Source organism: Platalea leucorodia (assembly GCF_965183815.1).
Source record: "Platalea leucorodia genome assembly, contig: HAP1_HAP1_SCAFFOLD_24, whole genome shotgun sequence".
NCBI lineage: Eukaryota > Metazoa > Chordata > Aves > Pelecaniformes > Threskiornithidae > Platalea > Platalea leucorodia.
This window is the reverse complement of record NW_028121458.1, coordinates 733,998-803,856: the sequence shown is the minus strand read 5'-3', so window position 1 is coordinate 803,856 and position 69,859 is coordinate 733,998. Positions and strand designations below refer to the sequence as shown.

At 54.6% G+C, this 69,859-nt stretch overlaps 4 protein-coding genes across 4 annotated transcripts; 2 read left to right on the top strand and 2 right to left on the bottom strand.

The window, feature by feature from the left end:
- Positions 1 to 4,031: 4,031 nt before the first annotated feature.
- Positions 4,032 to 4,967, bottom strand: LOC309603174 (olfactory receptor 14A16-like; the record flags this gene model as incomplete). Its single annotated transcript, XM_082338087.1, has 1 exon — positions 4,032 to 4,967. The coding sequence occupies one exon, from the start codon at positions 4,965 to 4,967 to the stop codon at positions 4,032 to 4,034; it is 936 nt and encodes a 311-aa protein (XP_082194213.1).
- Positions 4,968 to 21,909: 16,942 nt separating this feature from the next.
- On the bottom strand, positions 21,910 to 22,839 carry LOC309603173 (olfactory receptor 14J1-like; the record flags this gene model as incomplete). Its single annotated transcript, XM_082338086.1, has 1 exon — positions 21,910 to 22,839. One exon carries the CDS (start codon positions 22,837 to 22,839, stop codon positions 21,910 to 21,912), a length of 930 nt encoding a protein of 309 aa, XP_082194212.1.
- Positions 22,840 to 50,013: 27,174 nt separating this feature from the next.
- Positions 50,014 to 50,988, top strand: LOC309603172 (olfactory receptor 14A16-like; the record flags this gene model as incomplete). The annotated part of the gene is made up of 1 exon (XM_082338085.1): positions 50,014 to 50,988. One exon carries the CDS (start codon positions 50,014 to 50,016, stop codon positions 50,986 to 50,988), a length of 975 nt encoding a protein of 324 aa, XP_082194211.1.
- An 8,869-nt stretch (positions 50,989 to 59,857) lies between these two features.
- Positions 59,858 to 60,793, top strand: LOC309603171 (olfactory receptor 14J1-like; the record flags this gene model as incomplete). The annotated part of the gene is made up of 1 exon (XM_082338084.1): positions 59,858 to 60,793. The coding sequence occupies one exon, from the start codon at positions 59,858 to 59,860 to the stop codon at positions 60,791 to 60,793; it is 936 nt and encodes a 311-aa protein (XP_082194210.1).
- Between the last annotated feature and the right edge of the window lie 9,066 nt (positions 60,794 to 69,859).

Below are 69,859 nucleotides of genomic sequence, written 5' to 3'. Positions count from 1 at the left end.
CACACATCACCTCCTTCTCTGGTGATATTCCAAAATCTTTGCCTTCTGGCCAGTCCATGATCACTTCCAAGATTCCTGGGCGACTGGGGTTTCCTATTTGAGCCCGTTGTGTGATCAGTGCGACCCACTTACTCCATGTAGCATCAGTTGCATGATGTCTAGAAGGGACCCTCCCTTTGAACACCCAGCCCAACACTGGCTGTCGGGGTGCCAGGAGGAACTGTGCTTCAGTACCAACCACGTCTGAAGCAGCTCGAACCCCTTCATATGCTGCCAATATCTCTTTTTCAGTTGGAGTGTGGTGGGCCTCAGATGCTCTGTATCCCCGACTCCAAAAGCCCAGGGGTCAACCTCGAGTCTCCCCCGGTGCTTTCTGCCTGAGGCTCCAGGTTCTCCCTGGCTGCGATGTAGAGCACATTTTTTACATCTTGTCCTGCCTGGGCTCACCCAAGGGCGACTGCATGAACTCTCTCCCATTTAATTTGTTCAAACGCTTGTCGTTGCTCAGGACCCCATTTGAGGTTGTTCTTCTTCTGGGTCACTTGATAGGGAGGGCTTATGATGAGACTGTAATTTGGAATATGAATTCTCCAAAAACCCACAACACCCAAGAAAGCTTGTGTTTCCTTTTTGCTGGTTGTTGGAGACATAGCCATTATTTTGTTGATCACATCCATTGGGATCATGCCCCACTTCTCATCTTCCCTGTTGGTCTCTCCTCAAGACACTGAATCTCCATCCAGCACAAAAGCCATGGGAGCTGTCCTTCCCCACCTCACCTCTTATTCCACTGATGTCACAGGTCTGTCATGCCGCACAGGGCTCCTGCTCTCTGTGCCCCAGGCTGTGGGCTTGGTGCCCATTTGGGCTGCAGCACCTCAGATGTGGCACCAGGGCCAAGGGCAGACTTGTCACATGGAAACCTGGTCCCCAGAGATGGGAGCCCGTGTGTGGCAAGGCTTGGCTTCCCAGCAGAGGCATGCTGGAGTGGGTGGCAGGTGGTGCCATAATGATGGATGAGGTTCCCCCACGGAGAGCAAAAGCTGCAGTCCCCAAGGGCAGAGAGCAAGAGGCCTGGGCCGTGCAGCCCTGGCAGGAGAGGGCTTTGCTGTGCCAGGTGACTCTGCAGCACCGTGGGGCCTGTGCCAGAGGTGGAGCTGATCTGCAGGAAGGACAAGGTGCTGCTGAGAAAGTCCCTGGGGGAGGGCAGCCTGTGATCCAGCCACACTGTGGACATCATGTTGGGGGCTGACTGGCCAGATGATAGCAGCTCTGCAGAGAAGGACCTTGGCGTCCCAGAGGAGAAGCAGCTGAATATAAGCCAGCAATACACACTTGCAGCAAAGGCCAACAGCCTCCTGGGCTGCATTAGGAAAAGCCTTGCTGGCAGATGGAGGGAGGTGACCCTTCCCTTCCACTCAGCACTGGGGAGGCCCCATCTGGAGTGCTGTGTCCAGTGCTGGGCTCCTCACTACAATAAAGTTGTTGACCTACAAAAGCAAGTCCAGCAAAGGGGCATAAAGCTGGTTTAAGGGACTGCAGCATTTTTCATAGGAGGAAATGCTGAGAGATGTGGGACTGTTCAGTCTGGAGAAGAAAAGGCTCAGAGGGATCTTGTTAATGCATATAAATACCTGATGGGAGGGCATGAAGACCAGGGAGCCAAGCTCTTCTCAGTAGTTCCCAGTGACAAGACAAGGGGCGATGGACACATCTAAAAACACATGAAATGCGAAATCTGAACCCAAGAAAGCACATTTTGACTGTGAGGGTGGTCCAACACTGTAATAGGTTTCCCAGAGAGGTTGTGGAGTCTCCATCCATGGAGATGTTCCCAACCCAGCTAGACAAGGTGCTCAGCAACCTGCTCTAGCTGACCCTGCCTCACTTGGAGGGTTGAACTACAGAATCTCTTGAGGTCCCTACCAAACTCAACATTTCCATGATTCTGTGAGTATGCAGGAGACAAGTAAGAGAGAAAGAAAGGAACAACACATAGCCTTGACAACAAATACAGTGGGATCCCATGGAGAGGACGGAAGCTGGAGCAGGGGAGAAGTGTGAGGAGGCTGGAGCAGCAGACGTTCTCTACTGACTGTTAACCCCCTCTTCACCATCCCCTCTGCTCCTCTTGGAGTTGGGGTGGGTAGATGAATTGGGAACAATGGAGTAGTTTGAGCCTGGGGGAAAGTGTGAGGGGAATGGTCTTTAATATTTTTGTTATTGCTTTTCACAATCCAAACCTTTTTTAATTGGCAACAAATGAATTGAACCTCACGAACAGAACAGGTCTTTTCCTGTTACACTACTTGGTAACTGATCTTTTCTTTATCTTGACCCATAAGATTGCTGGCTTATTTTTTCTCTTTCTCCTGTTGAGTCAGAGGAGGGAGTGAGTGAGCAGCTGCGTGGGTGTCTGGCTTCTGGCCAAGGTTAACACACCACAGGTCCACATCAGGACTGCTGCATCCAGCATGGGGCTTCCCAGCACAAGAATGACCCTGACAGAGGGTCTTATCACAGAGTCCTGGAGGAGGATGGGGGTGATCATGCAGCAAAGGTCCCTGCTCAGGGCTGGGGTGTACGGCCAGAGGTGGAAATGGACGGTGTGTGGGACTGATCTGGGAGAGTTCTCCCAGGGAAGCTTTCCCAGCATCTCCAGGGAACATGGCACAGACCTGGCCCCTCTCTTCTGCACCTTCGTTGCCTTGCTTCCTTCACCATGATGCCTGACTCTGCACTGTCAGCACCCTGCTGGGGGCCCCCACCCTGCACACTCACACAGCTTAGCTCTACACTGGGGCTTTCCTCTCCCGGGTGCTTCCCAGCCCAGCCCAGCCCCTCCCCAGCTCTCCCCACCTCCCCTGCCCCGTCCCCTCCCCAGCCCAGCAGAGCAGCCCAGCCTGGGCTGGCCCCAGGGCAGTGCCCACCGCAGGGTGCTGCAGAGCTCTGGGCACTCACCCCACAGCCCCAGCCCCTCTGAAGGGCACAGCAGCTCCTGGGGGGCAGAGAGGGGGGTTCAGGCTCTGCATCAGCCCCAGGGCTGGTGCTGGCCCCAAGGGCATGAGGAAACAGAGGCCAGGCACTCTCTGGCTCTCCTGAATCCATATTGTGGGTGATGCCCAATCCTGACTGAATTTGCCCCCTCCTCTGCTCCCACCAGCCCCACTCCCCAGGACAACATGACAGTCGTGGCCCTGGGCCTCCTCAGGCAGCTCCCGAATCTCTCCAGTCTCGCTTCCCTCTGCCTGCTGGGTCCCCACTGACTCCCATGACACTGCAGAGTCCTTGTTGATGGATAAGATGATTTAGTGCTTTGCTTTTCAGGAACTCTACCACTGAGGGTGTTTCACCTTCTGAGCCTCCATTCATTGCAAACCCAGGGCACGTGGGGAGTCCCCCTCTCCTCTCCTCTCCTCTCCTCTCCTCTCCTCTCCTCTCCTCTCCTCTCCTCTCCTCTCCTCTCCTCTCCTCTCCTCTCCTCTCCTCTCCTCTCCTCTCCTCTCCTCTCCTCTCCTCTCCTCTCCATCTCCTGCCCCTAAATTCTTTTCCAGGGAATCTGGTATTTGCCATCAGTCCTGTCATAAATGAAGTAACCCGAGGAGATAATGGGGAGCACATGGACCATCACCCCCGCTATTGGAAACCGAGACAAAAGCTTTCAGATTCAGAACATTTGGTCCCGTGGAATCCAATAGTACCATGAGCTTAACCCCAAAAACATTGAGAACAGAAGAAGAACAGACTCTTTAAAACACCAATTCCTCAGAAAATTTTTTGGAAACAACTTTGGAGGAAGAGCCCAGCCTTCAGGCACTGCACCTGGGAGATTCCATTTTATTGAAGAGATGCTATTGGGCATGCCACATCTGACACAAGTGTTGTGCAAGAGTCAGACACAATAAGATCAAGCCTCAAGACAAGTAGTATAAGCCCAGAAAATTATCTACAATCAGGATTATGACACGAGAAAAAAGCAGAATCCTGCCCGAAGATGAACTCTGGGAAATGTGCAAAGAAGGGGAGGCAGGTTATTGTTGGTGAAACAGCGTCCACTTGGCCACTTTCCATAGGGCTTCCTTGAGCTCCTGGTTCCTCATGCTGTAGATGAGGGGGTTCACTGCTGGAGGCACCACAGTGTACAGCACTGCCACCACTAAGTCCAGGGATGGGGAGGAGATGGAGGGGGGCTTCAGGTGGGCAAACATGGCAGTGCTGAGGAAAAGGGAGACCACGACCAGGTGAGGGAGGCACGTGGAAAAAGCTTTGTGCTGTCCCTGCTCAGAGGGGATCCTCAGCACGGCCCTGAAGATCTGCACGTAGGAAAACACAATGAAAACAAAACACCCAAAGAATAAACAGACACTAACCACAATAAGCCATGCCTCTCTGAGGTAGGCATGTGAGCAGGAGAGCTTGAGGATCTGGGGGATTTCACAGAAGAACTGGTCCAGGACATTGCCTTGGCAGAGGGGTAGGGAAAATGTATTGGCAGTGTGCAAGAGAGCATTGAGAAACCCAGTGCCCCAGGCAGCTGCTGCCATGTGGACACAAGCTCTGCTGCCCAGGAGGGTCCCATAGTGCAGGGGTTTGCAGATGGCCACGTAACGGTCATAAGCCTTGACAGTGAGAAGAGAATACTCTGCTGTAACCAAGAGGATAAAGAAAAAGAGCTGTGCAGCACACCCTTGGTAGGAAATGGCCCTGGTGTCCCACAGGGAATTGGCCATGGCCTTGGGGAGAGTGGTGGAGATGGAGGCCAGGTCGAGGAGGGAGAGGTTGAGGAGGAAGAAGTACATGGGGGTGTGGAGGCGGTGGTTGCAGGCTACGGCAGTGATGATGAGGCCGTTGCCCAGGAGGGCAGCCAGGTAGATGCCCAGGAAGAGGCAGAAGTGCAAGAGCTGCAGCTCCCGCATGTCTGTGAATGGCAGGAGGAGGAACTGGGTGACGGAGCTGCCGTTGGACATTTTCCCTCTCTAGGCATGTGGACCTGTTCAAGGAGGAAAACACAGTAAGTTAGGCAGGGACTTCTCTGAGCAAAATCAAAGCTATTTCCCATAGACTCTGCTCATGCTGCACACACCCCCTTTTCATTTTCCAGGAGATTTTCCTCAGGTCCGTGGCTGGAGCTCTGGTTGGTGCTGGCAGAACGTTCCATGAGGAGCAGGGCCCTTGCCCGCTGGTTGCTGAGGAGTCAGCCCTGCTCTGCAGCAGTGGGGTCATGGGAATGGTGGGGGCAGGGGCAAGTGCAGGTGTCCAACTTTGTCAGATGAAACCACACCTAACACAGAAGGGCCTGTCAGCATCTGCACTGCCAGTGCCAAGGAACTGGCATAGCAGAAGGCAGTTTGAGAGGCTTGGGGTTTCTTGCCGTTGCCCTCATCTCTCCAGGGATTGTCCTAGCATGTCAGAAACCCTCAGCATTTCTGCTGCTCTCACGGAGAACAGAGTGAGCTCTGCGAGGCAAGACGACTGCCTGTGGCTCAGTGCAGTGATGGGATCCTGTCACTCCCTCCGTCTTGTTCCCAGCTGCCTTGGGCTTGCACCTTCCTGAGATGGAGGGCAAGCACACTCTTATGTAACGCAACCAGACACTGCTGAGAGCAGAGGGATCCAGTGCAGACTACTAAATATGTCAGCCTTGCTCAAGGTCTCAGCACCCCACTTCTAGCCCCGGACACTCCTGGATCCTTTCACCAACCCAACAGCATTTCCTCAGCCATAGAGTCTCTGCGTTTCTCCGTGGGGCTTCCAGAGAACACAAAGGTGCTATGGGACAGGTTTGCATGCTGGAAGGCAGCTCACAGCTTGGAAGGACACCCTAAGGAGATGATAGCCAATTGTCTTAATGTTGGCATCTCATGAAGAGAAAATTGACTCCTTCCCCAGCCCCACAGGCTGCCTTGCCCACAGCCCCACAGATTAGAGGAAAGCTGGCACACTTGTTCCCATCGACATGCCTGCATGAATGGATGAACAAGATCAGTGTGTGACTCTGCAGCTGAAATTCCCATTCCCCGGGAGTCTGACAGCACTAAAAAGATGACTTTAAAATGGGCAGGTGGAGAAATGAGGAAAAATACAGTGAGGGTCTGGCTGAGAGAGGCAAGGGGGGAGGCAGACGGACCCTCAGGACAGTGTTACCCTTACCCAGCTGTGCACGCCACCTCCCAGACAGTGATAATGCAGGACAGCTGCCCTCAGCCTGATTGCTGGTCAGTGGGAAAAGGGGACATGGCACTAGGGATGCCCTTCGCCTCTTCTGCTGCTCTGCTGGACAGAGAGGTGACTCCCACCCCAGACCCCATGCCCGTGAGGGCCGAGGGCTGTGCTGGGTGGGAGAGGAGAGATGAAGGGGTTGCTCAGGGAAGGCATCTGCACTGCAGGGGTGGCCGGGAGGTGCCCAGATCTCCCCTGCAACAGGGCTTCCCTTAGCAGGTCCTTCCTTTCCTGCCCATCTCTACTGCCTGCAGCTGTCCCTGCCACGAGCTGTTGCTCTGGTCCTACGTCTCTTCCCTGCCAGTGCTCACAGACCCCATCTCAGCCCCTCTGTGCCCAGCTCTGCCCTGCAGCCTCTCTGTGTGTGCAGGGGCTAAAGAACAGGTCCCACAAACCCCAGTGAGACTGGAAAGGTGATGCTGGTGCCATCTGTAGCCCACCCAGCCAACCAAGAGGAGAAACCTCAAAAGACAGACACCTTCCCTTACAGGAACTCCACCTTGAAATGTTCCCTCAGAAATGCGTGGGGGTGAGCTGGAGCTGAGAGCAAACCTGACCCACACAGCACCCTCTCAACAGCAGAAGGACACTGCCCTGCCAGGGGTCACTCCTTCCACCCACAGCTTCTCCCCACAGCGCCATGGGCAGCTCCCTGGGCAGGCTGAGTGCTGACCCTGGCAGGTGACAGAGTCCCTGCCCCAGCACACAGCCCCTGGGGTGCAGGGACCCTGGCTGCACGCCCAACTTCACACCCCTTCATCCATTCCTGGAAGAAGGCAGCCGTCATGCCCTGTGCCTCTGACGGTGCGGCAGGGGAGCCCTGCTTTGGAGCATGTCCTCCTCCTCCACACCAGAGAAGTTGTGAGAGTCCTCCTCAAGGATCCCATAGGCTGTGGGATGTGCCAGCTTTTGGAGAGCTCTCCAGGAACTGCAGCTTCTTTACCCTGCTGCCAGAGACTTACTGTGTCAAGGGCTGTGAAGATTTTTCCCCCTGTTAACTCTCAGCATCCTCCCACTGCCAGCTGCCTTTACCCTCTCTCTGCCTCGCTCCGCTCCCCTCGGTGCCTGCAGGCAGTGCCCTCAGCCCTGCTGCACTTTGCAGAGGAGCTGCTCCTGGGCAGAGCTGTCTCTCTGCAGGGCTGCCCACTTGCCAGGAGCTCCCTCCATCCCAGGAGCCCAGCCCAGCTCAGCAGCAGAGGCCCAGCCCAAGGCAGCACTTTCTCTGCCTCCTACCCCCAGCCCCTGCCCCCGGAGCCCTCCAGGTGTCCCTGGGCCTCCAGGGCTGACAGCTCCTGAAAGGCAGCAGGGTCTCTCCTGGGGAACAGAACTTGAAGCAGACTGAAGTCACCACCAACTCTCCCTCCCTAAACACTGCACAGACTCATTCCTGCAGTGGGAATTGCTCTGCCAGGGTGTGCGGAGCTACGGGAGGTGTCAACGTTCCCCTCTGGAAACCCCCGTTCCTCTCCCATGGTCAGGCAGGGCATGTGGGCAGGGACAGGCAGGGGATCATTGCCACCTGGGCAGGGCAGGGATTGAGCCAAGTCAATGTCGGCATCTCAGCTCTCATCAGTATTCCTGAGGCCGGAGGGGCATTCAGCTTCTCCAGCGCACCCCACAGACCCACAGGAGGTGGGATGCCTCTTGCCTCAGCTCGGCTGCACAAAAGAGCTGGGAGCTCCTTCTCTAAGCTGCTGTGTTAATGATGGGGATAGAGGCCAGGAGTGAGCTTTTCCGATGCAAACGCCTGGTGACACTGGAGCTGCCAGAGGTGGTTCAGGACATGTGCAGGAAACTCCAAGCTCTAATGGAGCAATTGTGAGAGACAGGGCAGCATCTGGGGGCGTTGCCTTGGCGGCTGGTGGGGAATCCCTTTGGCCAACTGAACTGGTAGAAAACGATGACAGTTAGGACAACCCAAGCTGTCCCTCCTCAGTATGCTTAGGGCAGCCGACAGAGGTGTTCATCTGACCAAATGGAGTCACGTGCCACAGGGGAGCTCAGTCTGTCTGACTCTTCTCCATCAGGTGAAATTCCTACATCTCCACTAAGTGTAACCAAAGGTTTCCCATGGACTTCCCTACATTGCCTAAGCTAGTCCAGGGCAGCCGCTCAGCTTAATGGCCAAATGCAGGCCTGTAGTCCTACCTCAGATGCCAAAGCTGCCCAGCACAACCGGAGCGTCCAGCTGGCTGGGCAGTGCAGGACCCACAGGACAGCTGTCCCCATCCCAGGCTGGTACGTAACAGACACCCCAGGGCATCTCAGATAGATTTGGGGTGCATGAGCACGCGACTGAATGGCACCGCTGCAGGGAGACAAGGTCTGTCCCATGTCTATCCAGGAGAGGCAGGCAGTGCATGAATACGAGGCACATCACAACACTCATATGCCAACATTGTTAAATGCTGCTGATTCTTCTTACCCCCATCCTTTATTCACCTCCTTGATGATACAATCAAGACACAGGTGAATGATTTTCACAGTGTACCTGAATCACACAATGTCCAAAGTCAAGGACTTTCTCAGCAACACCTTGGCCTTCCTGGAGATCAGCTTGGCCTCCATCACAGGCTCTCAGGGACTGCAGAGACACCACAGACAGCAAAGCCCTCTCCTGCCAGGGCCGCCCAGTCCAAACCTCTTTGTCTCTTGCCTTGGGGAGCACAGGGTTTGCTCACCTTGTGGGCCCCTCATTTCAGCCTCACATTGCCATCTGCCATCCACGCCAGCATGTCTCTGCTCTGAAGCAAAGCCTTGGCTTGCACAGGATCTTGGGTGCAAGAACTGTGACAAGTCTGAGGTTGGCCCTGGTGGCACCAAGCTGAGGGGCTGCAGCCCAAATGGGCACCAATGGCCTCAGCCTGGGGCACAGACAGGAGGGGATGGAGCCCTGTGTGCTGTCACAGAGCTGTGACATTGATGTAAATACCTGCTGAGGTGTGGTGGGACAGGTCAGAAACCTTAAGGTTCTGTGATGCATGGATACAAGATGTTCAGAGGAGAGAGGTGGGGAACATCAGGAGGGGGATGCCCTTAGGGGGAGGGAGCTGCCTGGATGTATGGAGGTCCTCTATGGGATGGGCAGCAGGTTGGGTGAGCTCTTATGGGTGGGGGGTCACAGGAGAGACCAGTTAGGGAGACATTGTGGTAGGAGCTAAATACCTGGGATCAGGTGAGGAAGAGGACACAGTCTTATTTAAGCAATGGGAGGAAGTCCTTTGACCCCACATCACCCCTGGGGACTCTAATCACACTGATGCTCACGAGAAGGGGAAACCACAGGGTGCAAACAGTCCCAGAGGTTTCTTCTGGTTCCTGGGGCCAGCTTCTTAGCCCAGCTGCCAGATGTGCCAACAGAGGTGATGCTCTCCTGGATCTGGTACTTGCAAACAGGGAAAAGTGGATCAGGGATGTGAAATCCAGTGTCAGTCTGACCAGAGCTACGCTGTGGGCATACTGCTCGCCAGCCACAGCCATGGGCACAGCCATGCCTGGCCATGGACCTCGTTGGGTCTGACTCGCAGACTCACTTCCCAGCTTGAGCCGTTATGGATGCCCAATGGCACAACACCCTGTCCCTCCAAGTGCCAGGCTCCGGCCGATACACAAAGGCCCAGCACAGCCATGGCACTGCAGCGCTTGTAGAACCAGGCCCTGGAGGTGCTCACCAGGCCAGGGCCAAAGGTGGGCGGCTGGAGGGGAGTCCCTTGAACGCTTTCAAACTCTCAAGGTTTGTAGCAAAATTAACCTGAATTATACCTGTGAAAATCAGCTGTATACGGACTGAAAAAGTGGTAGTGACCTCCTCTCTCCTTCTTCTTCCTTTCTTCCCATCACTTGGCCGTATTTCAGAGGAGAGCAAATTGAAGATGGTGATGCTTCTGGGTGCCAATGAGTGAAAGCGGGGAAGTGAGGCAACACATGCAAAATGATGGAAAAGCTTTGCTAGTTCAAAGCTCTTCTCTTCAGATCCTATCTCTGAAGCCTGAAATCTGCAGCAGAGAACCTTCCTTTCAGCAATTAAGTGGAGATTCCCCCAGCTGTCTTGGCTGTGTCCCCTCCCAACTTCTTGCCCACTCCCAGCCTACTCACTGGCAGGGCAGCCTGGGAAACAGAAAAGGCCTTGACCCTGTGTCAGCACAGTTCAGCAATCGCTAATACATCGTTGTGTTATCACGGCTGTTTTCGTCACAGATCCAAAACATACAACCATACGAGCTACTATGATTGAAATCAACTCTATCCCAACCAAAACCAGCAGAGGACCAAAAGGTGAGGTGTTCCCAATACCGGTCTCCAGGGAGCTGGTCAAATGCCTTGTCGCTGATTCTCTAACCGTGGCTTAGATGCCTGGCTCCTCTTTAGAGCCTTTTCATTCAGTCGGCGAGGCATGCGGCAGCAGCAACGGTAAGTCCTGCGACTGGGCGCTAGATTGGGGTGGAAAAGGGGGTTTCCTCTGCTGGGGAACCCGATAAAGAGCCTGGTGGGGCCCTCGCCCCAAAGGGAACTGGCTGCTCTCGCGAGCGAGGCAGGCAGGGCTTGGGCATTGCTGGGGTAACCGCGGGAGATTTAAACAGGCCCTAGGGAGTGCGAGCGACCGGGAGCATGACGAACAGGACGGGCGAACAGGGCGTGGCGCGTCAGAAAGGGCGTGGCGCGGCAGTTTGCACGGCAGTTCGTGCAGGCAGAGCGAGCAGGCAGCTGGCGAGCTCTCCTTGTGGTCTACGCCCTCCCGGAAGAGACCTAGCTAAGGCTTCCGCTCGGACAAGAGCCATCGCCAGAAGGGATGTGGCGACGCAGACGGAGCTCCCACTCAAACATGCAGCCACCCAGGTCTCTGGCTGCAGGGAGTGCCAGAGCCTTGCTCTGGTGACAGGGCACTGCCGAGAAAACACCTGCGTGAGGTGCGAGCAGGCGGAGGACCAGCTCAGCATGGTGGCAGAGCTGAAAGAAGAAGTTGCAAGACTGAGAAGTTTCAGGGAGTGCGAGAGGGAGATAGACTGGTGGAGCCAGTCCCTACCATCCCTGAGACGACCATGCCAGTCGGAAGCATCAAGTGAGGGAGAGGCTCCCCTGCCCCTGCCTTGTACAGTCAGGCAGAGGGAGGGGACCCAAGAGAAGGAGAAGGATGGATGCGGATCCCAGCTCGGCGCAGCAGGCAAATCCTCTCCCGGCCCACCTCACCCCTCCAGGTGCCCTTACACAACAGGTATGAGGCTCTGGAACCTGAGGGCCAGGAGGATGAAGATACAGACAGGGATCCATCCAAAGGGTTGACTGGGGGGAAGCAGTCAGCCCCGCGCATTACAACGGCCATCGGCAAGAAAAAAAGAAGGGTAATTGTCGTAGGTGACTCCCTTCTGAGGGGAACAGAGGGCCCGATCTGCCGACCGGACCCATCCCATAGGGAAGTCTGCTGCCTCCCTGGGGCAAGGATAAGAAACGTTACCAGGAAGCTCCCCAGGCTGGTGATAGCTTCCGATTATTATCCACTAGTGGTTGTTCAAGTCGGCAGTGATGAGGTAGCTGATAGTGGCATCAAGACAATCAAAAGGGACTTTAGAGAGCTAGGGCGATTGCTTGAAGGATCAGGAGCACAGGTGGTGTTTTCCTCCCTCCCATCAGTAGCCGGGAGGCATATGGAAAGGAACAGGAAGACCCACCTCATCAACACGTGGCTTGGGGGCTGGTGCCAGCGACGGAATTTTGGGTTTTTCGACCATGGGGCAGTTTACATGGCACCAGGTCTGCTGGAGACAGACGGGGTTCACCTGTCGCAAAGGGGGAAAAGGATCCTGGCTCAGGAGTTAGCTGGCCTAGTTGAGAGAGCTTTAAACTAGATGCGAAGGGGGAAGGGGATAAAGCCAGTCTTGCTTGGGATGATCCTAGGGGTAGCATGCCTGTGTTGGTGAGGAGATCTATAGCCCAACTGAAGTTCATGTACACCAATGCACGCATCATGGGCAATAAACAGGAGGAGCTGGAAGCCACTGTGCAGCAGGAAAACTATGATGTGGTCGCCATCACGGAAACGTGGTGGGATGACTCACACAACTGGAGTGCTGCAATGGATGGTTACAAGCTCTTTAGAAGGGACAGGCTAGGAAAGAGAGGGGGAGGGGTAGCCCTGTATGTTAGGGAGTGTTTTGACTGTCTAGAGCTTACCGACAATAATGATAAGGTTGAGTGCTTATGGGTAAAGATCAGGGGGAAGGCTAACAAGGCAGATATCGTGGTGGGAGTCTGTTACAGACCACCCAACCAGGACGAGGAAACAGATGAAGTATTCTACAAGCGGTTGGCTGAAGTCTCGCAATCGCTAGCCATTGTTCTCATGGGAGACTTCAACTTACCAGATACCTGCTGGAAATACAGCACAGCAGAGAAGAAGCAGTCTAGGAGGTTCCTGGAGTGTGTGGGAGATAGATAACTTCCTGACGCAGCTGGTAAGTGAGCCAACCAGAGGAGGTGCCCCGCTGGACCTGCTGTTTATGAACAGAGAGGGCCTGGTGGGTGATGTGGTGGTCGGAGGCTGTCTTGGGCTCAGCGACCATGAAATGATAGTGTTTTCAGTTCTAGGAGAGGTAAGGAAGGGGGTCAGCAAGACCGCTACCCTGAACTTTAGAAGGGCGGACTTTGGGCTGTTCGGGAGTCTGGTTAACAGAGTCCCTTGGGAAGCAGTCCTGAAGGGCAAAGGAGTCCAGGAAGGCTGGACATTACTCAAAGAGGAAATCTTAAAGATGCAGGAGCAGGCCGCCCCCATGTGCCGCAAGTCGAGCAGGTGGGGGAGAAGACCGGCCTGGCTGGACAGAGAGCTTTGGCTAGAACTTAGAAAAAAAAGGAGAGCCTACCGCCTTTGGAAGAAGGGGCAGGCGACTCAGGGGGACTACAAGGGTGTTGTGAGGATATGCAGGGAGAAGATCAGAAAGGCGAAGGCCCAGCTGGAACTTAAACTGGCCACCGCCGTTAAAGACAAAAAAAACAGTTCTTATAAATATGTTAGCGACAAAAGGAGGGCCAGGGAGAATCTCCCTCCTTTGTTGGATACAGAAGGTAACCTTGCCACAAAGGATGAGGAGAAGGCAGACGTACTTAATGCCTTCTTTGCCTCAGTCTTTAAGAGTCAAGCTAGTCATCCTCGGGTTTTTCAGGCCCCTGAGCTGGGAGACGGAGATAGGACACAAAGTGAAGTCCCAGTTGTTGAAGAGGTGGCAGTCACTGACCTGCTCCTCCACCTGGATGTGCACAAGTCCATGGGGCCAGATGGGATCCACCCAAGGATACTGAGGGAGCTGGCAGAGGAGCTGGCCAAGCCACTCTCCATCATTTATCAGCAGTCCTGGTCAACCGGGGAGGTCCCAGATGACTGGAAGCTAGCAAACGTGACGCCCCTCTACAAGAAGGGTCGGAAGGAGGATCCCGGGAACTACAGGCCTGTCAGCCTGACCTCGGTGCCGGGGAAGGTCATGGAGCAGGTCATCTTGAGTGCCATTATGCAGCAAGTGCGGGACAACCGAGGGATCAGGCCCAGCCAGCATGGGTTTATGAAAGGCAGATCCTGTTTCACTAACCTGGTCTCCTTCTATGAGAAGGCGACCTGCTTAGTGGATGAGGGGAAGGCTGTGGATGTTGTCTACTTGGACTTAAGTAAGACCTTTGACACAGTCTCCCACAGCATTCTCCTGGAGAAGCTGGCTGCTCACGGCTTGGATGGGTGCACTCTGCGCTGGGTTAAAAACTGGCTGGACGGCCGAGCCCAGAGAGGGGTGGTGAATGGAGTCAAATCCAGTTGGCGGCCGGTCACGAGTGGTGTTCCCCAGGGCTCAGCGTTGGGACCAGTCCTGTTCAATATCTTCATTGATGATCTGGACGAGGGGATCGAGTGCACCCTCAGTAAGTTTGCAGATGACACCAAGCTGGGTGGAAGTGTCGATCTGCTGGAGGGTAGGAAGGCCCTGCAGAGGGACGTGGGCAGGCTGGATCATTGGGCCGGGGCCAACTGCATGAGGTTCAACAAGGCTAAGTGCCAAGTCCTGCACTTCGGTCACAACAACCCCAGGCAATGCTACAGGCTGGGGGAGGAGTGGCTGAAGAGCCCTCTGGCAGAAAAGGACCTGGGGGTCTTGGTTGACAGCCACCTGAACATGAGCCAGCAGTGTGCTCAGGTGGCCAAGAGGGCCAATGGCATCCTGGCCTGTATCAGGAATAGTGTGGCCAGCAGGACCAGGGAGGTGACAGTACCCCTGTACTCGGCATTGGTGAGGCCGCACCTCGAGTACTGTGTACGGTTTTGGGCCCCTCACTACAAGAAGGACATCGAGGTGCTGGAGCGTGTCCAAAGAAGGGCAACGAAGATGGTGAAGGGTCTGGAGCACAAGTCTTATGAGGAGCGGCTGAGGGAGCTGGGGTTGTTTACTTTGGAGAAGAGGAGGCCGAGGGGAGACCTTATTGCTGTCTACAGCTACCTGAAAGGAGGTTGTAGCGAGGTGGGGGTCGGCCTCTTCTCCCTAGTAACAAGTGATAGGACGAGAGGAAATGTCCTCAAGCTGCACCAGGGGAAGCTTAGGTTAGACATTAGGAAAACTTTCTTCACCGAGAGGCTGGTCAAGCATTGGAACAGGCTGCCCAGGGAAGTGGTTGAGTCTCCATCCCTGGACGTATTTAAAGAACGGATAGATGTGGTGCTCAAGGACATGGTATAGATGGACTTGGCAGTGCTAGGTTAATGGTTGGACGCGATGATCTTAAGGGTCTTTTCCAACCTTGACGATTCTATGATTCTATGATTCTAAGGGATTCAGCAGAGTCAACTGAGGCGTCTCATCCTGGGTCTGTGGTCCTGGGGCTAGAAGGGGTCTCAGCTCCCTCCCATGCAGACCACAACCCCCAGGAGCTGGGATTCCTCTTGCATAGTTCAGGTGTGCACAAAACAGGCACCTGCATGTGAGTTTCTTGTCTCAGCTCCCATGCTAATTACTGGAGATGGAGACCAGGAGTGAGCTGTTCAGACACAAACACCTGGTGACATATGAGGTGCCAGAGGTGACCAAGATGCATGCTGGTCACTGTGAGCTCTAATGGAGCATCTGGGGGCATCACCTTGGATGCTGACGGGAAATTCCATTGGCCACATGAAATGACAGCAGATGCCCACATGTAGGACAACTGAACCTGTAGATATTCCTTACGTCCTGGGCAGCCTATAGAGGTCTTCAGCTGACCAAATGCAGCCGTGTGCCATAGGGAGAGCTAAGTCTCTCTCTTTCTCTTCTCCATCAGCTGTATTTTCTACATGTCCTTCAAGTATAGGGGCAGTTTTGTCAAGTGCATCCCTTGCACTCTAATTTTCTGACCTAATTCAGGCCAGCTGAATCTTAATTTAATAGCCAAATACAGGCCTGTAGAGCTATGTGAGATGCCAGGATGCTCCAGCCCAACTGCATGCAGCTGACATGGACAGCACAGGGCCTGTACAGGAACCCCCTCCCCATTCAGACTCATTGTGCGACAGGCACCACCCAGGGCATCTCAGACAGATTCGGTGCCTTTGGGCCAATGTCTGAATCCCACCACTGCACTGACGTGAGGTCTGTCCCTTCTCTCTCCAGCAGATGCTGGGCAGTGCATGAATACAAAGCACATCACACCAGGGGCCCCACTCGTGTGCATTCCCTCTCAAGCTCTGCTGTCCCTTCTCTCCCCCATCGTTTAACCATGCCCTTGATGTCACAGACATGCATCAGGCTGGTGATTTTCATTCTGCCTCTATCACAGCATGTCCACAGCCAAGGGCACTCTCAACATCATCTCTTCCTTCCTGTGATTCACCTCCACCACAGAGGCTGCAGAGACGCCACAGACAGCAAACTCCTCTCCTGCTTGGACTGAACAGCTCTGTTTCTCTTTGGCCTTGGAGAGAGAAGGGTTTGCCGCCTTTGTGGGCCCCTCATTTCTTCTTCACACTGCCATCTGCTCTCCACTCCAGCATGTCTCTGCTCTGAAGCAAAGCCTTTCCACGCTTGAGGTCTTGGGTAGCAGGTTTCCCTCTTGCAAGTCTGCTCTCAGCCCAAAGGTGCCACAGCTGCGGTGCTGCAGCCCAGCCATGCACCCATGCCCTCAGCCTGGGGCACAGGCAGGAGGAGCTGGAGCTCTGCATGCAATCCCTTCATCCCACTTGGAGGGAATAACAGCTGAGGTGTGTTGGGACAGCTGACATGATTGGGGTGCTGTGATGGGTGGGTAGAGGATCATCAGGAGAGACAGGCCAGAAGGATGAGGAGGGAGGTGTCCCCAGTGTGAAGGAGCTGCTTAGATGTGTGAAGCTCCTCTATGGGATGAACAAACTGGGTGAGCCCTTGTGGGTGTGGGTCAGAGGAGAGGCTGATAAGGCTGACAATGTGGTGGGAGACAAAGAACCTATGGAAGTTCCCCTGCGGACTTTCATTACCCTGGCATTCACTGGAAGGAGACCACAACAGCATGCAAACAGTCCTGGAGGTTTCTGGAGGGGTTTGGGACACAGCTTGGGACACAGGTCTTCATAGCGCAACTGCCAGATTGGCCAAAAATGCTGATACTCACCTGCATCTGTTACTCTCAAAGAAGGCAGAGCTGGCCATGGATGTGAAAACCAGTGTCAGCCTTGGCTGTCGTGACCATGCAAGAGTGGGGTGTCACCTCCCAGGGGGAAGGAGAACAGAAGAGTGCAGATGCTAGCCCTCAGAGCAGCAGACTTTGGCCTGGTCTTGTGACTTTCAGTGCGGGATCCCCTAGGAGCGGCTCAGAAGAGCAGCAGAGCTCAGTACAGCTGGTCTGCAAGGACAGTGTCTTTCAAGTCTGAGAGTGTGCAGACCAAGAGTCAGAAGAACAAGCAGAGATCTCAAGAGAGAAACGTGGGGAACCAGCAGACTCATGGGGGAAGCTGCATAGGAAAAAGGCAGCATACGAGAGGTGGATGCAAGGATTGAAACAAAGGAGGAATTCAGAAATATGGTTGGTTTTAGGAAAGCCAGAGCTCCCGTAGAGTTGACACTTGCAAGGGAGTTCAAGGGCACAATGTTACCACTTCAGGAACAGTTAAAGAAGAAATTAAGATAACGTCTGGCCACTGCTGAATTGAGTTAGGTAGGCGTAGATAGGTGTGAGGCACTCTTGGCCTTTGTCTTCACCAGCAAGGTCTCCCAGTTCCGTGTGCCTAAGAGGCAGAACCCCAGGTGAAATGCAGCAGTGGATGGAGATCAAGTCAGGGGTTACTTAGGCAAGGTCAGCCCTTCATAGTCCCTTGGACCAGATGGGATGAATCCAAGGCTGCTGAGACACCAGGCCGATGTCACAGCAGGGCTGCTCTGCTACATTTTGGAAGGTCATCATGACTGGAGAAAGCCAAAGGCAAATCTTGCATACATCTTCTAAAAAGGCCCAAGGGCTGAGCAGGGGAGTTACAGGCTGCAGCGACAGAGGCCAGGGGCTGCGTGGCTGGGCAGCAGCTCTGTGGAGAAGGCTCTGGTGGTCCTTGAGTTTCCTTAGGCAAAACATGAGCCAGCAGAGGATCCTGGGCTGTGTGAGCAGGGCCACAGCCAGAAGAAGTGATTCTCCCCCTCTGCTCGGCACTTTTTACACCGCATCCAGAATCCTTGCCCAGGTTTAGAGCCTGTGCAATGACAGTGAGACATGGGCAAAGAGGAGCCACTTCACTGGAGGGCCACTAAGATGGCAATCCTTCCATTACCCTTCAAGTGTTTGTGTGATTTCCCCAACAATACCAGTATCTGCAACAACAACAACAGTAACAACAGCAAAAGCACTGATCTGCCTGAATAGCAATACCTGCAGTGGAGCAGTCTGCATCCATGGTAGCCACTTTGGGCAATGTCAATTAAATCAGTATTTGCAATATAGGGCATGATGCCCAATCCAGAAGTACATATCTAAAGCAGTTGAGAAGAAGGGCTGTTGTGGTTTAACTGAGCAGGCAGCTAAACACCACGCAGCCGTTTGCTCGCTCCCCTCCCCGCAGTGGGATAGGGGAGAGAATTGGAAAAAAAAATACCAAAACCGTGGGTTGAGACAAAGACAGTTTAATAGGAGAGCAGAGGAAGATAAAAATATAATAATGAAGATGATGATGATAATAATAATACAGAAATAAAAGAATATACAAAACAAGTGATGCACAATGCAATTGCTCACCACCCGCTGACTGATGCCCAGCCCATCCCTCAGCAACGATCTTTGCCCCCCAGCAGACTCCCTCCAGTTTATATACTGAGCATGACGTCATATGGTATGGAACAGGCTTTTGGCCAGGTTGGCTCAGCTGTCCTGGCTGTGCCCCCTGCCAGCTTCTTGTGCACCTGGCAGAGCATGGGAAGCTGAAAAGTCCTTGACTAACGTAAGGACTACTTAGCCACAGCTAAAACGTCAGTGTGTTCTCAGCATTATTCTCATCGTAAATCCAAAACACAGCACTCTGCCAGCTACTATGAAGAAAATTAACTCTAATCCAGCTGAAAACAGGAGACTTGGCTACTATCATCAACTTCATTGCTAAAAGAGAGGGAGATGGAGGGATCTCAGAGCTTCCAGGTTCCTGTAGAAGATTTCAGGCCTCCAAGAAAGCAGCTGAAGATAACAGTTTTCAACTAGCATAGCCTTTAGATCATTTCACGTGTGAGGGATCTGCTCCCCCATTTCAGTCACTGGCACCCAGAAACCTCACCTGCTTTGCCTTCCTCTCCTCCCAAAGCCTGACCAAGGGATGGGAGGAAAGGCAGCAAAAAGAGTGTAGGCCTCTGTGAATCAGCTGGGGTCTGGCACTTGGAGGGCCATGGTGTCATTCCCTTGTACACCCCATAAAGAATCAAGCTGGGAAGTGAGTCTGCAAGTCTGACTCAACAAGGTCCATGGACAGGCAAGGCTGTGTCTATCGCTGTGTCTGGAGACCCATACACCTCCAGCATAGATCCAGCTGGGTGAAAGTGGGCATAAATGGTGTCCAGGGCCCATGGATAGAGGTGGGGGTGGAAGCCGCAGGTAATGCTGGTCAGGGCTGTGAAGGTCTATGGATGCTCTCAGGGCCCTGACAACGCCCCCATGGGATCCTACCTGCCAGTGCCCACAGGAGGCCAAATTCTCATTCCCTGATGCGCAGGGTCTGCTCTCTGCTCCTCTCCTTCCCCATGTCCCTGGGGATCTGGAGACCACAATTTCATGGCCACTGCAGCCTTCAGGTCTTCACACCCTTGACGAGCCCTTCCGCTTTTGGGAGTACCAGACCCAGGTGAGCAGAAGACTGGGTGGCCCATTCAGAAGCTGACCCACACACAAGGCACCATCTAACCTGTAACATGTCCCATAGAGACCCTCCATATATCTGAGCTGCCCTCACATCACACAAGGCATCCCCCACTTCTCATCTCCCCTCTCAGTCTCTCCTCAAGACGCTGTATCGCCAGCAACCACAAAAGCCATGGGAGCTGTCCTTCCCCACCTCAGCTCTTATTCCACTGATGTCACAGCTCCGTGATGGCACACGGGGCTCCTGCTCTCTGTGCCCCAGGCTGTGGGCTTTGGTGCCCATTTGGGCTGCAGCACCTCAGATGTGGCACCAGGGCCAAGGGCAGACTTGTCACATGGAAACCTGGTCCCCAGAGGTGGGAGCCCGTGTGTGGCAAGGCTTGGCTTCCCAGCAGAGGCATGCTGGAGTGGGTGGCAGGTGGTGCCATAATGATGGATGAGGTTCCCCCACGGAGAGCAAAAGCTGCAGTCCCCAAGGGCAGAGAGCAAGAGGCCTGGGCTGTGCAGCCCTGGCAGGAGAGGGCTTTGCTGTGCCAGGTGACTCTGCAGCACCGTGGGGCCTGTGCCAGAGGTGGAGCTGAGCTGCAAGAAGGACAAGGTGCTGCTGAGAAAGTCGCTGGGGGAGGACAGCCTGTGATCCAGCCACACTGTGGACATCATGTTGGGGGCTGACTGGCCAGATGATAGCAGCTCTGCAGAGAAGGACCTTGGCATCCCAGAGGAGAAGCAGCTGAATATAAGCCAGCAATACACACTTGCAGCAAAGGCCAACAGCCTCCTGGGCTGCATTAGGAAAAGCCTTGCTGGCAGATGGAGGGAGGTGACCCTTCCCTTCCACTCAGCACTGGGGAGGCCCCATCTGGAGTGCCGTGTCCAGTGCTGGGCTCCTCACCACAATAAAGTTCTTGACCTACAAAAGCAAGTCCAGCAAAGGGTGACAAAGCTGTTTTAAGGGACTGCAGCATCTGTCATAGGAGGAAATGCTGAGAGATGAGATGGCCTCGCCATCTCTCTGCACCTCCCCTGCCCTCTCCCCAGCCCAGCCCAGCAGAGCAGCCCAGCCTGGGCTGGCCCCAGGGCAGTGCCCACCGCAGGGTGCTGCAGAGCTCTGGGCACTCACCCCACAGCCCCAGCCCCTCTGAAGGGCACAGCAGCTCCTGGGGGGCAGAGAGGGGGGTTCAGGCTCTGCATCAGCCCCAGGGCTGGTGCTGGCCCCAAGGGCATGAGGAAACAGAGGCCAGGCACTCTCTGGCTCTCCTGAATCCATATTGTGGGTGATGCCCAATCCTGACTGAATTTGCCCCCTCCTCTGCTCCCACCAGCCCCACTCCCCAGGACAACATGACAGTCGTGGCCCTGGGCCTCCTCAGGCAGCTCCCGAATCTCTCCAGTCTCGCTTCCCTCTGCCTGCTGGGTCCCCACTGACTCCCATTGCACAGTCTTTGTTTGTGCCCCTCTGAAGGGCACAGCAGCTCCTGGGGGGCAGAGAGGAGGGTTCAGGCTCTGCATCAGCCCCAGGGCTGGTGCTGGCCCCAAGGGCATGAGGAAACAGAGGCCAGGCACTCTCTGGCTCTCCTGAATTTATATTGTAGGTGATGCCCAATCCTGACTGAATTTTCCCCCCTGTGCTCCCAGCAGCCCCACTGCCCAGGACAGCATGAGAGTCCTGGGGCTTCTCAGGCGGCTCCTGCATCTCTCCACTCTCCCTTCCCTCTGCCTCCTGGGTTCCCACTGACTCCCATTGCACAGTCCTTGTTTGTGCATATCTGAATTTAGTGCTGTACTTTTGGGGGCTTTCATCTTTGAGGGTGTTTCACCTTCTGAGCCTCCATTCATTCCAACCCCAGGGCATGTGGTGAGTCCCCATCCTCTCCTCTCTTCACCCCTCCAAATTCATTTCCAGAGAGTCTGGTATATGCCATCACTCCTGTCATACATGAAGAAACCTGAGGAGAGAATGGGAGCTCATGGAGACCATCTGCCCTGCCACTGGATATTAAGGAGAGAGCCTTTAAAACCAGAGCATTTGGTCCAGTGGAACTCAGTGCCACCCTGAACTTAACTCCCAAAATACTGAGAACAAAAGGAGAACAGACTCTTTAAAACACCAATTCCTTGGACATTTTCTTTGCAGCAGCTTTGGAGGAAGAGCCCATCCTTCAGGCACTGGACCTGGGAGATTGCGTTTTATTGAAGAGCTGCTATTGGCCATGCCACATCTGGCACAGCGTTGTGCAAGAGTCATATACGAGGGGATCAAGCCTAAGACAAGTAGTATAAGCCTAGAAAATTATCTATAAGCAGGATTACCACAAGAGAAAAAAGCAGAAATGCAGCCTAAGAAAAACGTGAGAAATGGGAAATGTGCAGAGAAGGGAAGGCAGGTTATTGTCAATGAAACAGTGGCCATTGGCTCCGTTTCCATACGGCATCCTTGAGCTCCTGGTTCCTCATGCTGTAGATGAGGGGATTCACTGCTGCAGGCACCACCGAGTAAAAAACAGAAACCACGAGATCTAGAAATACGGAGGACACTGAGGGGGGCTTCAAGTAGGCAAACATTACAGTGCTAACAAACAGGGAGACCGTGGCCAGGTGAGGGAAGCATGTGGAAAAGGCTTTGTGGCGTCCCTGCTCAGAGGGGATCCTCAGCACAGCCCTGAAGATCTGCACATACGAAAACACAAGGAAAACAAAACACCCCAAAAATAAACAGGCACTAACTACAATAAGGCCCACTTCCTTGAGGTAGGCATCTGAGCAGGAGAGCTTGAGGATCTGGGGGATTTCACAGAAGAACTGGTCCAGGGCATTGCCTTGGCAGAGGGGTAGTGAAAATGTATTGGCCGTGTGCAAGAGAGCATTGAGAAAAGCACTGCCCCAGGCAGCTGCTGCCATGTGGACACAAGCTCTGCTGCCCAGGAGGGTCCCGTAGTGCAGGGGTTTGCAGATGGCCACGTAGCGGTCGTAGGCCATGACAGTGAGAAGACAATACTCTGCTGTGATTAAGAAGAGAAAGAAAAAGACCTGTGCAGCACATCCCGAGTAGGAGATGGCCCTGGTGTCCCACAGGGAATTGGCCATGGCTTTGGGGAGAGTGGTGGAGATGGAGCCCAGGTCAAGGAGGGAGAGGTTGAGGAGGAAGAAGTACATGGGGGTGTGGAGGTGGTGGTCACAGGCTATGGCGGTGATGATGAGGCCGTTGCCCAGGAGGGCAGCCAGGTAGATGGCCAGGAAGAGCCAGAAGTGCAAGAGCTGCAGCTCCCGCGTGTCTGCGAATGCCAGGAGGAGGAACCCGTTTGTGGAGCTGCCATTGGACATCTGCTGCTTCTGGGCATGGAAACTGCCAAAGGAGAGAAAAGAGAAAAATTCAGAGAAGCTTCTCTGAGCCAAATTTCATTCATTCATTGTGAAATACCTAAGGGTGCTTTTCTTTCCTGGGGGACTCTAACACAGCTCAAAGGCTTCAGCTGTGGTTTGTGCTGGCTGAGTGTGCTGTGCAGAGCCGTGCCCTCTCCCCAGGGGCTCCTGAAGGGTCAGCCCTGCTTTCCAGCAATGACCCATGGAGGCAGCAACAGCCCAGGGTGTTTGGAGGGAGGCTTCCTGGGGAGGGGTTCCCTGTGCTGCACTAGAGCGGAGGGCAAAAAGCCCAGAAGGACGCTTTCTTCCCCAGAGGAAGGTGGGAGATGAGGTGCAGCAAATGTGTCCCGTTACACTGTGTTTTAGTGTTCAGACACCCCCAATCCCACTTGGGAAATGTTCTTAGGAGGGGTCACATTCTCCTGTTGCCCCATTGCTCTCAGTGCAAACCTCCGGCAGTGCTCCCATGCAGGAGGGCTGCTCTGTCCATCAGCCTGGTGCCCAGCTGCTCTGGGCTTGCACCGCTCTCAGCTGCAGGACGACTGCACCCAGAGGTTGCTCTGCAAAAGACACTGGCCTGTCCTGGGAGCAGAGGGGCCCTGTGCCAGGTGCAGAGTTCAAAACACCTCTCCTTTCCAGCACAGCTCTGCAGAGTATGAGGAAGAGGACAGGGCAAGGATGCTGATTGGCATGGGCAGATCGGGTGCTCTCAGACATCTCCAAGGTCCTACAGGAGAGCTGTGCCCTTCTGGAGGGATGCTGACAGCCCCGCAGGACTCCCTGTCCAGCAGAATCCGGTGTCTTAAGGTGCTGTCTGCTGAGGGAAGCAGTGTCTCATTGCCCAAGCACTGAGTGCAGTGTCTCGAGCCTGGCAAATGAAGAGAGGGCTTGGGCACCTTGGTCCCATGGAAACACCTCCAGGGCAGCACCCTCCAGGTCAGGGCCAGAGCAGGCACTCCACACCCCCACCCCTTGCCCCACACCACCACCGTTCCTGCCAGGGACCCCACGAGCAGGAAGAAGAGCAGCACAAGCAGGTGGAGGACCAAAGCAGAACTCTGTGACTCTCCTCCTAAGGGAAGCAAGGAGAGGAGAGGCGGCCGGGCACTCAGGAAAGCCTTCTCCTTACCCAGCAGAGCACAGCACCTGCCAGTTAGCAAAAGCCCCGGGCAGTCGCTCGCAGCCCCTTTGCCCTGCAGAGGGAAGCGGCCACGTGTCAGGAGAGATGCCCCTCTGCTGTGCCAGAGCTCTGGCTGCACAGGAGGCAACTCCTGCCCGGGACCACACAGCCTTGAGGGCAGAGGCTGTGCTGGGTGGGAGACGAGAGCAGGGGTCTTGTGCAGAGGCAGGTGTCTGCATTGGAGGGATGACAGGGAGCTTCCCAACTTCTCCCTCCCATGCCATTTGGGGTTGGAGGTTCCTAGAGCTCTCGGCCCATGTCTCTGCTGCCTGGAGCTATCCCTGCCGGGAACTGTTGCTCTGCCCTCCAGTTTTTCCCTGTCAGGGATCACAGACCCCATCACCCACTCCTGTCTGCTCAGCTCTGACCTCAAGAAACTTCCCAGCTCCAGGCACTCTCTAGAGGTACTCCCCGCTTGCAGGCAGGAAGGAGCAGGTCAGAGAAACCCTGCTGAGGACAGCAAAGGTGGTGCTGGTGCTCTCTGGAGGTAGAGGAGTGGATGCAAGCAGTTGCCTTGCCTCCTGCCAGACCTCCTGATCTGTCAGGGTGGCAGCTCAGGACTCTCAGGCTCCCCCTCCAAACGCAGCAGCGCCTTTTCCCCTTTGTCCTGAAACAGCAGGAAACTGAAAGCAGAGCCTCAGGAAAGCTCTTTAGCTGTAAGGTATCCCCTGCCTTGCTCTTCCTCTGCAAAAGTCCCCTCTGAAATGCCCTGGGCAGCTCTGGCTGCACACCCTGCCCTCACCCCTTCCCCCTGGTCTAACATGAGCCCCTGGGCTGGGAGGCCTCCTCACAGACCCTGCAGGCTGGAGCCTATGAACGCTTTCGGAGACCCTTCCCGCAACGGCAGCTGCATTGCCCTGCACCAAGAGACTTACCGTGGCAAGGGCTGCAAAGGTTTCTTCCCTTGCAGCTCCCCTCTCTCCTCCCACTCCAGCCTGGCTTTAATCGCGCTCTGCCCTACTCCCTTGCCCAGAGCCCTGCTGCGCTTGGCAGAGGAGTTGCTCCTTGGCAGAGCTGTCTCTCTGCACTGCTGCCTGCTTACCAGGAGCTCCCTCCACCCCAGGAGCCTGTCTCAGCCCCGGAGGAGGGGACCTGCCCAAGACGTCACTGTCTCTGCCCCCACCCCACTCGGCGCTCCCTCCAGGGGTCCCTGGGGCTCTCCAGGAACCTGCTTGGGAAGAGACTGAAGGAATCACCACTGTTGCCTCTCTCACCTCTGCAGAGACGTTTCTTTGCAGCAGTGGCCTTGCTGCTCTCCGAGACACAGTTAGGTCTGAGAATCCCCCTTCCTTGGCCCATCATGAGACAGGACACCCGGACACTGCCAGGGAGGCATCTCCTTTAGCCATGCTGAGGGAAGGCAATCAGCTGAGTCAGTGGAGGCATCTCATGCTGGATTTGTAGTGCTGGGGCTGGAAGGGACCTCAGCTGCCTCCCATGCCTGCCACAAACCCACAGAACTTTTCTCCTTTCTCCTTTCTACTCACAGAATCAAAGAAATGCTGAGGTTGGAAGGGACCTCTGGACTTTCCCTTCCCCTTTGTGAACCCATGTTAAATAAAAGTCCTGTTTAACTAATTTGATATTCTTCTGGGATAAGGTCACCATCCCAGTGGATGAAGGGAAGGTGGTGGGTGTAGTTTTCCTGCATTTTAGTAAGGCTTTTGGTACTGTCCCTCACAGCATTCTTCTGGACAAGTTGTCCACTGGGGGATGAGCGGGTTCACGGGGCGCTGGGTGAAGAACTGGCTGAAGGGCAGAGCTCAAAGGGTCGCAGTGAATGGGGCTGCATCTGGCTGGCGACCGGTCCCCAGCGGTCTTCCTCAGGGCTCAGTCCTAGGGCCAGTTCTGTTCAATATGCTTATCGATGATCTGCATGTAGGAGTTGAATGCACCATTAGCAAGTTTGCTGATGATACCAAACTGGGAGGTACTGTCGACTCTCTCGAGGGACAAGAGGCCTTGCAGAGGGATCTAGAGAGATTGGAGCATTGGGCTATGATTAATGGGATGAAATTCGACAAGTCAAAATGCCAGATTCTGCACCCAGGATGGAGTAACAGCGGGCACGAGTATAAATTGGGAGAGGAGTGGCTGGAGAGCAGCCCTGCAGAAAGGGATCTGGGGGTGCTGGTGGACAGCAGGCTCAACAGCAGTCAGCAGTGTGCCCTGGCAGCCAGGAGGGCAAACCGTGTTCTGGGGTGCATCAAACACAGCAAAACCAGCCGGTCCGGAGAGGGGATTATCCCGCTGTATTCAGCGTTAGTGCAGCCTCATCTGGAATACTGTGTGTGGTGCTGGGCCCCACCATTGGAGAAGGATGTTCAGGTCCTGGAATGCATCCAGAGGAGGGCACCAAAGCTGGTGACAGGGCGGGAAGGCATGTCCTCTGAGGAGCAGCTAAGGGCTTTGGGCTTGTCTAGTTTGGAGAGAAGGAGGCTGAGGGGCGACCTCATGGCTCTCTCCAGCTGCCTGAGGAGGGGATGTGGAGAGGGAGGTGCTGATCTCTTCTCCCTGGCATCCAGTGATAGGATGAATGGGAATGGCTTAAAGCTGCACCAGAGGAGGTGTAAACTGGATATCAGGAAACATGTCTTTACCGAGAGGGTGGTCAAACCCTGCAACAGGCTTCCTAGAGAGGTGGTCGATGCCCCAAGCCTGTCAGTGCTTAAGAGGCATTTGGACAATGCCCTTAATAACTTGCTATGACTTGGTCAGCCCTGAATTCATCAGGCAATCAGACTAGATGATCATTGTAGGTCCCCTCGAACTAAACTGTTCTGCTCTGCTCTGGTTTATATGCTATGCTATTCTACTCATTTAATCAAAAAGGGTGGCAGTTGTGTGACAAGCCATGGGCCTACAGCTCTTCCTGGCAGTGCACACATGGGCCGCAGCACCTCAGCTGGGGCACCAGGCTGGAGGACAGCCTTCTCACGGGGAACCTGAGCAGTTCCTGCTGGGCTGGGCTGGGCTGCATGGACAGTGTGGTCTTCACGCCTGGGCTGTGCTGCACAGGTCCCTGCGCCGCAGGACAACCTCAGCAGCTCATTGCCACCGAGGAGCCTGCAGGCAGCTCCCACTCTCCACTGGCCATTAGGCCACCTGCCTGGCTTTGCCTGCCCCTAACAGCGCAGCAACAAGTTCTCATGGGAACGTTGTTTCTGTTGGACTGCACAAAGGATAAAGAACGTTGTTTCCTGGCACCTCGTGTAGCCCTGGCACCTCATGGAGCTCCGTGGGCCTGGATTTGAACATGAAAGTGAGCAGATTCCCTGAATGCTGCAAGGCAACGTGGGGCTGGACATGAGGCAACGGCCAATATCTCCACGTCAGTGGAGATCTCGTAAACACAGCAGAAGGAGAAGAGAGAGACAGAGTTCTCCCTATGGCACATGACTCGAATCATTCAGATGAATAACTCCATAAACAGCCCTGAACTTCATGAGCAGGGACAGTTTTAAGGTCCAAAACTGATTACAGAGCCCAAAGTCTCCTTTTCAGGGCCCAAAGCCTCCTTTTCAGGATCCAAATACTCATTTATGGTCCAAATGCTCATTTTAAGGCCCAAAGCCACATTTTTAAGGTCCAAACCCTCATCTTAGAATCCAAAGCCTCATTTCTATGGCCCAAAGCCTCACTTTTAGGGATCAAAGGCTCATTTTAGGGTCCAAAGTCTCTTTTTAGGCTCCAAAGCCTCATTTTTATGGTCCAAAGGCTCCCTTTCAGTTGCAAATCTCCTTTTTAGACTCCAAGGCCGAATTTTGACTTTCCAAAGCCTCAATTTCAGGCTCCAAAGGCTCAGTTTTGGGATGCCACCAGCTGTTTTGAGGGCCCAAGTTGCATCTTGAGTTTCCAAACCCTCGTTTTTAGGGCCAGCCCCCTGTTTTAGGGCTCAAAGCTTCAGTTTTAGAGTACAAAGCTTTGATTCCAGGGTTGAAAGCCTCCTTTTGATGGTCCGAACCCTCATTTTCAGGGTCCAAACCTTCACTTACAATTTCCAAGCCCCACTTTTAAGATTCAAGGACTCATTTCAAGGGCCCACAGTGTCATTTTTAAGTCCCCAGTTCTGATTTTGAAGGTCCAAAGCCTCATTCTTAGAGTCCAAAGCCTTATTTATAGGGTCCAAAGGCTCATTTTTGGGCCCAAACCCTCAGTTTTAGCTTCTAAAGCCTCCTTTTCTGGGACCAAAGCCTCGCTTTCAGGAATCATAGCCTCATTTTTAGGATCCAGTCTGCAATTTGGACGGACCAAAGCCTCATTTTGACAGCCCAAATACTCATTTGGTGGGCCCAAAGCCTCATTTGAGGGTCCAAACTCCTCATTTAGGCTACAAAGCCTCAGTTGTTTCATGTCCAAAGCCTCATTTTGAGCCTCCAAAACCCCATTTTTAGGGTGCAAAGCCATAGGTTTTGGTACCAAAGCATCATTTTAGGGCACCAAACCTGATTTCAGGGTTCAAAACCTCCATTTCATTTCCCAAGCCCCATTTTGAAGGCCCAAATCCTCCTTTGGAGGGTCCAAACTCTCATTTATAGGCTCCAAAGCCCTCTTTGGCAGCTCAAAGCCTTCACTGGGGTGCCCAAAGCCCTATATTCAGGATCAAAGCTTCAGCTCTTGGGGCCAGAGAGGAACATAGCATGTTCCCCTCGTTTGCAGGGTCCCGAGTGTCATTTGTAGCATCTGGCCCATTCTTTTTACTGCCCAAAGAGTCCCTTTGAGGGCCAAAATCCTCATTTTTTTTGTTCCAAACCTGTCTTTTATTATCCATATCCTTTTCGGGGGGCCCACAGTTTTCTTTTTAGGGTTTACACCATCACTTTTAGGGCAGCAAGCCTCTTTTCAGGATCCAAAGCTACATTTAGAGGGTCCAAGGCCTCATTTTTACTTTTTAAACTCTTAGTTTTGCTCCCAGAGCGTCATTTTTTACTTTAAAGCTTCGTGTTAGTGGTCCAAAGGCTCCATTGTAGTTTGCGTAGTCTCCTTTATAGGCTTCAAAGCTTCATTTTGACTTTCGAGAGCCTCACTTTCAGGCTCCAAGGTGGCATTTTGAGGATCCAGCCAGTCGTTTTGAGGGCCCAAGCCACATGCTGAGTGTCCAAACCCTCATTTTTAGAGTCCAAACCCCTCTTTTAAGGCTCACAGCCTCATTTTTAGGGCCCAAAGCTTCATTTTTGGAGTACAAAGCTTTGATTCTAGGGTTGAAACGCTCCTTTTTAAGGTCCAAACCCTCATTTTCAGGGTCCGCACCCTCATTTGCAATATTTCCGAGCCTGACTTTTAAGGTTCAAGGACACATTTAAAGGGCGCAGAGCATCATTTTTAAGTCCCCAGTTCTGATTATGAAGGTCCAAAGCCTCATTTCTAGAGTCGAAAGCCTGATTTACAGGGTCCAAACCTGTCTTTTATTAACAATAGCCTTTTTCAGGACACACACTGTCTGGGCAGGCGGGGGCCGGTTCCTTGGTGCTCCGTGGCAGGTGGGCTGGATTTCCAGGCACAGGCGGTGGCTGCTGGCATCGGGTCCGGCTCTCAGGGGTTCTGGGGCATGCGGGACAGCTGTCTGGGCGCGTGGGGCGGCTGCTGGTGTCAGGCCGGGCTCACGAAGCTGCAGAGAGGCGCCTGTGAAGAGAGGAGGCTGCTGAGGCCCCGCTGCAGCTGCGGTGCCACGTGGGTGCCAGGGTGCGGGGCAGCGCTGGGCGCCCTGTGGGGTTTGGGCACCTGGCTGCACGTGGCAGCTGTGGGCACGGAGAGCTTTGTGCAGAAAACGGGGCGCACCGCACCCCTCGGCTGGGGCTCTGCTCTCCTGCCCATGGCTCGTCTCCTCTCGGCCCTGACCATCCTGACCTGCCTGCTCTGCATGTGCCGGGAAGGAGACCTGACCCCGGCAGGCCGAGGGGACCAAAGCCGGGCACGGCACTGCAGGGCCAGCAGAGCCTCCTGGTCGCCTTTCTCAGCGTGCCTGGCAGGGACCAGCGCTCGCCTCCATGCCCATCCCTGACCAGGCAAGGGGACAGCCTCGGGTCACTGCTCGCTGAGGTGCTCTCCATCCTCTCTTCACAAGACCTACCCAAAGGGATACGTACCCTGCACAGACAAAAGCCCTGCCTGTGCTGAGAACGCGCATGCTGGCAGTGTTGGGCTGCAGGTGGGACAGACTGACTCTTTCTCCAAAGCAAGGCACAGAGCTGGGAAGGTTCGTCACCACGGTCTGCATTGCTGGGACACCTTGGCTGTGGTGAACATCTGGGATTTATGGCATCACCTAACAGAGTGATTTCTGCTGCGGGGTTCACTGGTAGGGAGATGTCACTATTGCAGTTCTCACTTTCTATGGCAATGGCATCCCTTGTTGTTTTTACTTTCTGACCTTGCTCTGCCTACGTCTGTCACTGGGTCTGCTCTTGTTGAGGCAGGGTCACTTGTAACCAACACTTGCCACAGTCAGAAGGAGTTTCAGAAAAGAATGCCCATGAATGGAGAGGCCACTTAAAGCATCTTACAGCAGAAACCTCAGTCGAGTCTAGCCAATAAGTAACTCACCACTCCAGAATACTCGAAATGCTTCATGACCAAGAGCAGCCATCTCATACAGAAGTTTGGCCAAAAAAACCTCCCAACAACTCACTGTTTCCTCTTCCTTCACAGACAGATCACACCACACAGTGCCATCCCAAACAGCACGGAGCCCAAGACTGCCACGGCGCCTTCTATGCAGTATTTCTGGAAATCATTGGGATCCCCAGCATTTGAGTTTCTCCTGCCGTCCACACCTGGAGGAACAATTCTGCACGTTAGTGTGTCCTGCGCACGACTGGCAATCTCCCAGGAGGTCTGACATTGCCAGGAAATGGTCTCTCTCACTTTGTTAGCATCTCCGAAGGAGTGACCATCCTGGGGCTGCAACATTGCAGTAGAAACATAGGAAACTCCCAAAGCCATTGCAAACCAATGCACTCTGGAGCCTCTCTTTCTGCATCCCTGCATCAGGGAGTGCCACCCCCAGCTCTCCCTCCCCAGCCCAGCACCCACACCCCGAGGGGACGGAGTCAGGCCCTCTCACGAGGCACCTCCACATCAATCTCCCCCTTTGCCTTTTCTCCACCATGGGCACCGCTTGCATCTACTGAACGAGGTTCAGATGGCCTCGTTCCCAAAATGGCAGAGTTCTGAAATTTCTGGGAAAGGGGGGCGGTGGGAGGCGAGCACTTCACCACATCCACAGAGGGTTACCGGTGTCTCTCTGGCACACTGCTGGCAAGAACCTCCACACCCCCGAGACGACAGCCATCCTCAGAGAGCCGCTCCTGGCTCCCTTCAGAACACTTGCTCTGTACTAATAGTTCGGCTGCTGACACCATGTGCAGTAGCCAGCACCAGGGGAAGAGCCTGCAGACGCCCAGGGATTTTGAGATGTGACACTGGATGACCGAGGGACAGCAATTACCTGGCACGCCGCTTGGTTGGATTGCCCCCGTTTTTCCGTCAGAGACTGGCACTGAGGGACTGCCTCCTTCCTCAAGCGCCTCCTTCTCCACGGTCTCACCGTCCATCTCTTTAGAAAGAAAGTGGGTCAGTTTAAGTAGAAGTAACCGTTCCTCCTCAGGAACACGGTATCTTCAGGAGGCAAAATACATTAATCACACTCAGAAACAAAGCCTGGGTGTTTGGGGGTGCACCTCATCACTGGTCCAAACAATGTGTCATTCACGGAAAAAAATTAAGCACTGGACACTTTCCAGTTTACCAGTAGACAGCAAAACCGGACCTGCTGAGAGACTGGGAGATTGCAGGTCATCTTCCTGTTCACATTGCACTCAGTTCATTTTGGGCAAACTGCAAGATGACGGTAAATTACTTCCCTCAGAGAGGACAGGAGGACGCTGCAGCCAACTCAGGTGGGGAAAGAGCCCTTTGGAGAAGCACGTCCCATCATGCCAACTCCATCACACACTAAGGGTAACAGCCCCACACAGTGGAATGAACCCCAAGCTCTTGCAACCATGTTCTGGGCATTTTCACAAGTGGCAGTGAAGAGCTCACAGTCCCCCAAAACAAGAGGAAAGCCACAACCAAGGTAGCTAAAACACAACTACACACAGACAGCTAAACCACCCGAGACTGAATGCACAGCCTTTCATTTTAGCTGTCTTCAGGTTCAGTGTCCGGCCTCAAGCTGGGTGTCCGGCTTTCACCTGTCCCTGACCACGAGGTCTCACAGAGTCCTCAAACATCAAGGAGAACAACGGGGCAGGACCAGGCGGTGAAGTCGGGGCTGCTCCGACCCTGGCCAGGGCATGCCTGCAGCCCCGGCAAAGTCTGCCGCTCTCAGCGACCCCAAGCTGCCTGCGCATCCTCTCTGCCGCCCAAGGGCTCTCTCCCCTCCGGCCACTGGCAGCAAGGTGTGAGCACCACCAGTTCCTGCCAGCTGGATACCAGCGTCTGCCCAGAACAGCTCTGGCCAGCGATGGGATAACTGGGGCAGCAGCTGTGCCTGGGACTCAGCCGGCACCACAACTGGCAGCAGAGACTCTGCACCATCTCTGCAGCTCACCAGCACCTGCGAGGTGTGCAATCGCGTGTCAGTGCAGCGAGGCTCTCCTCGAGCCCTTTCTGCTTGGGCTGCCTATGGCTTGTCCATGCAGGTGTCTAAAACCTCAGCTTCCCAAGCCTTCTGGTTAAGAGTGCTATCCACCCACCATGTGCCGCTTTCTCCAGTTGTCCCAGGATTTCCTTTAGGACTTCTGATGGCTGCTGGGAAGATTGCCCCAGTCTGGCTTTATACTTTGCTCTTTGAGGACCTTAACAAAAAGGATCCAGTTAAATTTCTCACTACTAAAATACTGAAAAGGAGTGCTTAGCCTGTGAAGTCAGCCAAGACTGACTGCTCACCCCTGGGATGCCAGCTGAGCTCCAGCGCAGGATCCAGCTGAGGAGCTGGAGCCACATCTGCAACCAAACACCCGTGACACGTTTCCATCATACACTGTGATATACACCATCATAACTGAACAGCAGAACATACACGGGGATCACGGAATGTCACGGCACACACAGCGCAGGTCTATATTCTCACACCCGCACGCATTTGGGCTTGCAGCTGACAGCTCTCAAAGGCAGTAAAAAGCCATGACGTACCCATGCGATCTCCCTGCGCGTCAGCCCTGGGAGCCAGCCGGGAAGCTGGATATCCATCGCCTCCCGCCACGTCTGGAAACAAACAGAAGATAGCAGCTTCCGTGATATAGTTCCGTATACTTCCTCAGGGCTGAACGGCAGGGAATGCCGTTCAAACGCGGGATTGCTCCATGGCACTCCGCTCTCCCTGCCACTCCAGAGCATCGTGCAGACAGTTCCTGGGTGCCTGGAGCATGCTGATCCAAAACAACCCGTGCACGGAGCTGTCGGGAGAAAGGACTCCCTGGAGCTCCCACCAGCTCTAAACTCAACCCCAACAAGCCCGCTGGCTTTGCAGCAGGCACTGGAAGCAGCGCAGGCTGGCAGAGGCTGGCAAAGACAGCTTCCCAAGGCAGAGTGCCCCAGGGGACATCACTCAGCCCGACCCATTCCCTCTCTGCTCTTCGGCATGTCTGAGCATTGGCCAAGAAATTATTAAGTACAATTTCATAGGAACAGACTATGAAACCCTAAATGCTCATGCATTCAAGTGCCATACCTGTGGGATCACCCTGAGGCTCCCAGACAAGATCAGGCTGAGAAGTCTGGTGGCCGTCACCTACAGGCACAGCTGTAATCAAGCACATTTCCATTAGATGTTGTGAGCTACTTCTTTCCCAGTGACCTGCAGTGACTGGAGGGGAGTCAGGGAATGACGTGGCACCCAGACGTGGGTGGGGGGAGATTTCCAAAGCTGCAGAGGGGCCCGGGTGACCTGTTGGCTGGCACCTGGCAGCTCTCAAAATACCGTTTCCAGGCCGTGTGCAACTCCCCTCAAGGAGCGGCTGGACAAACATACGGCCCCTCAGGGATTTCTTACTGGGAGATCTCTGCTGTGCACAAAAGAAGCCCACATGAAAGCATGGGAGGAAAAAAATGATCATTCGCCTGTCTCATGGAGAAGAGCCCGCTGGGCAGTGAGAGGCTGCACAAGTGCTGCCCTGTCTGTTCCCCTGGGCTGTGGGCTGGGGCTGTGTGTTGGGGACCTGTGTTTGCCCAAGGAGAGCACTGCAGGGCTAGAGCAGGAATGCTGCCGTCTTCCTGAGCGGACACCTCCTGAGGACAGACGTCCCCGAGGCTGAAAGCTGGGACCCAGCTGGGGAGCGGCAGAGCCACGGCCCCAGGCACAGCTGTGAGCAGCCTGGGAGAGAAGTGCTCCTGTGGTCTGTTGCCCCTGCAACCATCACGAGAGCTGGCCCTGCGACGCCCTGCTCGGGCAGCCTTCCCCCGGCCTGCACGGCAGGGCCAGAGCTGTACGGCAGGGCCAGGCACCACTCCTGGCACCACCGTTCACCTGCAAAAGCCCCCTGCAGCAGCCGCGGCCCCTGTGCCTCCCTGCAGGGCGTCTGCCTCCCGCTGGCCCGAGGAGCTGCCACAGCTCACCCGTCTCAGCCCAGCCCCGCTGCTCTCCCGGCCCTGCCTCACTACAACCCTGGCCCTGCTGTCACCCCAAGGTGCGGTGGGCTCCGCTCCACGCTGCCCAGGGCTGGGTGCCGTCCCTTGCCCGCCTGCCTACCTAATCCCCGCGCTCGCCACGGAGCAGCCCTTGCATCCTGGGCTTGCAGGGCCACCAGGAGGAGGAGAAGAAGGAGGCGGGTGGGGGCCACAGCCCCCCATGCCTGCACCATGCTGCTGCTGCTGCTGCTGCTGCTGCTGCTGGCACTGCCAGAGCGATGCCCGCGGCACAGCAGAGCACATCATGGTGACGCACAGCGGGGGTCTGTGACCTCACAGCCCGGCCTCCCCACTGCAGCCACACCCCCGCGGTTTCGCCCCTCCCCCAGGAACGCCCCGCCCCCACATCTCACCTCGGGAGGGCGGGGCTCCCGCAGGGGAGGGAGAAGGAGACTGCCCAGCTGGAACTGAATCTGGCTGCTGCCCTCAAAGACAATAAAAAATGTTTCTGGAAATGCATTAGCAACAGAAGGAGGGCTAGGGAGAATCTCCATCCTTTATTGGAGGCAGGGGGAAACAGGGACAAGGGACAAGGAAAAGGCTGAGATACTTAATGCCGCCTTTGCCTCAGCCCGAGGCTCCTCAGTCCGAGGAGCTGATTGTTTTGTACTGCACTGACACGGGGCAAAAAAGAAAGGCTGTTTGTCTTGTCTGAACGAATGGCTGGAGAACTGTTACTCACTTGGGCCAGCTGTGAGCTTGGTGTTTGCCCTGGCACATCCAGAGATGGGATACACTGCAGGCACCTACTGCCCATTCCTGGTCACGGAGGGCTCCAGACAGCAATGAGGACTGGAGAGCAGCTGTCTCCCACGGCGGGTTTTGCCCCTTTCCATGTGTAAGCCGGGGCTTTGGTTTTGGTGGGAATGCAATGAATGAACCTAGGAAGAAAGGCATATGAAAGGTCACTGGCAGGCAGCTGCCCATTTAAAGCTCCTGTGTGCCTGGAGCAGTTTGAATTGCAGCCTCATCAAATTGCCTTTAAATTATTCCCTGTAAATGACCTTAACAGGAACCGGGACCTTCTGCCAGCACGGTTCCGGTGAATATTGGCCGGGGCAGGGAGGGGGAAGGGAGGATGGGATGGGGGAACAACCCTTCCTGAAAACACCACCACCAACCACACAGACCCTTGGTGCTGAGATGCAGCGCCGGGCCGAGGGGCAGCCCAGGCGGGAGAGCGGCCCTGCGCTCAGCAGGACCAGGCCGCTCTCTCCTCTGCCACCATCAGCAGCGCTGGCAGGAGGAGCCCTCCCCTGCGCGGCCTCTGCCTCGGCTGCAGCCGGCAGCCAGGGAGGCTGGGAAAAGGGAAATGGGTTTGTGCTGCTCTCCCCAGGGCTGTCCTCAGCCAGGGCTGCACTGGTGGGAACTGGTTTCGGCTGCTGAGCGGGGCCCCCCGCCTGCCCCCGGCCCCTCTCTGCCCCCATTCTCCTCAGGCCGCTGGGCCTCTGGCCCCTCCGGCCCCGCCCCAGGCCGCCTGGCACTGACAGGCCAACACCGGCTCTGCCGATTGGCTCAGCTGTGGCCAATGGCGCGGCTCTGGCTGGGTGGGCGGGAGCAGCCCGGGCCTCTCCTCCCACAGCCGCCTGCGCCCCCTCAGGGGCGAGCGGGGCCTGAGCGGGGCCAGGCTGATGCGGTTTGGGGCCAAGGGAAAAGGGAGCAGGAGAGCAGCACCAAACCCCACCCCAAACGGCTTCCCCCAGCCCCGCCCTTCCCAGGCTCAGCCTCACTCCTCCTTCCCGGCTCCTCGGCCCCCTCTCCCCTCCCAGCGCTGCAGGGGGACGGGGAATGGGGCTGCGGGCAGCCCACAGCGCCTCGGCTCTGCCGCCCCTTCCTCCTCACGCCATTCCCCTGCTCCTGCCTGGGCCCCACGGGCCGCAGCTCCAGCCAGAGAACCTGCTGCTGCCGGGGCTCCTCTCCCGGGGCCGCAGGTCCTGCCAGGAGCCTGCTCCGCCCTGGGCTCCTCTCCACGGCTGCAGCTTCCTGGTGGAGCTGTCGATGGCCGCCTGAGGGTGACAGCGTTGGTGGCTGGGTCCTCTTCCAGGCGTCCATTTCCCAGAATCAGCGGCTGCTTGAGGCTGGCCGGGAGGTCAGCTGGAGGACAAAGTCACCTGGTCCAACCCCCCTGCTCAAGCAGGGCCTCCTGCAGACGCTTGTCCATGACCATGTCCATGGGCTGTGGAACATCTCCAGGGAGGGAGACTCCTCAGTCTCCCTGGGCAGCCTGTGCCGCTGCTCGTCACCCGCACAGCACCCTTTGCACGTCCCCTTTCTGGTCTGGGCATGAGGGCCCTGTCAGCCCATCTCTTCAGCCTGCCCAGGTCCCTCGGGACGGCAGCACGACCCCCTGGCCTAAGCGCCACTGCTGCCAGTCTGGTGTCATCGGCCAGCTTGCTGAGGGTGCACTCTGCCCCCATCGACCAGAACATTAATTAAGGATGATGTTAAACAGGATCAGACCCAGTCTTGACCCTGGGAGACACCCTTGCTTACTGGCCTCGCACTGGGCTTGGTGCCACTGAGCAGCACCCTCAGGGCCCGGCCGTTCAGCCCGTTTCAGTCCCACTCGCTGTCGTCGCAGCCAGCCCATTTCTGTTTGAGTGACTTGAACTCCATATTTGACAAGAAGAGATTGCAAGATGGGCACATGCAAGCACACAGCTTTCAAAATCCCAAGACATAAACCTCCCACACTGGGCATTTCCTCCAATTGCCCCAAAACCTACAGAGAAGAAAACACCCCAGGAATTGCATATGCAAGGCCAACGAGTGGTTTTAATTCTGGCTTTGGCTTTTCTGACTGTTGGTACCGAGTGTTGTTTTTGCAAGGCGATTCCAAGAGCTGACCAGGGCTTAAAGCTCTTCCTCGCGGGACCTGTGGGCAGGTGGGCTCGCCGGCAGAGCTGTCCGAGTCTGTGGAAGGTCTCTCTGAGCTCTTCCTGGCCAGAGGCAGCACTGGGAGGGGGGGCAGGGTGGGCTGCTGGTGCCCTTTGTGCAGCTCGGTCCCTGCTGGGGGCAGTTTTGGTGCTTCCTCATTTTCTCTTCCTCTTTTTTCTTCTGCTCCTCCTCTCTGGCACAGCAGCAGAAAGATGCTGTGCTCCTTCTTCAGCCATGGTCACAATCTGTCCCTGTCACCACCGCAGTGCCCCGAGCCTTTGTCTGGAGTGCGTCTCTGAGGCACTGAAACCCGCCTCCTCCTGCTCTTCCCTGCTGAGGGGTCATAGTCTGTGGTTTCCAGAAACCGGCTGCAGACATCATAGCCCCGCTGCGGGGATCTGCTCCGCTCTCTCTGCCTCAGCAGGGTTTGCTCCCGAGCAGCCCTGGGTGCAGGAGCCCACTTGGAGCTGACATTGGAGGGCCCTGGAGCTGTGTCATCCCTTGGAGCTCGGTCACATCGTGGAGGACTTGTTCTCCACCTCATCCTCCCCCTTGCTGGGCGGTGGTAGTCCGTGATCTCCACAAACCGGCTGCGGAGATCATAGCCCCGCTGCGGGGATCTGCTCCGCTCTCTCTGCATTGGCAGGGTTTGCTCCCGAGCAGCCCGGCGTGCGGGAGCCCATTTGGAGCTGGCCTTGCAGGGCCCTGGAGCTGTGTCATCCCTCAGGGCTCGGTCACGATGTGGAGGACTTGTTCTCCACCTCCTCCTCTCCCTTGCTGAGCAGGAGTAGTCCGTGATCTCCACAAACTGGCTTCGGAGATCATAGCCCTGCCGCAGAGATCTGCTCCGCTCTCTCTGTATTGGCAGGGTTTGCTCCTGAGCAGCACTGGGTGCAGGAGCCGACTGGGAGCTGCCGTTGGAGGGCCCTGCAGCTGCATCATCTCTGGGAGCTTGATCACGCCTCGGAGGACCAGTTCTCCTCCTCCTCCTCCCTGCTGAGTGGTCATAGTCCGTGGTGTCCACGCACCAGCTGCGGAGATCTTTTCCCCACTGCGGGGATCTGCTCCGGGCTCTCTCCTTGGCACCACTCTTCTGGCAGTGGGAACAAGGGCTGAATCCATGCTCCTCTTTGCTGATGTCTTCTCGCGTGGTGTGCAGCACACGCTCACATGGTTGAGAGCAGAGCGGGCACGCAGCTTTCCTTCTGGACACCAGCCTTACACAGCCACGGAAGAAGCGATGCAGGCAGGAGCCAACGTAGGAGGCGATGCTGAGCCTGCCTGGCCAGATGAAGCGCAGCCAGCCTGCAGATGCCTCCCGTGCACCTGCCCAGGTGAGCTGGCTCTTGCTGGCTGTTGCAGAGGAGCTGCTGTCCTCTGCAGAGTCCTCCATGCCCAGCGCCACGTCCTGCAAAGAGAGCTGTGAAAAGGTCCTGCCCTTTCCTCCTGAAAGGACCAGAAGAGTGAGGAAAGCCCAGAAGCTGTGGGAGGGGACAGCTAAGGGCCTCCCTAAGGCTCTCCTGCAGGGCTGCAAAGGCAGAGGGGCCAAAGGCAGACAAATGGGATGGATCTTGGTGGGATGCTTTGAGAGGGAGCAGCGTTGGGGCTGTGAAGAAAGCTGCAGTGTGGGAGGGAAAAGAGAGCAATGCCAAGAGCCCAGAAAGAAATCCACTGTCCACCTGCTGCCCTGACCCACCTCCCCACAGTTACCTTAGTCCTACAAGGCAGATCCTGTGGTCCCACAGAGCACTCCTGTTTGCTGTCGGCCCCCCGCTGACTGAGGAAGGGACGGGCATATGATGGTGCTGGTGAGGAAGAAGCCCTTTCTCCAGTTTTCAAATCAGAGCACCTGGAAACAAAGAGTGATCTCCATTTAGGTCTGTTCTTGCAGCCTCCTCTGGGGTTCAGTCATTTTCTTGGAGCAGTTTCCACAACAGAGAAAAGACGTAACCGAGACTAGAAATGAGAAATTCGATTGGGGTCTTCCCACCAGGTCTACACCTGTCAGAGCAAGTCCTCGTCTTTATACCCCCTGCAGCCTCCATTTCATAGAGTCACAGAATCACAGAACGGTTTGGGTTGGAAGGGACCTTAAAGATCATCTAGTTCCAAGTCCCCTGCCATGGGCAGGGATACCTTCCACTCGATCAGGCTGCTCAATGTCCCATCCAAGCTGGCCTTGAACGCTTCCAGGGAGGGGGCATCCACAGCTTCTCTGGGCAACCTCTTCCAGTGTCTCACCACCCTCACCGTAAAAAACTTCTCCCTAATACCTAATTTACATCTTCCCTCGTTCAGTTTAAAACCATTCCCCCTCGTCCTATCACTGCACTCCCTGATAAAGAGTCCCTCCCCATCTTTCCTGCAGGCCCCCTTGAAGTACTCTTCTCTACATTAGCCAGCTTCAGAGAGCAGACAAGGAGCAGTTTACAGCAGGGCAGGAGCCGAAAGCCCGGCAAGGAAAGGTAAGGACGGAGGTGGGGTAGTTCAGACTTGACAGCACTGAATGATGCAGGTAGGAAGTGTCTCCTAGGACTGAAAGAGAAACACTCAGGAGGATGAGAAGAAAAAGAGCAAAGCCAGGAGAAGGAAACGTATTTGGAACCCATTTGAATACTGGTTATTACCTGACATAGAACAGTAGATAGGCTTGCTGCCTGAGAACTGTGTTGATGTCAGAGCCATCCACAGATGCATCGTTCATCTTGTACCACAGTCCATCGCTGGCCTGCAAAGAAAGGCATCGATAGCTGGAGATGAACTGCCTGGTTTCTCAGGGATAACCCAGGCAGAAAACTACAGAACCAAGAGGACGCCAAAAGAAATCCAACGCAGCCGGGAAGGAGACCTTCTCCCCCAGAACCTTGGCTGCCAGTAACCCTGCTGTGAAAGTTTGCCTTCCCCAGCACACATTTTTCCCCTGCTAGGAAGGAAGGTGCTCTTGACCTTGGTGTAGCAGAAATAGTGTCCTGCATGACAGGTAACACCGCGATGTACCAGGACAGCATATAAGGCGTAGAGGAGTGGTTCTCCTGCTGTCTGGGATGTGTATGGCCGAAGATCCAAGTACTCGGGATACTCCACCACCTACGGAGAGACCAAGAGGGCTCAGAAATGATCCTGAGTTAGTACATGGAATAGCCTTCAACATGTAATGGTTTGGGTGGCAGGAAACTGTTCCTGGCCAAAGCAGCTCCGTCGGAGCAGAGTCCATGCTTGTCTTCCCACGGGCACTCTCGTCTCCCCAGAAGGGAACACGAAAAACCCAACATGAGTGGCTTGTGAAAGAGCATACTGCTTTGGGAAATCTCCCGCTCCAGGAAGAGAAAGTTGCACTCCAATTGCGTACGCACCTTGCTGATCTTCCTGCCGGTGAAAGGTTCAACACACGTTTTCAGACACACGGTGAGAACCTTGGGCACGTGATGGATTGTAAACCTCCTGGAGGCGGCAACCATCTTGTCACACCTTGAAACCAAGCACAGGGCCAGATGCTGAAGGGCAGCCTTTTTCCCCGCCAGAAGGCAAGACAAGCTTTCCTGTCTCACACATCCTGACGCTGTTTTAAGGCCATTCAGGACCATAAGTACCAGATTAAACAACAGCTGCGACCCATTATTGTGCATTAAACCTCCATGAAAAGATGACTTAGGCACGATGACATGCAGCACCTTCATGAAGGATCTAGCATCAATATGGCGTTAGTAATCATCTTACTTGCTACAGTTAAAGCAGTTTTCACCATCCAGCTGCTCGGGTTTGACAAAGTCCTCCAGAGCTGCGGTGACAGATGAGGCTGCCTGGAGGAGGGAGAAAGGGGAGCACTGAGCTTGGGGAAACGCCCTTGCCCAAACACTTAGCTAAGAGCTGCCAAGAAGGCCCAGGTAGCTGAGGCTGAGGAGACCCACTGTGAACCCACAAGCAGTGTCCAGAAGGAGGCAGAAAGAGGGTATTATGCTGACCATTTCCCTCATTTCCCAGGAATGCCCAGGGCTATCAAGAGTGCCCTCTCTGTGGCACCACTCAGTTCAGCTACCGATGGGGTGCAGGCTCATCGTAATGAAAACAACACAACCCATCAGCCTGGGAGCCAGACGGGTGTTGAGGGAGGGCAAAGGGAAGAAGGATGGGAGTCCCTCAAGGGTGCAGGGAGGATAACGCGTGCTTGTCCAGCTTAAAGCCAGCACCTAGAGGGAGACCACTGCCATGGCCTCCCCAGAAGGACACAGTCCATTCCACTTCCCACCCACCACCAAGCTCTCTTCTCTTGGGCTTGCAGTGTTTTTACACCAGCTACAGGGGCCTTGGGATGTCTTGAATCCCAGTTACAAACCCTCTTACTTTTATATCCAAAGAAACATCCAGGAAGGCCTCGTAGGAATCGGAAACCGCTTTGCAGCTCAAGCACGTGACTGCAAGGCAAATCAAAATGCTCAGCGACAGGGGAAGTCAACTGACTGCGCCGCTTTACGGCCTCCATACCTGCTACGCCAGTCACACAATGAGCTGTTTATCACAGGCAGAGAGAAGGACACAGACAATTCCAAGGAGAGCAATAGTCATGGAAAAGTACCTCTGGATCTCAGCATGCCCCCAAATATTTGGTGGATGACGGTAGTTGCTTGAGAAGAGACATCCAAGCTGGAAAGAAACGGTAATTGGAGCTCAGAAGTAGGGCAGAGAGTTATCTCCTCCAAGAGTTTTGCTTTGTCTGAAATCCCTGGCTGTAGGGTTTCCTTGATGGGAGTACATCAAGGAGTCCAAAGGGCTTGGGCATGCTGAAAAGGGAATTTGCTTGTGCTTACTCGCTGCTTCCACTCAGACAAGCTCTCTGCATGGCATCGACAGTGCAGCGTAAGAACTCGTGGGCGTCTCCCTGCCTGCCATGCTGGAAATGTTCTCCTATTCCTAAGAAAGAAGAAGTTAGTAGTTGTCCCCCGAGGACAAGAAGGGAAGGAAACCTGTAAAAGCACCTGGAATGACTTACGTGGGAGGACATTGACTACAGTCCAAGGCTGGATGGCACTGGCTGAGGAATGCAGGACCTTGTTAACGTGCGCTTCCATTACGCACATCATGCAGAAGCCTTGCTGGCGACCTGAAGAGGAAGGGAGGGAGGGAAGCTTCTCAGGTTAGCAAGATATCCAGAGCGGTGGGAAACCTAATGGAGATCTTGAAGTTACAAGGACAGCCCCCACTCCTCTTCTCCCAAGGTGCCAATGGCCCACCGAGCCTGGGACATTTCAGTGCATAGAAAACTTTCTTCAGAGGGATGCTGAACTGACAAAAGGTTTCTGTGCAAGAAGCAAAGAGAGTTTAACTTGCAGGCATAGGGACCGAGAGCGGGGCCTCGAAAGAGGTGCCTTTCTGAAGATGAACACAGCGAGATAGGACAAGGGGCTTCTAGGCTTGAGTGTTCAAAGCACACCAACTCGGGGGATTGACAGAGGAGGGCTGCTTTTGTCCTCAATCAAATTCCAGGTGCTGGGAATCCTTGGGAAGAGCCCACCAGATTTGCAAGGAGCTGTTCATGAAAGTACTGACACGAGCGGCTGTGCTCACGCGAGAGCAGGTAGTTGGCAAGAGGGGGTGTGTACGTCAGGCACTGCAGGACGGAGTTGAGGTAGCACGTATTGCCCAGGTTGTGGAGGCCTGCTCCAGCTCCCTGTCTTTGCTGCCAGGCCATGCAAAGCTTCTCCGGGGGAAAGAGGATCCTCTGTGGCAGAGCCATTCCCTCGGCAATGGCTGCAGGGAGACGACATTGGAAAAGAGATGAGACGATGTGGTTGCATGAAAGCATCTTTTAAAAGTCAAGTTCTGTACAGGAGCCCCCAGGACAAGCAGCTCTACCCTCCGACACAGAACCACTGGGGAAAGCCTAACACTGCCATTGACAATGAGTGGTCAAGAAACAGTTTTGGAAAAGAGTCCGTTGCCCTGCTTACTTTGCCAAAACGCCATGAAACCCACACCCTGATTTCTGTGCCTCGGGCTACCTTCCTTTCCCTCTAGACTCCTGAACTGGATTATCAGGTCAAGTCTTCCCTTTTCCTGATTGTAACTTGATGAAAACAAGCAAGTCCCTAGCCCAGAAGGTAACCCTACTGATGTCAGATCTTTCTACGAGCAACATCCTCTTCCAAAGTCTTGTCCATCGTGGCAGAGGAGGGACAAAACGTGTTTTCCCGTGTCTAATTGAAAACACCTGGGTGAGCCTGGCTGATTGCAAAGAAATAACTGCAGTTCAACAAAACGATTGAAAAAAATTCCAAAATTCCAAATTCCAAATGAAACCCACAGATCAACGTCTGCCATCAGAATTGTTTCAGTGGTACTTGTAAGTGCTGCAGAGCTGCAGGCTGGTGGCCCTGCTGTCCCTGTCACAGGACTCCAACTGACAGCAATTACCAAGGCCCTTTTGACAGACTGCATTGCGTGTCACCTTCTCTGAAGGGGACCTGCTGCTTACCTGTGGCCAGCGTTAGCAGCAGAGCCCTCTGGCTCTCCAGCCCACACTTTCCCACCTTGTACACAGGAGTGACCGGCTTTCAGCCGCTACTTTTACGGCTGCCTTTGCCGTCCTCCTTTTCTGTCTCCCTTCCTACCCCATCAGTCAGGGTGGGCTTCTTGTCATTCCAGGCTGAGCCCAACGCCTCAGACTACACGGCCACCCCCCTACTTACCTATCCTGGGATATGGTAAAGAAATATAAGAATTAGCAAACAGGAGCTCTACCCATAGCCCATATCTGGCCAGCCTAGAAAGGTGTAATAGCTCAGCCCAGAGCTCGGAAGGCACAGACCAGCCTATACTTTTCTCCCATATCTACCTACCCTATGATGTGTCCTGAAAGTCAAATCATAATTACCTTTGACCGAGGATGGAAGCTGAGGAGAAGTGGGCAGGAAATGATAAATGGTTGGAAAAAAGTGGGCACACAAGTAGCAATGGAAGGAGCCGAGTTATCCCGAAGGGCAGCTCAGCCCAACTAGCTTTCGCTGGCCTGCTCTTCAGGATTCCAAGCCCTGGCCAGGTGAGGTCACAAGCGCCGGGTGGGTGCCGCATCACCGCCCCTTTGTGACATGGGCCCACATGGGGACATGTCCCCTGGAGGCCACAGAGCTGCCACGGCTCAGGCACCTCGTGCAGCCATCAGCCCCTGGGCTTCCCCATGCCCTGCTGGTGCAGGTCTGTTTGTCTGCTTACAGATTTCCCACCTCTTCCCCAAACCACACCAGCCGGATGAAGAAAAACCTGCCCAGGGCTGTAAGCGTGCCTGTTCCCAGCTTTGGCTGGCACATTTGGGTTGCTGAGGGTTTCTTTTCCACTCTTCCCAGGTACAGGACTGTGTCCGTGAGACTCGTGGAGCAAAGCACCTGGTCTCTTACAGGTTCATTTCCAATGAATTTTATCTGCCCCCCAAGATACAGCCACAGGCCAACTCTGAACTGGCGCTACCAAAGAAACACCTTCCGCAACTGCGCTGGCTTGATCTTGGCTGGCTGCCGGGCCCCCACCCAGCTGCTCTCTCACCCCGGAGCTCCAAAAAACATTTGTTGGTGGCTTTTTCGCATCTTCACATTGTCTCCTGCTTCCAGGGTTTGTTAGCTTTCTATCAGCCACAGCTTTGCCAGATTCCCACTCAGGGGGGCTGGATTGGCAGTTTTGCTCCTGCCCTGCTTTGGCTTCTGTAGTTTTCCCCACTTGGCACATCTGCCATAACCCCTTGTTCCTATTTGGCAAGCAGTTACTTTGCTCCTGAGGGAGCTGGTTGCTATTCCTGCCCCACTTGACCTGGCTGGTTTGGCCCTTGCCCCGCTCAGGGCATCTAGTTTTCCCCAGTCCTGCTTGGGGCAGTTAGTTTGACTCCTGCCCACCTCAGGACAGTTAGTTTGGCTCCTGTTCCACTCAGGGAGGCTTTCTTCTTTTTCTCCTCAGTTTGGGACATCCAGTTTGGCCACAGCCTTGCTTGGGTGGCTTTTTTTATCACAACCCTCTCATGACAACTGTTTTTTCCCCTCTCTATCTTGGGGAGGCTCATTTTGCCCCTTCCCCACACAGGGTGCCTGGATTTACTCCTGCCCTGCTCAGGTGGCTCTTTATGCCCTTGCCCAAATCAGGGTGGCTGGCTTTGCTCCTGCCCGGCTTGAGGCATTTAGTTTTGTCCCTGTCCTGCTCAGGGCACCTCATTTTGCCCCTGGCCCCTCCCCGCTTGGAGTGGCCAAGTTTGCTCCTGCCACAGCAGGACCACTGGGGCTCAAACACCATTTCCCTGGGACCAGCTACTGGCCGAGTGCTGTATTTAATTGTCACAGCACAGCCTCACCTTCCAGGACACAACCAGCTTTGTTTCCAAGCCTCCTCTTGCACTGTTCCTCCAGCTGGCCTCTGACACTCATAGGTGCAAAGTTTCCTCACTGCTGAGCTCAATACGGGGTCAGGCTTGGGAGCTGGCAGCACCCGATGCCACCCCGGGAAGCAGAGGATGTCGAGCAGGGTGTGCCTCTGCCGCTCGCTCCTCACTCACGCACTTCAGCTACAGCTCTTGTGCCTGGGCAGCGTGGTGTTTGTAACTCTTCACCAAATGCCATGGCAGGCGGGCTTGGTTGGATGAACATGGCTGAAGAATTGCTGTGCCCTGAGAGGCTCCTTTTACGGAAGGCATCTTGTCCATAAGATGACCTGGCCAGAGTTTTTTCTTATTTGACTTTTTAGTATTATTCCTTTGAAGATGCCGGGGGACGGGGGGCAGGGGAGGAAAGAGAAAAAAAAGAAAGATTAAAACACAATAATATATTTCACTTCTGTTATTAGTAAAGGCAATAAGGAGCCTGACCAGAACCAGCTGCCAGGGCTTCCAGGTTCTAGGAAGCTCTGTCAGACCTCTGCAGACCGTGTCTGCCCTCATTAGACATTATTGACATTGGAAACGCCAACGTTGTGAAGCTATCTTCAGACTTGATATATTGCCCATGACTGTGGTATCTAACAATGCTTCAACTGAGATAAGGAAAAAAGAAGTGCTCTAACTTTGCTATCTTTTTTTCCTCCAAAAGCTGCTGCAACGATCCAAAGCTTGATGCTTTAGGACTGTCTTTCTTCTACAAGAGTAAATACTCTCTGGGTAGATATGGGGCTAGTCTAAGTCCTCCATGAGGACCAGGGCCTGCAAACATGAGGCTTCTTTCAGTAGTCCGAAGAAGGCCTCGTCTACTTCCCCTTCCTGATCAGGAGGTCCATAGCAGACATTCACCCACCACAATGTTGCCCGTGTTGTTGTGCCCTCTAATGCTGACCCCGTCAGCTCTCAGCTGACTCATCGCCCATCCCCAGGTGGAGCTCCATGCATTCCTGGTGCTGTCTTCCCTAAAGACATTGCCATTATCTTGGTGTCAGACCCCCAAGAGCCCACAGTTTCTCTAGGAGGTGGTTTGGGCTACCTTCTTCCTCCAGTAGCCAACTTGCAGACCTTCTGGGCTCTCTATTGCCCAGTCCAGACGCGGGCCCTCAAAAATACCTGGCTCCCAGGCCCCTTCTACTCGCTGCTTGCTCTGGTTTGATGTTCACTAGTGGTTCTATCCAGAGACATACACACCAACGTTATATGCACACACACCAGTCTTGCCAGTTGTTGGCCCCCCAAAGAACACAACACCTGGCTTCCCATCATGAGTCTCAGATCCCCAGGGCAGAAACCCCCACCCTCAGCTGGCAAGGTCATCCTGGGAGGCTCTCCCATTGACCCACTTGGGGAATCTTTCATGCAGATATGTTGGAACTTTCTTGGAATTCATTGTTTACCTTTTCCGTTTTGAATTGTTTCTCTGAAAACATGGCAATTCATGTCCTAGAAATGGCAATTCCTTCTTTTGTTATGGAAGTGTTGGGGATTAGGTCAGATTAAAATGCCTACGTGGTGTATGTAGGTATTTGCAGTCCTGTGGAGAAGGACTTGGGGATATTAGAATCAAAGAATCATAGAATGGTTTGGGTTGGAAGGGACCTTTAAAGATCATCTAGTCCAACCCCCCTGCAATGGGCAGGGACATCTTTCATTAGTTCAGGTGGCTCAGAGTTCCTGACCTTGGACACTTCCAGGCATGGGGCATCCACAACTTCTCTGGGCAACCTGTTCCAGTATCTTGCCACCCACACCGCGAAACATGTCTTCGTTATAGCCAACCGACGTCTACCCTCTTTCAGTTTAAAGCCATTGCCCTTTGTCGTGCCACTACAGGCCTTGGTGAAAAGTCTCTGTCTTTCTTGGCCTATGACCACTACGTTTTCATCTGCAAACACCTTGGAGAGTGCCCAGAGGTCTCTCAAGATGGGGTTTGGAGGCCTCAAGCACATGACCACTATATAAAAGCTGAAGGCCCTGGTCCAGTGGTGTGGAGACTCCAGACAGTACAGGAGTAGCCTGAGAGTGCTTGAAGGGTTTGTTTCAGAGATGGTGGAGCTTTTCTTCCTAGTAGAAAACAGCATTAGAAAGAAATAATGCCACCAAGTGCAGCTGGGGAGGTCCAGACTGGACACGAGGAGAAATTTCACTCCAAGGGAAGTACTGTGGTGCAACACATCACCCAGAAGGAGTCTGGATCAGCCCAAGGCTTTGTGTTTCAAGGAACAGCCAGGGAGGATGGAGAGATATCAGGAAAGGAAGGAAGATGCTCAGGTGACAGCAAGGCGGGACAGCTGGCTGGATGACTACAGCCTGCATGGAAAGAGGCACAGGTGATGTGACACCGTAGGACAGGTGGAGATGAGGAAGGGATGTAAAAAGGCAGAAAGCCCCCTAACAGAGCCAACCACTTCCTCTCTTTGGCTATGGTCGTTGTCTCTGCCACTGATGCCTATGAGGAGACAAGTAATCCTTCCAGCACTGGGGCCTCATTGCCTCCTTGTCCACAGACAGGACCCTGAGAGGTGTCATACCATAGTCCTGCACTTGGCATTGCACATCTCCACATCACACTGCCCCAGAAAGAGCCCTGAGGAATGAATGAGGGACAGCATCTCCCTTCCCAGGGGCTGGGGGCCAGGGCTTGGCCCTTTGGCTTGATGAAACACAGGCAGGTTTACTCAGCGTCAGAGCAGCCTTCACCTTGCTTTTCCCTACTTGTCATCGCTGCCTCCAGTCTTGTGCTCTAACTGGACCCTGGGGACACTTTCTCATAGTGTCCCTCAGTGGGACCCATTAACACTACAAGAAACTTTGGAGTTTGAATCCGACTTTGACATCTTGAGAGGTTTCTTCAGCTTCTTCTCAGTGTCTGACGTTCATGGACTGGGCACCAAACCCACCAGAGGGGTCAATAAAATGCTGCACCAAGGCTGGGCCTCTGCTGCTGAGCTGGGCTGGGCTCCTGGGATGGAGGGAGCTCCTGGCAAGCGGGCAGCCCTGCAGAGAGACAGCTCTGCCCAGGAGCAGCTCCTCTGCAAAGCGCAGCAGGGCTGAGGGCACTGCCTGCAGGCACCGAGGGGAGAGGAGCGAGGCAGAGAGAGATTGAAGGCAGTCAGGGGTGGGAGAATTGCTGAGAGCTCAGAGGAGGAGAAATCTTCACAGCCCTTAACACAGTAAGTGTCGTCTTCTTTTGCTGGGTGGGCAGTGGGAGATGAGAATTTATTTCTCCTTTCTGGAGCATGTGCTGAGACCCCCGTTCTTGTTAGCACTTGTCTGACCCTCTCCTATAGCCCCTGCACACACAGACATGTCCCTGGGCGGTGCCCTGCTGCCAGGAGGTGTCTGCAAGGCAGAGCAGAGCGAGCTGAGGGTGGGATGAGGTCTATAAGCAGTGACAGGGAGGAGACTTGGGGACAGAGAAACAGCTCCCAGCAGGGACAGCTTCAGGCAGCACAGATATGGGCAGGGAGGGAGAGGGAACGTCTATTAGCAATGCCTTGGGAGGAGAGATTCAGGCAACTCCCTGCCATCCCCTGCAGTGCAGACACCTACTCCGAAGGAACCCTCTGGTCTACTCTCCCACCCAGGAGAGCCCAACCATCTGTCCTTCTCGTGCTCCCTTCGCAGCAGCGCTGTGGCATTTCTCCATATTTCCACTCCTGCCTCTGCTCCCCATGTCATCACAGGACTTTCTGGGCTGGGGCTGGCGTTCAGCTGCAGTTCCAAGACCAGCCCTGTGGGTACTGCCATGCAGATGTGCCCTGGGGGGGTAAAGTGTCCTAGCACCCTTGTAACGTGCAGGCTCAAGGTGATACAAATGAGCCAGTTTGCCCTTCAGGACACTCCATCTTCAGGACATTCAACTCTTCCCCAATGGGATCATGCTAGACTGCAGCCTGCCCTCAATAAGGGCACAGCTCATCCAGCAGCTTGGTTATCCAGCAGCCCCATGATCGACTGAATAGATAGAAATGAGAAATCTGTCCTAACTTATTGATACCTTTTCCTCTGTGAACAGACCCACCATGCCATGAGGGAGCAAATGTCCAACGGCAGCTCCATCACCCAGTTCCTCCTCCTGGCATTCACAGACACACGGGAGCTGCAGCTCCTGATTTTCTGGCTCATCCTGGCCATCTACCTGGTTGCCCTCCTGGGAAACGGCCTCATCATCACCGCCGTAGCCTGCAATCACCACCTCCACACCCCAATGTACTTCTTCCTCCTCAACCTCTCCCTCCTCGACCTGGCTTCCATCTCCACCACTGTCCCCAAAGCCATGGCCAATTCCCTGTGGGACACCAGGGCCATTTCATACTTGGGATGTGCTGCACAGGTCTTTTTTTTCTTTTTCTGTGCTACAGCAGAGTTTTATCTCCTCACTGTCATGGCCTATGACCGCTACGTGGCCATCTGCAGACCCCTGCACTATGGGACCCTCCTGGGCAGCAGAGCTTGTGTCCACATGGCAGCAGCTGCCTGGGGCACTGGGTTTCTCACTGCTGTGCTGCACACTGCCAATACATATTCACTACCCGTCTGCCAAGGCAAAGTCCTGGAGCAGTTCTTCTGTGAAATCCCCCACATCCTCAAGCTCTCCTGCTCAGATGCCTACCTCAGGGAAGTGGGACTTCTTCTGGTTAGTGCCTGTGTAGTCTTTGGGTGTTTTGTTTTCCTTGTGGTGTCCTATGTGCAGATCTTCAGGGCCGTGCTGAGGATCCCCTCTGAGCAGGGACGGCACAAAGCCTTTTCCATGTGCCTCCCTCACCTGGCCGTGGCCTCCCTGTTTATCACCATGGCAGCGTTTGCTTACCTGAAGCCCCCCTCCATCTCCTCCCCAGTTCTAAATCTGGTGGTATCATTTCTGTACTCAGTGGTGCCTCCAGCAGTGAACCCCCTCATCTACAGCATGAGGAACCAGGAGCTCAAGGATGCCCTGCAGAAACTGACTGGATGCTTTTCAGCAGCCGTACACTGCCTACCTTTTTCTGCAAATGACTCCCACTGTATGTCATGACAGGCCAAGCATCTTTTCTTCTTCATATTTTTTTTTTTTCATCACTTTTGATGATGTTATTTTTAAAGAAATGTCATTATTCATCCCCTTCTACTTAAGTATCCACCCATCTTGTATGACCCAGAGTCTCTGTGTAAATGGGGAGCCAATCTCTTGTTATATTTAAGCAAAATAAAAGAACCTGCAGCAAATTCTTTGTCTAAGATTCACTCTCAGCGTAGCAGGAATGAGTGGGAAATGACACCACCTTTCTGGCTGTCGCAGCCTGGGGCAGGCTGCTCTGTCCCTGGAGCAGCAGGAGCTCTCAAGGACCGCAAGGGCCAAGGCTCTTGTGCTGACCTGGCGAGACAGGATGACCTTGCAGGGTCTCCTGGAGAGGAGACCAGGGGGCAAAGGGTACCAGTGACCTCCTTTTCCTTGTGCCATTGATACCCCCCACTTCTGGGCTGACCCCCCTCTGCCCTCCAGGAGCGGCTGTGCCCTTCAGAGGGCTGAGGTTGTGGGCTGAGTGCCCACAGCCCTGCAGCACCCTGCGGTGGGCACTGCCGTGGGGCCAGCGCAGGCTGGGCTGAGCTGGAGAGAGGGCAGGAGAGGGGGAGAGAGGGCAAGGCAAGGAGGAGAGGCTGGGGGGAGCTGGGCTGGGCTGGCAAGTGCCCAGGAGAGAAAATCATCAGTCTAGAGCTTGTACTGTATGACCACGCAGACTGGGGACTCACACCAGGGAGGGTTGTGGTGCAGAGGCAGGGCTCGTGGACGGGAGCTGAGACATGCAGGCGCAGGAGAGAGGAGATCGCTCTGTGCCCTTGGTGGCATGGACAGACCGGGAAGGTGGCCCAGGGCATTTGTCAGCCCCTGGCCTCTCTCATCGCCCATTTCCAACCCTGGCAGCTCACCCCAGGTTTATGGGTGAATCTTGCTGCGAGGCCATCTCCATCCTCCTGCTGGTCTCAGTGCCTTTATGGGGGAATGGCGAGCCCTCCCCAGCCCCTATCCTGGCCCAGACCCCAGCACAGCTGAGAGCAGGGCTGTCTGTAAAGCCTGACGTGGGACACGGCTGGGCCAGGGCAGGGGCTGTGTGCTGGGGGAGGCTGCAAAAGCAGGATAGTCACGGGGGGACAGAGAACTGGAGGTTGTCATTGGGATCATAATGGGGGGACCCTTCCCCAGTCCTGAATGCACCCTGTCCCATGCTGTGCCTGCACAGTGGGGCCGTGAGACCACGTGCAGGCCAGTGAGGTCGGGCCAGTGCAGGGACAGGGTGCTGACAGGGCCACGAATCAGCTGCCAGGAGGTGACAACAAGGACAGGTACAACCAAAGAATTTAATTACATTGCCATCGTTGTCCAGGTGTGATTTTGGGAAAGGCAAAGGTCAGCTGGAGATGCAGGTTGCAAGGGAAGTCAAGAGCAAAATGAAGAGCTTCAAGCGCTCATTAAAGACCAAGGCTGAACAAGTGAAATGCCAGCCTGCTGCTGCTGAATGGGGAGGGTGAATTAATAATAATAATAACAGCAGGCACAGATGGGGCTCAGGGACTCAATGCCATCTTTGCTTCAGTCTTTACTGAAAAGGTCTGCGGGCCTCTGTGCTCAGGGAAACGGCTAAAGAAGGAGGAGGAGAGCACGTGTTGGCAGGAACCTCAGGAAATCCAGCAAGGGCAAATGGCCGTGTCTGCCCCTGCAGGGGACTCCCCCTGGCAATGGCACAGGCCGGGGGCTGCCTGGCTGGGAGCAGCCCTGTGGGAAAGGTCTTGGTGGGCAGGAGCTGGACAGGAGGCAGCTGTGTGCCCTGGCAGCAAGGGAGGCCAGCAACGTCCTGGGCTTTATGACCAGGAACACGGCCAGGAGACGGAGGAAAAGGATTATATAGCCTACAATGTCCAGATTTCAGATCCCCCGTACAGGAAAGATGTCAGCAAACTTAACAAAGGGCCCTCAAGTTGGTCAGAGCCTGGAACACTTTGGCTGTGAGGAGAGGCTGAGGGAGCTGGGCTTATCCCACCTGGAGAAGGGAAGATCTTGGGGGAACATGCAGCAGCATTGCACAGTGACCACGAAGACTGAGTCAGGCTCACATCCGTGACACAAGACACAAGGGCAAGAGGCAATGGGCTGAAACAAGAGAGGGTCAGGGTACGTACAGGGAGAAACTTCCCCAGTAGGAGGACAGTCAGTCACTAGGAGCTGTTTCCCAGGGAGTGTGTGCCGGCTGTATCCCGGAAAGTGGCGTGTTTTGATAATACTCTGAGAAATCTGGTCTGACCCTACTTTGAGCATGAGGTTGGTCAAGAGACCTCCTGAGGTCCTTTCCAGCCTGAACGATGCTGTCCTTCCTTCTTCCTCTTCATGTTTTCAGATTAGGGAAAGCGCTCAGGTTCTCCCTGGCCACAGCAGTAACTCACATCAGGTGCTGGGCTGCTTCACAGATGTCCCCAGGCTGCCCTGACTCTCTCCTCTGCTTTCATTTCCCCAGCCAAAGTTCTTCTCTGTTACTGTCATAGAATCAGAGAATCATAGAATGTCCTGATCTGGAAGGGACCCACAAGGATCATTGACTCCAACTCTCGTAATAAACTCCTAAAAGAACCGCCTGCCCTGTTAATCCTTTCCCCATTGGCCATGCATTTCTTATTTTGCATCCTCTTTTGGTATTTCTGAGATGGCTGCTGTGATATTGCTGGGTAGCAACTCCATGAAGCGCATAAGTCTGCTTCATTACCTCTAGTGTCCTGCAATTCCCCATATTCTTTTGTTTCAGACGCTGGCCCCCAAGCCTTTAGTGCTGACACCTTAGAGTTTCAGTGCAGAGGGACCTTGACACTCTTGTGGATTAGGCCGACAGAAACATCCTGGAGTTTTGCAAGGCAAAGGGGCAAGGTCTGCCCTGGGGGCAGAATAACCTCGTGCATCAGGACAGGCTGTGACGTGAGCAGCTGAGGAGTGTCCTGAGGAGAAGTGCCAGAGGAGTGCCTGTATTGGTTTTGCGTGGCAAGGTTTTGGTAGCGGGTGGGGCTACAGGGTTGGCTTCTGTGAGAAGATGGCAGATGCTTCCCCCACGTCTGACAGAGCCAGTGCCAGCCCGCTCCAAGACGGACCCGCCGCTGGCCAAGGCCAAGGCAATCAGCGATGGTGGTAGCACCTCTGTCATAACATATTTAAGAAGGGGAAAAAGACTGCTGCACAACAGCAGCTGGGAGAGAGGAATGAGAAAATGTGAGAGGAACAACTCTGCAGACATCAAGGTCAGTGAAGAAGGAGGGGGAGGAGGTACTTGAGGTGCCAGAGCAGAGATTCCCCTGCAGCCCATGGTGAAGACCATGGTGAGGCAGGCTGTCCCCCTGCAGCCCATGGAGGTTAACGGTGGAGCAGATATCCACCTGCAGCCCATGGAGGACCCCACGCTGGAGCAGGTGGATGCCCGAAGGATGCTGTGACCCCATGGGATGCCCACCCTGGAGCAGGGTCCTGGCAGAACCTGTGGACCTGTGGAGAGAAGAGCCCATGCTAGAGTAGGTTTGCTGGCTGGAATTGTGACCCCACGGGGGACCCTTGCTTGAGCAATCCATTCTGGAAGGAAAGGACCCATGGTGGAGCAATTTGTGAAGAACTGCAGCCCATGGAAAGGACCCATGCTGGAGAAGTTTGTGGAGAACCGTCTCTCATGGACGGGACCCAGCGCTGGAGCAGGGGAAGAGTGTGAGGAGGAAGGAGCGGCAAATACAAAGTGTGATGAACTGACCACAACCCCCCTTCCCCATCCCCCTGTGCCACTCGGGGGCAGGAGGTAGAGATACTGTGAGTGAAAGTGAGCTCGGGAAGAAGGAAGGAGTGGGGGAAAGGTGGTTTAAGATTTCATTTTTTATTTCTCATGACCCTGCTCTGATTTGATTGGTAGTAAATGAAATTAATGTCCTCAAGTCGAGTCTGTTTTGCCCATGACAGTAATTGGTGAGTGACCTCCCTGTCCTTTCTCGACCCATGAGACATTCCATTATATTTTCTCTCCTTGTGCAGCTGAGGAGGGGGAGTGATAGAGTGACTTGGTTGGCACCTGGCATCTAGAGAAGGTTAACCCCCCCACTAAGGAGAAGCTCAGATCTGGCATCTGCACTCTGCTACTCTCCTTGCTCACTCCCCTTGGGAGCTGAGACCCCACTGCTTCATGGGCACTGCAGCCAAGGCTTACACTGGATTTCACATCCCTGACCTGCTTTTCCCTGTTTGCAAGCATGAGATCCAGGTGAGCAGCACCTATGTTGGCCATCAGGCAGCTGGGCTGAGAAGCTGGCCCCAAGAACCCATAGAAACCTCTGGGTCTGTTTGCACCTTGCACTGTCCCCTTCCCATGAGTGTCAGGGTGGTTGAAGCCCCTAAGGGTGATGTGGGGTCATTGAACTGGAATTGCTTAAATAAGACTTTGTCCTCTTCCTCACCTGATCCCAGGTATTTACATCCTACCATGACGTCTCCCTAAGGGCCTGTCCTCTGACCCTCACCCAAAAGGCTTTACCCAATCTGATTCCCATCCCATAGAGGACCTCCATACATCCAGGCAGCTCCTACGCAGAGGGCATCCCCCTCCTGATCTTCCCCAGCTGTCTCTTCTGAAGAGTCTGCATCATCACAGCACCTCAAGCTTTCTGACCTGTCCCACCACACCTCAGCAGGTATTTACATCAATGTCACAGCTCTGTGACAGCACACAGGGCTCCATCCCCTCCTGTCTGTGCCCCAGGCTGAGGCCATTGGTGCCCATTTGGGTGCAGCCCCTCAGCTTGGTGCCACCAGGGCCAACCTCAGACTTGTCACAGCTCTTGCACCCAAGATCCTGTGCAAGCCAAGGCTTTGCTTCAGAGCAGAGACGTGCTGGCGTGGATGGCAGATGGCAATGTGAGGATGAAATGAGGGGCCCTCAAGGTGAGCAAACCCTGTGCTCCCCAAGGCAAGAGACAACCAGGGCTGGGCTTTGCAGCCCTGACGGGAGAGGGCTTTGCTGTCTGTGGTGTCTCTGCAGTCCCTGAGAGCCTGTGACGGAGGTCAGGCTGATCTCCAGGAAGGACAAGGTGCTGCTGAGAAAGTCCTTGGCTATGGACATTGTATGATCCAGGCACACTGTGAAAATCATTCACCTGTGTCTTGATTGTATCATCAAAGAGGTGAATAAAGGATGGGGGTAAGAAGAATCAGCAGCATTTGAAAGTGTTGGCATATGAGAGTTGTGATGTGCCTCGTATTCATGCACTGCCTGCATCTCCTGGATAGACATGGGACAGACCTTGTCTCCCTGCAGCGGTGCCATTCAGTCACGTGCTCATACACCCCAAATCTATCTGAGATGCCCTGGGGTGTCTGTTATGTACCAGCCTGGGATGGGGACAGCTGTCCCGTGGGTCCTGCACTGCCCAGCCAGCTGGACGCTCCGGTTGTGCTGGGCAGCTTTGGCATCTGAGGTAGGACTACAGGCCTGCATTTGGCCATTAAGCTGAGCAGCTGCCCTGGACTAGCTTAGGCAATGTAGGGAAGTCCATGGGAAACCTTTGGTTACACTTAGTGGCGATGTAGGAATTTCACCTGATGGAGAAGAGACAGACAGACTGAGCTCCCCTGTGGCACGTGACTCCATTTGGTCAGATGAACACCTCTGTCGGCTGCCCTAAGCATACAGAGGAGGGACAGCTTGGGTCATCGTTGTCATCGTTTTCTACCAGTTCAGTTGGCCAAAGGGATTCCCCACCAGCCGCCAAGGCAATGCCCCCAGATGCCGCCCTGTCTCTCACAATTGCTCCATTAGAGCTTGGAGTTTCCTGCACATGTCCTGAACCACCTCTGGCAGCTCCAGTGTCACCAGGCGTTTGCATCGGAAAAGCTCACTCCTGGCCTCTATCCCCATCATTAACACAGCAGCTTAGAGAAGGAGCTCCCAGCTCTTTTGTGCAGCCGAGCTGAGGCAAGAGGCATCCCACCTCCTGTGGGTCTGTGGGGTGCACTGGAGAAGCTGAATGCCCCTCCGGCCTCAGGAATACTGATGAGAGCTGAGATGCCGACATTGACTTGGCTCAATCCCTGCCCTGCCCAGGTGGCAATGATCCCCTGCCTGTCACTGCCCACATGCCCTGCCTGACCATGGGACAGGAACGGGGCTTTCCAGAGGGGAACGTTGACACCTCCCGTAGCTCCGCACACCCTGGCAGAGCAATTCCCACTGCAGGAATGAGTCTGTGCAGTGCTTAGGGAGGGAGAGTTGGTGGTGACTTCAGTCTGCTTCAAGTTCTGTTCCCCAGGAGAGACCCTGCTGCCTTTCAGGAGCTGTCAGCCCTGGAGGCCCAGGGACACCTGGAGGGCTCTGGGGGCAGGGGCTGGGGGTAGGAGGCAGAGAAAGTGCTGCCTTGGGCTGGGCCTCTGCTGCTGAGCTGGGCTGGGCTCCTGGGATGGAGGGAGCTCCTGGCAAGCGGGCAGCACTGCAGAGAGACAGCTCTGCCCAGGAGCAGCTCCTCTGCAAAGCGCAGCAGGGCTGAGGGCACTGCCTGCACGCACCGAGGGGAGAGGAGCGAGGCAGAGAGAGGGTAAAGGCAGTCGGCAGTGGGAGGATGCTGAGAGTTAACAGGGGGAGAAATCTTCACAGCCCTTGACACAGTAAGGCTCTGGCAGCAGGGCAAAGAAGCTGCAGCTCCTGGAGAGATCTCCAAAAGCTGGCACATCCCACAGCCTATGGGATCTTTGAGGAGGACTCTCACATCTTCTCTGGTGTGCAGGAGGAGGAGATGCTCCAAAGCAGGGCTCCCCTGCTGCACCATCAGAGGCACAGGGCATGATGGCTGCCGCCTTCCAGGAATGTCCAAAGGGGTGTGAAGGTGGGTGTGCAGCCAGGGGTGCCCAGGGCCGTCCTTCAGAGCAGGGTCCCTGCACCCCAGGGGGCTGTGTGCTGGGGCAGGGACTCTGTCACCTGCCAGGGTCAGCACTCAGCCGACCCAGGGAGCTGCCCATGGTGATGTGGGGAGAAGCTGTGGGTGGAAGGAGTGACCCCTGGCAGGGCAGGGTCCTTCTGCTGTTGAGAGGGTGCTGTGTGGGTCAGGTTTGCTCTCAGCTCCAGCTCACCCCCACGCATTTCTGAGGGAACTTTTCAAGGTGGAGTTCCTGTAAGGGCAGGTGTCTGTCTTTTGAGGTTTCTCCTCTTGGTTGGCTGGGTGGGCTACACATAGCACCAGCATCACCTTTCCAGTCTCATCGGGGTTTGTGGGACCTGCTCTTTAGCCCCTGCACACACAGAGAGGCTGCAGGGCAGAGCTGGGCACAGAGGGGCTGAGATGGGGTCTGTGAGCACTGGCAGGGAAGAGACGTAGGACCAGAGCAACAGCTCGTGGCAGGGACAGCTGCAGGCAGTAGAGATGGGCAGGAAAGGAAGGACCTGCTAAGGGAAGCCCTGTTGCAGGGGAGATCTGGGCACCTCCCGGCCACCCCTGCAGTGCAGATGCCTTCCCTGAGCAACCCCTTCATCTCTCCTCTCCCACCCAGCACAGCCCTCGGCCCTCACGGGCATGGGGTCTGGGGTGGGAGTCACCGCTCTGTCCAGCAGAGCAGCAGAAGAGGCGAAGGGCATCCCTAGTGCCATGTCCCCATTTCCCACTGACCAGCAATTGGGCTGAGGGCAGCTGTCCTGCATTATCACCGTCTGGGAGGTGGTGTGCACAGCTGGGTAAGGGTAACACTGTCCTGAGGGTCCGTCTGCCTCCCCCCTTGCCTCTTTCATCCAGACCCTCACTGTATTTTTCCTTGTTTCTCCACCTGCCCATTTTAAAGTCATCTTTTTAGTGCTGTCAGACTCCCGGGGGACGGGAATTTCAGCTGCAGAGTCACACACTGATCTTGTTCATCCATTCATGCAGGCACGTCGATGGGAACAAGCGTCCCAGCTTTCCTCTAATCTGTCGGGCTGTGGGCAATGCAGCCTGTGGGCCTGGGGAAGGAGTCAATTTTGTCTTCATGAGATGCCAACATTAAGACAATTGGCTATCAGCTCCTGAGGGTGTCCTTCCAAGCTGTCAGCTGCCTTCCAGCATGCAAACCTGTCCCATAGCACCTTTGTGTTCTCTGGAAGCCCCATGGAGAAATGCAGAGACTCTGTGGCTGAGGAAATGCTGTTGGGTTGGTGAAAGGATCCAGGAGTGTCCGGGGCTAGAAGTGGGGTGCTGAGACCTTGAGCAAGGCTGACATATTTAGTAGTCTGCACTGGATCCCTCTGCTCTCAGCAGTGTCTGGCTGCGTAACATAAGAGTGTGCTTGCCCTCCATCTCAGGAAGGTGCAAGCCCAAGGCAGCTGGGGACGAGATGGAGGGAGTGACCAGATCCCCTCACTGCACTGAGCCACAGGCAATCGTTTTGCCTCGCAGGGCTCACTCTGTTCTCCGTGAGAGCAGCAGAAATGCGGAGGGTTTTTGACATCCAAGGACAATCCCTGTGGAGATGGTGGGAGCTGTAAAAAACCCCAAGCCTCTCAAACTGCCTTCTGCTATGCCAGTTCCTTGGCACTGGCAGTACAGATGCTGACAGGCCCTTCTGTGTTAGGTGTGGTTTCATCTGGCAAAGTTGGACACCTGCACTTGCCCCTGCCCCCACCGTTCCCATGACCCCACTGCTGCAGAGCAGGGCTGACTCCTCGGCAGGCAGCAGGCAGAGCCCCTGCTCCTCATGGCACATTCTGCCAGCACCAACCAGAGCTCCAGCCACGGAGCTGAAGAAGGTCTCCTGGGAAATGAAAAAGGGGTGTGTGCAGCAGGAGCAGAGTCTATGGAAAATGGCTTTGATTTTCTCAGAGAAGTCTCTGCTAACTTACTTTCCTCCTTGAACAGGTCCACATGCCTAGAAAGGGAAAATGTCCAACGGCAGCTCCATCACCCAGTTCCTCCTCCTGGCATTGGCAGACACGCGGGAGCTGCAGCTCTTGCACTTCTGCCTCTTCCTGGACATCTACCTGGCTGCCCTCCTGGGCAACGGCCTCATCATCACTGCCATAGCCTGCAACCACCGCCTCCACACCCCCATGTACTTCTTCCTCCTCAACCTCTCCCTCATTGACTTGGGCTCCATCTCCGCCACTCTCCCAAACTCCATGGCCAATTCCCTGTGGGACACCAGGGCCATCTCCTACTTGGGATGTGCTGCACAGCTCTTTTTCTTTCTCCTCTTTATCACATCAGAGTATTCTCTGCTTACTATCATGGCCTATGACCGCTACGTGGCCATCTGCAAACCCCTGCACTACGGGACCCTCCTGGGCAGCAGAGCTTGTGTCCACATGGCAGCAGCTGCCTGGGGCACTGGGTTTCTCACTGCTGTGCTGCACACTGCCAATACATATTCACTACCCGTCTGCCAAGGCAAAGTCCTGGAGCAGTTCTTCTGTGAAATCCCCCAGATCCTCAAGCTCTCCTCCTCAGATGCCTACCTCAGGGAAGTGGGACTTCTTCTGGTTAGTGCCTGCGTAGTCTTTGGGTGTTTTGTTTTCCTTGTGGTGTCCTATGTGCAGATCTTCAGGGCCGTGCTGAGGATCCTCTCTGAGCAGGGACGGCACAAAGCTTTTTCCACGTGCCTCCCCCACCTGGCCGTGGTCTCCCTCTTTGTCAGCACTGCCATGTTTGCCTACCTGAAGCCCCCCTCCATTTCCTCCCCAATTCTTGACTTAGTGGTGGCAGTGCTGTACACCGTGGTGCCTCCAGCAGTGAACCCCCTTATCTACAGCATGAGGAACCAGGAGCTCAAGGACGCCCTATGGAAACTGGTCCAATGGACGCTGTTTCACCAACAATAACCTGCCTCCCTTTCTCTGCATATTTCCCAGAGTTTATCTTAGGCCACGAGTGTGCTTTTTTCTCTCGTGATAATCCTGATTATAGAGAATTTGCTGGGTTCATACTACTTGTCTTGAGGCTTGATTTTATTGGTGGTGACTCTTGCACAACACTGTGCCAGATGTGGCATGCCCAATAGCAGCTCTTCAATAAAATGGAATCTCCCTGGTCCAGAGACTGAAGGCTGGGCTCTTCCTCCAAAGTTGTTTCCAAAAATTTGTCTGAGGAATTGGTGTATTAAAGAGTCTGTTCTCCTTCTGTTCTCAATGTTTTTGGGGTTAAGCTCATGGTACTATTGAATTCCATGGGACCAAATGTTCTGAATCTAAAAGTTCTCGTCTCGGTTTCCAATAGCGGGGGTGATGGTCCATGAGCTCCCCATTCTCTCCTCAGGTTTCTTCATGTATGACAGGACTGATGGCATATACCAGACTCCCTGGAAATGAATTTAGAGAGGAGAGGAGAGGAGAGGAGAGGAGAGGAGAGGAGAGGAGAGGAGAGGAGAGGAGAGGAGAGGAGAGGAGAGGAGAGGAGAGGATGGGGACTCACCACTTTCCCTGGGGTTGGAATGAATGGAGGCTCAGAAGGTGAAACACCCTCAATGGTGAAATCCTCCAAAATTAAAGCACTAAATCGATGTATCCATAAACAAGGACTCTGCAGTGCCATGGGAGTCAGTGGGGACTCAGAATCCAGAGGGAGGGGAGACTGGAGAGATTTGGGAGCTGCCTGAGGAGGCCCAGGGTTAGGACTGCTGTGCTCTTCTGAGGAGTGGGGATGATGCGGAGCCTGAACCCCCCTCTCTGCCCCCCAGGAGCTGCTGTGCCCTTCAGAGGGGCTGGGGCTGTGGGGTGAGTGCCCAGAGCTCTGCAGCACCCTGCGGTGGGCACTGCTGTGGGGCCAGCCCAAACTGGGCTGCTCTGCTGGGCTGGGCTGGGGAGGGGGCAGGGGATGTGTGGAGAGGTGGGAAGGGGCTGGGCTGGGCTGGGAAGTGCCTGGGAGAGGAAAGCCCCAGTGTAGAGCTAAGCTGTGTGAGTGTGCAGGGTGGGGGCCCCCAGCAGGGTGCTGACAGTGCAGAGTCAGGCATCATGGTGAAGGAGGCAAGGCACCGAAGGTGCAGAAGAGAGGGGCCAGGTCTGTGCCATGTTCCCTGGAGATGCTGGGAAAGCTTCCCTGGGAGAACTGTCCCAGATCAGTGCTGCACACCGGCCATTTCCATCTCTGGCCATACACCCTAGCCCTGAGCAGGGACTTTTGCTGCATGGTTATAGTGAGGTGGGGGTTGGTCTCTTCTCCCAAGTAACAAGTGATAGGACAAGAGGAAACGGCCTCAAGTTGTGCCAGGGGAGGTTTAGGTTGGATATATTAGGAAAAACTTCTTCACTGAAAGAGTAGTCAGGCACTGGAACAGGCTGCCCAGGGAAGTGGTTGAGTCCCCATCCCTGGAGGTAGACGTGGTGCTTAGGGACATGGTTTAGTGGTGGACTTGGCAGTGTTAGGTTAACGGTTGGACTTGATGATCTTAAGGGTCTTTTCCAATTTCCAATTTCTGTCCCAGGCAAAGACCTGTTCACTTCCCGAGGATCAATTTGATTTATTGCCAATTAAAAAAGATTTGGATTGTGAGAAACAATGGCAAAAATATTAAAGACCATTCCCCTCACACTTTCTCCCAGGCTCAAATTACTCCATTGTTCCCAATTCTTCTACCCACCCCAGCCCCAAGAAGAGCAGAGGGGATGGTGAAGAGGGGGTTAAAAGTCAGTAAAGAACATCTCTGCTGCTCCTTCCTCCTCACACGTCTCCCCTGCTCCAGTGTCGGTCCTCTCCATGGGATCCCACTGTATTTGCAGTCAAGGCTAGGTGGTGTTCCTTTCTTTCTGTCTCACTTTTCTCCTTTATACTGACAGAATCATGAAAAATGCTGAGCTTGGAAGGGACGTCTGGAAATCATGTAGTTCAACACCCAAGCTGAGAAAGGGTCAGCTAGAGCAGGTTGCTCAGGACCTTGTCTAGCTGGGTTGGGAATACCTCCATGGATGGAGAATCTACAGCCTCTCTGGGCAACCTGTTCCAGTGTTTGATCACCCTCACTGTCAAAAAGTGCTTTCTTGGCTTCAGATGGAATTTTCTATACATTAATAAGATCCCTCCATGCTTTTTTCTCCAGACTGAACAGTCCCACATCTCTCAGCCTTTCCCCCTATGAAAGATGCTGCAGTCCTTTAAACAACCTTTGTGGCCCTTTGTCGGACTTCCTGCAGTAAGTAAGTCAACAAGTTTTTTTTACTGGAAGCCCAGCACTGGACGCAGCACTCCAGATGGGGCCTCACCAGTTACTGAGAAGAGGCGAAGGGTCACCTCCCTCCATCTGCCAGCAAGGCTTTTCCTAATGCAGCCCAGGAGGCTGTTGGCCTTTGCCGTGGGGGTGCATTGATGGCTCATACTCAGCTGCTTCTCCTCTGGGACGCCAAGGTCCTTCTCTGCAGAGCTGCTATCATCTGGCCAGTCGGCCCTCAGCATGGTGTCCACAGTGTGGCTGGATCACAGGCTGTCCTCCCCCAGCGACTTTCTCAGCAGCACCTTGTCCTTCTTGCAGCTCAGCTCCACCTCTGGCACAGGCCCCACGGTGCTGCAGAGTCACCTGGCACAGCAAAGCCCTCTCCTGCCAGGGCTGCACAGCCCAGGCCTCTTGCTCTCTGCCCTTGGGGACTGCAGCTTTTGCTCTCCGTGGGGGAACCTCATCCATCATTATGGCACCACCTGCCACCCACTCCAGCATGCCTCTGCTGGGAAGCCAAGCCTTGCCACACACGGGCTCCCACCTCTGGGGACCAGGTTTCCATGTGACAAGTCTGCCCTTGGCCCTGGTGCCACATCTGAGGTGCTGCAGCCCAAATGGGCACCAAGCCCACAGCCTGGGGCACAGAGAGCAGGAGCCCCGTGTGCCATCACGGAGCTGTGACATCAGTGGAATAAGAGGTGAGGTGGGGAAGGACAGCTCCCATGGCTCTTGTGGTTGCTGGAGATACAGCGTCTTGAGGAGAGACTGAGAGGGGAGATGAGAAGTGGGGGATGCCTTGTGTGATTTCAGGGCAGCTCAGATATATGGAGGGTCTCTATGGGACACGTTGTAGGTCAGATGGTGCCTTGTGTGTTGGTCAGCTTCTGAATGGGCCACCCACTCTTCTGCTCACCTGGGTCTAGTACTCCCAAAAGAGGAAGAGCTGGTCAGGCATGTGAAGACCTGAAGGCTGCAGTGGCCATGAGACTGTGGTCTCCAGATCCCCAGGGACATGGGGAAGGAGAGGAGCAGAGAGCAGACCCTGCGCATCAGGGAATGAGAATTTGGCCTCCTGTGGGCACTGGCAGGTGGGATCCCATGGGGGCATTGTCAGGGCCCTGAGAGCACCCATAGACCTTCACAGCCCTGACCAGCATTACCTGCGGCTTCCACCCCCACCTCTGTCCATGGGCCCTGGAGAACATTTATGCCCAGCTTGATCTATGCTGTAGGTGTACGGGTCTCCAGACACGGCCATAGACACAGCCTTGCCTGTCCATGGACCTTGTTGAGTCAGACTTGCAGACTCACTTCCCAGTTTGATTCTTTATGGGGTGTACAATGGAATGGCACTGTAGCCCTCCAAGTGCTAGACCCCAGCTAATTCACAGAGGCCTACACTCTTTTGGCTGCCTTTCCTCCCGTCCCTTGGTCAGGCTTTGGGAGGAGAGGAAGGCAAAGCAGGTGAGGTTTCTGGGTGCCAATGATTGAAATGGGGGAGCAGATCCCTCACACGTGAAATGATCTAAAGGCTATGCTGGTTGAAAACTGTTATCTTCAGCTCCTTTCTTGGAGGCCTGAAATCTTCTACAGGAACCTGGAAGCTCTGAGATCCCTCCATCTCCCTCTCTTTTAGCAATTAAGTAAACAGTACCCAAGTCTCCTGGTTTCAGCTGGATTAGAGTTAATTTTCTTCCTAGTAGCTGGCACAGTGCTGTGTTTTGGATTTACGATGAGAATAATGCTGAGAACACACTGACGTTTTAGCTGTGGCTAAGTAGTCCTTACATTAGTCAAGGAGTTTTCAGCTTCCCATGCTCTGCCAGGTGCACAAGAAGCTGGGAGGGAGCACAGCCAGGACAGCTGAGCCAACCTGGCCAAAAGCCTGTTCCATACCATATGACGTCATGCTCAGTATATAAACTGGAGGGAGTCTGCTGGGGGGCAGAGATCGTTGCTGAGGGACGGGCTGGGCATCAGTCAGTGGGTGGTGAGCAATTGCATTGTGCATCACTTGTTTTATATAGTATTCTACTACTACTACTACTACTACTACTACTATTATTATTATTATTATCTTATCTTCCTCTGCTGTCCTATTAAACTGTCTTTGTCTCAAACCACGGTTTTTATGTTTTTACCCAATTCTCTCCCCTATCCCACTGCGGGGAGGGGAGTGAGCAAACAGCTGTGTGGTGTTAGCTGCCTGCCCAGTTAAACCACAACAGCCCTTCTTCTCAAACGCTTTAGATATGTACTTTTGGATGGGGTATCATGCCCTATATTGCAAATACTGATTCAATTGGCATTGCCCAAAGTGGCTACCATGGATGCAGACTGCTCCACTGCAGGTATTTATATTCAGGCAGACCAGTGCTTTTGTTGTTGTTGCAGATACTGGTATTGTTGGGGAAATCACACAAACACTTGAAGGGTAATGGAAGGATTGCCATCTTAGTGGCCCTCCAGTGAAGTGGCTCCTCTTTGCCCATGTCTCACTGTCATTGCACAGGCTCTAAACCTGGGCAAGGATTCTGGATGCGGTGTAAAAAGTGCCAAGCAGAGGGCGAGAATCACTTCTTCTGGCTGTGGCCCTGCTCATACAGCCCCGGATCCTCTGCTGGCTCATGTTTTGCCTAAGGAAACTCAAGGACCACCAGCGCCTTCTCCACAGAGCTGCTGCCCAGCCACGCAGCCCCTGGCCTCTGTCGCTGCAGCCTATAACTCCCCTGCTCAGCCCTTGGGCCTTTTTAGAAGATGTATGCAAGATTTGCCTTTGGCTTTCTCCAGTCATGATGGCCTTCCAAAAAGTAGCAGAGCAGCCCTGCTGTGACATCGGCCTGGTCTCTCAACAGCCACAGCCTTGGATTCATCCCATCTGGTCCAAGGGACTATGAAGGGCTGACCTTGCCTAAGTAACACCTGACTTGATCTCCATCCACTGCTGGATTTCACCTGGGGTTCTGCCTCTTAGGCACACGGAACTGGGAGACCTTGCTGGTGAAGACAAAGGCCAAGAGTGCCTCACACCTATCTACACCTACCTAACTCAATTCAGCAGTGGCCACATGTTGACTTCATTTCTTCTTTAACTGTTCCTGAAGTGGTAACATTGTGCCCTTGAACTCCCTTGCAAGTGTCAACTCTACGGGAGCTCTGGCTTTCCTAAAACCAACCATATTTCTGAATTCCCCCTTTGTTTCAATCCTTGCATCCGCCTCTTGTATGCTGCCTTTTTCCTATGCAGCTTCCCCCATGAGTCTGCTGGTTCCCCATGCTTCTCTCTTGAGATCTCTGCTTGTTTTCCTGACTCTTGGTCTGCACACTCTCAGACTTGAAAGACACTGTCCTTGCAGACCAGCTGTACTGAGCTCTGCTGCTCTTCTGTGCCGCTCATAGGGGATCCCCCACTTAAAGTCACAAGACCAGGCCAAAGTCTGCTGCTCTGAGGGCTAGCATCTGCACTCTTCTGTTCTCCTTCCCCCTGGGAGGTGACGCCCCACTCTTGCATGGTCACGACAGCCAAGGCTGACACTGGTTTTCACATCCATGGCCAGCTCTACCTTCTTTGAGAGTAACAGATGCAGATGAGTATCAACATTTTTGGCCAATCTGGCAGCTGTGCTACAAAGTCCTGTGTCCCAAGCTGTGTCCCAAACCCCTCCAAAAACCTCCGGGACTGTTTGCATGCTGTTGTGGTCTCCTTCCAGTGAATGCCAGGGTAATGAAAGTCCACAGGGGGACTTCCATGGGTTCTTTGTCTCCCACCACATTGTCAGCCTTACCAGTCTCCTCTGACCCTCACCCACAAGGGCTCACCCAGTTTGTTCATCCCACAGAGGAGCTTCACACATCTAAGCAGCTCCTTCACACTGGGGACACCTCCCTCCTCATCCTTCTGGCCTGTCTCTCCTGATGATCCTCTACCCACCCATCACAGCACCCCAGTCATGTCAGCTGTCCCAACACGCCTCAGCTGTTATTCCCTCCAAGTGGGATGAAGGGATTGCATGCAGGGCTCCAGCTCCTCCTGCCTGTGCCCCAGGCTGAGGGCATGGGTGCATGGCTGGGCTGCAGCACCGCAGCTGTGGCACCTTTGGGCTGAGAGCAGACTTGCAAGAGGGAAACCTGCTACCCAAGACCTCAAGCGTGGAAAGGCTTTGCTTCAGAGCAGAGACATGCTGGAGTGGAGAGCAGATGGCACAGTGAAGAAGAAATGAGGGGCCCACAAAGGTGGCAAACCCTGCTCTCTGCAAGGCCAAAGAGAAACAGAGCTGGGCTGTGCAGTCTGAGCAGGAGAGGGGTTTGCTGTCTGTGGTGTCTCTGCAGCCTCTGAGGGCTTGTGGTGGAGGTGAATCACAGGAAGGAAGAGATGATGTTGAGAGTGTCCTTGGGTGTGGACATCCTGTGATGATGGAGAGAAGAACCAGCAGAGCCTGAGAGGGAATGCACATGAGTGGGGCCCCTGGTGTGATGTGCTTGGTATTCATGCACTGCCCAGCATCTGCTGGAGAGAGAAGGGACAGACCTCACGTCAGTGCAGTGGTGGGATTCAGACATGGGCCCAAAGGCACCGAATCTGTCTGAGATGCCCTGGGTGGTGCCTGTCACACAATGAGTCTGAATGGGGAGGGGGTTCCTGTACAGGCCCTGTGCTGTCCATGTCAGCTGCATGCAGTTGGGCTGGAGCATCCTGGCATCTCACATAGCTCTACAGGCCTGTATTTGGCTATTAAATTAAGATTCAGCTGTCCTGAATTAGGTCAGACAATGGAGGGATGCACATGAGACAACTGCCAAAGCAGATGTACATAACACAACTGGTGGAGAAGAGAAAGAGAGACTTAGCTCTCCTTGGGCCACGTGACTGCAGTTGGTCAGCTGAAGACCTCTATAGGCTGCCCTGGACATAAGGAACAGTTACAGGTTCAGGTGTCCTACATGTGGGCATCTGCTGTCAATTTACCTGGACAATGGAATTTCCCACCAGCCCCCAAGGTGATGCCCCCAGATGCTGCCCTGTCTCTATGGACTGCTCCATTACAGCTCACAGTGACCAGCATGCATCTTGGTCACCTCTGGCACCTCAAATGTCACCAGGTGTTTGTGTCTGAACAGCTCACTCCTGGTCTCCATCTCCAGTAATTAGCATGGGAGCTGAGACAAGAAGCTCACATGCAGGTGCCTGTTTTGCGCACACCTGAACTATGCAAGAGGAATCCCAGTTCCTGGGGGTTGTGGTCTGCATGGGAGGGAGCTGAGACCCCTTCTAGCCCCAGGACCACAGACCCAGGATGAGACGCCTCAGTTGACTCTGCTGAATCCCTTCCCTCAGCAGGGGTAAAAGAGACCCCTCCCTGTCGCTGCCTGGGTGTCCTGCCTAATGATGGGACAAGAAAACATGATTATAGGACCGAACTCTGTCTCTGGTAAGAGAAATTGCACTGCTGGGAGTAAGTCTCTCTCCCCAGCTGAGGGAGGGGACATCAGTGGTCGCTTCAGCCTGTTTCACAGCAGGTTCCCCTGGAGCCCCAGGGACACCTGGAGGGAGCCCAGAGGGGCAGAGAAAGTGCTGCCTTGGGCTGGGCCTCTGCTGCTGAGCTGGGCTGGGCTCCTGGGATGAAGGGAGCTCCTGGCAAGTGGGCAGCCCTGCAGAGAGACAGCTCTGCCCAGGAGCAGCTCCTCTGCAAAGCGCAGCAGGGCTGAGGGCACTGCCTGCAGGCACTGAGGGGGAGAGGAGTGAGGCAGAGAGAGAAGGCAATCTGGAGTGGGAGGAGAGCCGAGTGTTCACTGTGGGAGAAATGTTCACAGCCCTTGACACAGTAAGTCTCTGGCTGCAGGGCAACACAGCTGTGGTTCCTGGAAAGATCTCCTAAAGCTGGCACATAACCGCAGCTTATGCAATCTGTCAAGAGGGCTCTCAGTGGTTCTCTAGCATAGAGGAGGAGGATGTGTTCCAGAGCGGGGCTTCCCTGCTGCACCATCAGAGGCACAGGGCATGGCGTTTCCCTTCTCCTGGCGACGGCTTCAGAAGTGTGAAGGTGGGTGTGCAGCCAGGGGTGCCCAGGGCCGTCCTTCAGAGCAGGGTCCCCGCACCCCAGGGGCTGTGTGCTGGGGCAGGGACTGTTCTGCCTGCCAGGGTCAGCACTCAGCCTGCCCGGGGAGCTGCCCATGGCGCTGTGGGGAGAAGCTGTGGGTGGAAGGAGTGACCCCTGGCAGGGCAGTGTCCTTCTGCTGTTGAGAGGGTGTTGCGTGGCTCAAGGCTGCTCCTAGCTCCAGATCATTTCTAAGGCATTTCTGAGGAAATTGAGGGCTGGGTGGGCAGTGAGAGATGGGAATTTATTTCCCCACTCTGGAGAAGGCACTGAGACCCTGGTTCTGGTTAGGACTTTTCTGAGCTGCTCCTAAGCCCCTGCACACACAGAGATGCCCCTGGGCAGTGCCTTGCTGCCGGGAGGGGTCTGCAGGGCAGAGCTGAGCACACAGCGGGTTGGATGGAGTCTGTGAGCACTGACAGGGAGGAGATGTGGGCACAGAGAAACAGCTCCTAGCACTTGACAACTCCAGGCAGCAGATATGGGCAGGGAGTGAGAGGGCACCTGCTCCCAGAAATGCTGGGGGAAGGAGGATTCAGGTGCCTCCCTGCCATCCCCTGCCATGCCAGACACCTTCTCCAGAGCAAGCCCCTGGTCTCCTCTCCCACAAAGCAGAGCACAAGGGAAAATGGCACTGATTTTGTTCA